Here is a 72089-nt window from a genome sequence, read left to right as displayed (position 1 = left end):
AACACAGAAAGAAAGAAAAACGTAATCTAGATCATACTCGACGCGCTAATCGCAATTCTGATTAAAGCTAGCTGGTATCTTATTTCTACGGGCGCTAGTCGCCACTTTGCTGATGCACAATAATGCCTAAACTAAATCAAAAAGGACGTGCCTCGACGCACTAACCGCGACCAAATTAATCATTCCAGAAAGCTGTTCTAATCGCGCGAGTGTATCGCGTATTATGACGCATCCGAGCTCAAGTCGTAGTCTCCATTCCCGCTAAGTTCACCACCCTTTTTACGTACGCAGACTCGACCAGACCCTGTGCAGCGGAATTTGGCCACACTCAATTTCACTCCGAAATTGTTCCCCACGCGAAACCGTGACTCTACGCGTTATCGCGAAACTCAGGCTACGGTCATCCTCAAGGAGATCGGCGAACAGATTTCGAGCGCTACTCTAACTCTAAAATTGCGTGGGCCGACCGTTTATCGGTGTGCCAATTTAACTAGCGCTCGAAATATGCCCGCAAAGAATTATAAGCGCTTACCGCTCCTCAGCCACACCAGAAAGCCACCAACGTCCGTCTCTGCCATTCCAGCAATTCTACGTATCTCTCGCAACCTTCTCCAACTCTACGTATCTCTCACAACCTTTTCCAACTCTACGTATCTCTCGCAACCTTCTCGCCACTCACTCACGCTAACGGGCGCCAGGACTCAAGTGCCGGGTCCTGCAAATCGGAGCCGCAATTCGAACATGCCCCGAACATAGGCGTCAACCCTAGTCAAAATTGTCCCGCTCGCATTGGGGTTCTCGTTACGCAATTCTTACAATCTATCGTATCGCTATCGTTGGATTCCGCTGTCGCGGGGTGTTGATTGGCTGACCAGTCTCGTGTACCCCGTAGCTTGACAGTGGCGGGGTGATGACTTCGCGAGGGCACCTGTCGTCAGTTGGGCGACGGAGGGGGGGGGGGGGCTACGGCTCGCCGGCCACCAACGGGAATCTCGTCCGCCTTGGATTCCCTCGCGGCAGAGCTCTCCGTTGACGCTCTCTCCGTAGCCTCGTGCGAGGCCCTCCTTTCGTTGCGATCCGCCGCGATCGCCATCCGGTAATATCGTTCGAATTTGCTGCCGATCCCCTGTCCGAAGCCGCATTTACTCGCCACCCAAAAAAAAAATAAACAAAAATCCTGAAAAGCCTTATTCGCTAAACCGGCGATGGTCCCCTCTTAGAGTCTCGGATGCGTGACTATCGCCCTGGCGCTCTTTTTTGAAATGAGCCGCGGTCTACTTCGCGTGCTCCCTAAGTCTGTGGTCCGTCTAGAGTTCGGGGAGCCGTGTGGAACGCGCAGTAAAACTGCCACGTTACAGTGTATTCTATAAAGTACTCACAAAAAATATAAACTCGTTGAAGTCTTGAGATTTTTCCAATGAACCCCGATTTTTTTCTTTCTCACAGCTCACTTTATCAAAAACGTCTGTTTTGACACGAAGGATTTTTTCAAAATTACTAGAGAAGTTTTCAAACCACCGTTCGAATAAATACTAAAGGACTCGCACCCGCCCCCCACCGAGCAAAACCCAGCCGGCCAATCATTCATAGAGCACGCATCACGTGACATAGAGACGAAAGAGTGACGCGGGGGAGGCGGTATAAACTAGGAGAAAATTTTCTCAAGAGCTCGCCAGCTTTCCATTGCATACCCCACGCTAATATGGTTGGGGATGTGCAGGCTCGGACTTGCTCGCTATCAAGAGTCGTAAAACCCCAAAACTGCATGTGCACATACCATCCGGTGAAGAGCGGGCAAGATAAGATTTTTCTGACACCAAACACTGTTCGCCACTCGCTTTTCGTTGACCGATTTCTCCCACCACACGGCTCACGCTGCTTAACGACCCATAAAACCCAAAAATTTAGGGATGGTGGGAGGGGGACTGCGGACCCCGTCGCCTCTGACGTCATTTTTTACATGAATTTCATCTATTCTGCAGAGTCGGGAGGGTGATGAAGAGCGGGCAAGATGAGATTTTTCTGACACCAAACACTGTTCGCCACTCGCTTTTCGTTGACCGATTTTTCCCACCACACGGCTCACGCTGCTTAACGACCCATAAAACCCAAAAATTTAGAGATGGCGGGTCGGATGAAGGGTGGGCCCAGTCGTCTCTGACGTCGTTTTTCCCTCCGAGATGCGCAGAACGCAGTGCGCACCGCATCTCTAACGTCATTTTACCCTCCGGTATGCGCAGAACGCAGTGCGCACCGCATCTCTGACGTCTTTATACCCTCCGATATGCGCAGAACGCAGTGCGCACCGCATCTCTGACGTCATTTTACCCTCCGATATGCGCAGAACGCAGTGCGCACCGCATCTCTGACGTCATTTTACTCTCCGATATGCGCAGAACGCAGTGCGCACCGCATCTCTGACGTCATTTTACCCTCCGATATGCGCAGAACGCAGTGCGCACAGTTCCCAAATTCTTGCGATCTATCGGTCTACATACATATAAGCTCAACGCATCCGATGCAGACTCGTCAGTCTTACACGATCCGTGCAAGTCAAAAAAGTTGTACAAAGTTCAGCTTATATCAACGTCAAAATCATGGCAGTCGAAGCGTATATGGGACTTGCGGAGCAGATGGAGAGGACGTACAATTTGCTGAGAGAGCAACCACCCGGAGAAGAGAATGACGCCGTCATCAATCATTGGGCTGATATTGGAATTGCGAATATCCAAGTTCTGCGTGATATTTCCATGCAACGAGGAACAACCGTTGGTGCGAAAATACGGATCCAACATACGATCGCACTCCTGCAATCCTGGGTGACGAAGATCAAGCAGTTGCAGCAGCGCACAGTGGTGACGGGCGGAAATATCGGTACTCCTGCGGGTGTACAATGGGACGACGTGGATAGCGCTTTTGCCAGCCGAATCAGAACGGGGGTTGTCACAAATCTCCGTCATAAAAATTTGGACGCCTTTCTGGACGATGTGCAGCGCGTCGTCACCGAGAAGTTGGAGCTGATACTGCGCGAGGAGGGAAATGTGAAGGTTAACCTCATATTATCGTGCAAATTCGAAAATGCCAAGCACGAAGAGATCTCCACCAAAGTTAAGAGTTTCAACACCTCCAACGTGGCGATTCTCCTCCCATCAAGCAATATAAATGGTTGGTTTACACGTGCACGGGGTGATCTGCAGTCAAAGGTGGAAGATTTCGAGCAACGCGATTCCGGCTGGAGTATGATTGAGATCCTTAACCTCACTGTAAATATCAATCGCTATCAGCCTCTCGCCGCGGGGGCTTCAACATTCGTCGACCTGCCCCAAGACATTCGACATAAAAAGGCTGTGATTAACGTGAGGAACGAGGACGAAAGATGCCTTCTCTGGTCCGTCACAGCAGCCCTCCACCCGGTCAACACCCACACCGATAGGACTAGCCGTTATCATCGATATATTTCCGAGTTGGACTGTACAGGTATCAACTTCCCTGCTACTCTACATGATGTGAAAAAGCTTGAGAGATTGAATAATTTGCGTATCAATGTATATGGTATAGAATCTCAAACTTTTTCGCATCATGCAAAATCAAATAAAAGCGTCATCGTGCCAATTTATTTGAGTAAAAATTTGCATAGCGTAAACATTGACACGATCCATCTTCTAATGGTTGAGAGTAATCCGGAAGACGATATGACTGGTGAGTTTGCACCGAGATTCCACTTTGCTTGGATTAAAGATCTTTCCCGATTGGTGAGCAAACAATTGTCTGATCATAATGGCCAGCTGTTTTCATGTGACAGATGTTTGTGCCACTTTAGCGTCAAACACGCCTACGACAATCATCGGCAAGATTGTATTATGCTAAATAAAGTACGCATGGAATTTCCCAAGTGTAAAGATTTAGTATTTTCCAATTTTCAAAACAAAGGCACCGTTCCATTTGTCGTACACGCCGATCTCGAATGAATATTAATCCCTGAACCTATAGATGAATTTGAAACTCGTAAGACTTGTGAAATTCAAAAGCATATCCCGCACAGTGTAGCGTACTATGTACATTGCGCGTACGATGAGACTTTATCGGAGTTCCACAGTAAACGCGGTGTCGATTGCATAGATTGGTTTATGAAACAGCTTAAAGATTTATCAATTCAAGTAGAGTCACGCATTAAAAACATAATTCCGATGAAGTCTCTTACCCAAGTGCAACGCGATCGTCACATGCGCGCAAAGAATTGTTATATTTGTGAAAAACCGTTTACGCCTGAGGAGAAAAAGTGTTACGATCACTGTCACTTCACGGGTAAATATCGTGGTCCTGCTCATAATCGGTGTAATTTGAATTTCAGAGAGTCGCACACAATTCCAATAGTTTTCCACAATTTGTCCGGTTACGATTCTCATTTTTTAATAAAATCCCTCGCGTCAACTTTTCCTGGTAAAATTACACTGCTACCCATAAATAAGGAAAAATATATATCCTTCACGAAACACGTCGATGGAACAATGATGCACTTGAGATTCATCGATTCGTTCCGATTTATGGCTAGCAGCATCGATAAACTTTCCACATATTTGACCGATACCGATAAACACATAACACGCAAATTTTATAATAACCCGACTCAGTTCAGTTTGATGACTCGCAAAGGCGTTTTTCCCTATGAATACGTCGATTGTTGGGGGAAACTCGATGAACCGCGATTACCTGCAAAGGAGCATTTCTACTCGCACCTCTGCGATGCAAATATTTCAGACACCGATTACGAGCACGCGAAAACTGTTTGGAGGGAATTCCATTCAGAGTCATTGGGGGGCTACTCAGATTTATATTTAAAGACCGATGTTCTTTTGCTTGCCGATATTTTCGAAAATTTCCGCGCTAGCTGCTTCAAAACATACAATTTAGATCCGTTGCACTACTACACTGCACCGGGGCTTGCTTTTGACGCGATGCTCAAGCATACTAATGTAAATTTGCAACTTTTAGACAACCCTGAAATGGTATTATTTATTGAAAGAGTCATTCGAGGCGGCGTAGCGCAACGTTCCAATCGACACGCTCGGGCCAATAATAGATTCATGGGAACAGATTTTGATCCAAACAAAGCGGAATCGTATCTCATGTATTTTGACGTGAATAACCTGTACGGTGCAGCTATGAGAGTGCATTTACCAATCGGTTCGTTCGAGTGGGAGTATCAGCACATCGATATAACGAACCATCCGGACGATTCACCGATCGGCTACTTTCTGGAGGTAGATTTGGACTACCCTGTAGAACTCCACGAGGATCACAAAGACTTACCTCTTTGTCCCGAACATTTTACTCCTCCAGGTAGTAAAAATGCCAAACTCCCGACCACCCTTCACCCCAAAACAAAGTATATATTGCACTATAGAAATTTGAAACAGTGTCTGAGTTTAGGATTGAAATTAACGAAAGTGCATAGAATTTTGAAGTTTGCGCAATCTCCATGGCTCGAGCCTTACATCACGCTCAATACAGACATGCGTAAGCAATCTAGGAATGAATTTGAGAAAAACTTTTACAAACTCATGAATAACGCTGTGTTCGGCAAGACTATGGAGAATGTGCGAAATCATAAAGATGTTAAATTGGTTACAAAATGGGAGGGAAAAGGTAGTGCGAGAACGCTTATTGCCCGAGCAAACTTTCACAGCTGCACCGTATTTGACACTGATATGGTTATCATTGAAATGAATCGTGTCAAAGTTCACTTCGCCAAACCTATTTATGTCGGCGCATCAATTCTAGATCTGTCAAAAATCTTTCTCTACGACTTCCACTGTAATTATATTAGAACCAACTTTTTGAATAAACAGGCTAAATTGATGTATACCGACACAGACAGCCTCATTTATCAATTCAATGTGCCTAATATCTACGATATCATCAAACGTGATGTAGATACAATGTTTGACACCTCTGACTATCCGCCCGACAATGTGTATGGTATTCCCCTTAAAAACACACAACAACTAGGGCTAATGAAGGATGAAAATAATGGTAAAATTATGACAGAGTTTGTGGGACTGCGAGCAAAGCTGTACACATTTACTACGATGAGTGAGGATGGGGAAAAATATGACAGTGGCGTAAAAGTGAGTAAGCGTGCCAAGGGTGTAAGAAATTCATCGATAAATAGCATCACGTTTGATGATTATAAGCGCTGTCTGACGGCTTACCGAGAGTTGACTCTTCCACAGTGTTTAATACGCAGCAAAAAACACGAAGTAAGCACGATCGTACAAAAAAAATTGGCACTGAGTTGGCAGGATGACAAGCGGCAATTGATACCTGGACAGACTGACACCGTACCTTGGGGGTTTGTCCCAGCCCCCCAATAGCTATAGGATAAACTGTAGACATAGAATTGATGTAAATATTTGATGTTTGACACCTCGAACGATCCACCATCGGACGGAAACGTTTCACGATCAATACGATAATTTAATGGATTTGAAGTTTCAAAATGCGAATTCATATACTCAGCAATTGTTTATTCATTTATTATTGATATATCAAGCAATTATTCATATTTATTCGTTTACCGCGAGAAAAGTTTTCAGAAAATAAAAAAAAATTTTCAGGAAACGAAAAAAACTTTTCAGAAAATGAAAAAAACTTTTCAGAAAACGAAAAAAAGTTTTCAGAAAATGAAAAAAAGTTTTCAGAAAACTTTTTTCCCATTTGATTAACACGTAAAAAAAGTTTTCAGAAAATGAAAAAAAGTTTTCCAAAAAATAAAATGTGTAATAATCGTATGGCAAAATTGCATATTATCATTATTATTATTATTATTATTATCATCATCATCATCATCATCATCATTATCATTATCATTATTATTATTATTATTATTATTATTATTATTATTATTATTATTATTATTATTATTATTATTTTCGTAGTACAGAGTATGGCACATGTACGCACAAAGGAGATAAAATGTGGAAATATTTGTATATTCAAAATCTTTTATTGTAATTCGGAAAATACATACAAATTATGTTACATGTCTGTTTTATTTATCCAACTATTGTGCGAACTATCAAAACCCAACCACTTCACACAGAACAGATTCCCCCGCTTGCGTAATACTTTCTCCACAAGGTAGCCGTTGGGATATTTCACTTTGGCGAGCTCTTCCTCGTAGAAGCCCCCCTCGATGGGATGATCTTGATAATCGGTAAGTTTGTAGGTGGGTGGATTGGTATTTTTCACCTCACTTACGGTGAATATTTCAGTCGTCCAATTGGGTGTATAGCCTTTTTCAAATACATTCTTGTACTTGCTGATTCGAACTCGATCACCTACACTGAATTTCCGCGCTCGATCACTTCGTTTGATTTGCCGAGGCTTGTACACGCTACGATACAGCTGTTTTTCATTCTCCGTGTTAACATCCACCGGTTTCATCCGAATCGTGCGATGTTTGGTGTTGTTGTAGGACTTCATTAAATCATCCAAAATATTAATCCACTCGTACGATCCTTGGAGAGTAAACCGCTTCCACATTTTATTCTTCAATGTTCGATTGAAACGTTCGCATATCGACGCCTTTAAGTTGCTAAATGTCGAATACATGTTGATATTGCGATGCTTCACGAGGGCTTTGAATTCGCTGTTGTAAAATTCTTTGCCTCGATCAACGTGCAGATGTGTAGGTATACGACTCTGGATCAGTACAGATTTCATAGCAGCGGCAACATCTTTCCCACTCTTGGACTTTATCGGCACCGCCCACGCGTACTTGGAAAATATATCGATGATTGTTAGTAGGTATTTGTATCCCTTGTTGCACGAGCTGTATGCGGTCATATCGACGAGATCAGCTTGCCAGGTCTCATCCAGTTCGCGTACATCTACGAATCGGCGCGGATAGTTGCGTCGAGCCTGTCTGTGAAGTTCGGCAGCTATTGCAGTCTTCATTGTTCCCAACTCTTCACCTATCAATTTTTCGAATTGCTGTCCAACCACTCTGGTTCCTCAATCGATACTAATTCCCTGCTGGTCTGTCCCAACGTTGGTGTTGCCTGCTCCCCAATATGTTTGATGCGATTCAACGTATTTCCAATGATTTTGTTATTTATGCGTAGCTGTTTCAACTCCTCGTTGTGATTATGCGCGAAACTCTTAAAATTTGATTGAAAAGTATCCACAATATCCACAGCCATAGACTGTAAAGCGGTATTGAGAACTTTTAAGGAAACGGCGTCGGTGGAGTGCTGCGGATCAGCTATGTTACACAATCGTTTACCGTCCAAATCATACTGATTGTCGCTGGTGGTTTTGAATCCAACGCCCGGAGGCCCTCGAATAAATTTTTTACCCCCACCACGCTCCGAGTGTCGCCCGAATATGTCTATGCTCATCACTGGACGGTCACTGAACAAATGATGATCTTATGTTTATACGCCGCTAATAAACGATTTCAGCCTCACGCAACTCCTCAATAATGGAGACTATTTCGTTGGAATGGCTGGTATTGCCTACAGCCTGTGACGCCATAAGCAGCCGGAGACGATCTACAATTTCATTTGGATCATCCCAGTAGACGTAATCGACATCTTGCTCATCCTTTCGCGCAATCTTATAGTCGGGTAAGCCTTTACCCGATTTTTTCGGCGAGTCAACGTGTTGTGCAATGAAATTTCTATACTTTGCACTTTTTAAATCATCTCGAAGGCTTCCATCGGCTTGGTAACGTTTTCGATGCGCATTTGTCGTCGTTACAATTTTTATATCATTATTCTTGTCCGCGTCATTTACAACCGATGCATCGGGTGATTTTTTAAACAGTAATTCGAGTAATCCAGGTGTTCTCTCATAACTTTTATTCCCCACATTGACTAGATTATCAGTGAAATTGATCGGTATATCGCCAATCATCATACCGCTTGTCAACTTTCGAACGCCGTATGTAGTATCCAAATCCCTCTTTTTACTTGAGCTGAACATTTTCAAATATTGTGCTGTGGAATCCGTTGTTTTCTTCACCGGTGTACTTGTAGTAGAAATTTCACCAAACTTCAGTGTTTTATCATTTGCATCCATGAAATTCCCCACATTCATATCCTCATCCTCCTTATCATCATCATTATCCCCGACACTCTCGTCATCTTTTTCCTCTTCTTCTTTCATTGTCACATCCGGTAGTTCCGTTTTAATTTCACGTCTAATATGCTGCTGCTGCAGCTTTGAAGTATCCACCAATTTTTGCAGCGGTGTTACTAAAGGCTTGAATACCTCCCCCATAACCTGTTCGGTCGTGTCCTTGTCCAACTTGAGCATCTTATGCTTCAGCCGTATGACATCGGATGCTTTTGATATTTCACTCAATGTATCGCTATGCTTACGAATCTTGGCACTCTCCATGTTGCAGGCTCGATTGTTGCAACGAAACTGTGCAAGTTTATGTTAGTTTATGCTTATAAAGCAGTCAAACCCTTTCCTATATCGCCCCCCATTGATTTCGCTATCCTTGTCAATTACGGTAAAACTGTAATTGCCATCATTCCAGCATGCCGAGCACAAGTCTTTAAATTGCTGATACGTCATGTCCGTGTTCACATGATCATTGTAGACATGTTTCAGATTCATATCATCCTGCCGAAATAGCACCAATAAGTTTGCATTGTCACGCACTAGATGTTTTGGAATGCGCGCGTACGTTTGACTTAGATAAAAGCTATCGATGTCGCAATGCCTGCCCATGCTGAGGTATGCTCTGATATTATCCTGCTTTTCACAAGCCACATCGTCGAAAATCATAACAGAGTTGGGGCGAGCATCTTCCGGTTTTACAACCTCATCGTTCTCCTGAAACGGGAAATAACCCACTCCCTGCACAGGTTCTAGTAACTTTTGCAAAAATTGATACTTTGGTTGGATGAGAGATTTCGAATAGACATAAGTAGTATAGGGGCACTTTGGGGCGTCACAACAAACCCCTCTCGCACCCCTCTCCGGCGCCAGCCCCTCGCCTAGGAGTGACTGTGGGGCGCCTTCCCCTTCCCCCGCCGCCCCTCGCCGAGGAGTGACTTTGGGACGCCATCCCCTTCCCCCGCCGCCCCTCGCCTAGAAGTGACTTTGGGACGCCATCCCCTCCCCCCGCCGCCCCTCGCCACGGAGCGAATTTTGGGACGCCATCCCCTTCCCCCGCCGCCCCTCGCCACGGAGCGAATTTTGGGACGCCATCCCCTTCCCCCGCCGCCCCTCGCCATGGAGCGAATTTTGGGACGCCATCCCTTTCCCCCGCCGCCCCTCGCCTAGGAGTGACTTTGGGACGCCATCCCCTTCCCCCGCCGCCCCTCGCCACGGAGCGAATTTTGGGGCCCCTTCCCCTTCCCCCGCAGCCCCTCGTCTAGGAGGTATTTTATTCTAGAAGCTTCTCCGGACGACCACCCCTTTCCCGCAACCCCTTACCAAGGAGCGGTTTTTCCGCCTCGAAGTTCCGCGGCTCGTCAGCCCTTCGCCCGCGACCCCCTCGCCACGTGGTGAATATCGTGTGACGACCCCTTACCCCGGGTACCGTTGACCGCGAATCAGATTCCGGACTCTACGGGATGGTATCTGGGCCTGTGCACCCTGACCATGGGACGATCCCCTTACCCTGGTGCCCCTGGCCGTGCGGCCGATTCTGGGGCCACCTACCCATCTGGCCCCGCTACCTCCGTTCACGAAGCGAACTCTGCGACTTGGACGTTTGGGGTTACAGGTCCTCCACCCCGGCTCTCGTTCTTTCTCCATCCCTGCTCTCTGTGTCGGGTGCTCGTGTCACTGACCTTACCCAGCCGTCAGTGTTTATCCTAAGGTTTACGTGCGCTTGGAAAATATAGAATGCAAGACTATAGGCATACTTAGATGTACGAGGATCAGGGTGGGTGGGTGAAGAAACAGAACTCAATGGTGGATTGCATAGAAAAATCAAATCTCATCCTCGCAGGTTTATTCGGTTAACACAGGTGCGAATACATACATGGTTATTACAGATAACGACTAAGTGATAATTACAATGTTCTTATAATTACACAAGATATGTTAACAAGGTTTTTTATTTACCAGCCTTATAATCAGCAACATTACAATTCTTAGAGGTACAACATTGAAGACAACTTATAGGATAAATGTGATTTGAATTGATGGTGTTAGTTTTGCGTTTTGTGACATGGGCTATTCGGTTGTGGAATAATTCTGCGATACGATCGTTTCTTTCGAGGTCAGGAGTAAATATATTGAGAAAATCCCGCAGAGAAAAACCAGCAGCCATAAAGTGCATAAACATAATACAAAATTGTCCACATACATCAGAAGTGAGGCTTTGAAGTTGTCTGTCGTTCCAGTCGTATCGTCTGCAATTTCTTCGTAAAGTCCGCTTATGGTGAGGGACGAATGGTGGTAATCCGAAGCTGTCGAAGTATGTACCGTGTCCGGAGGAACTGACGAAAAATGCCACCCAGTGGCTACCGGGGCGTGTGTGATCATCCGTGTTTGACACAAAGGCTGTCGGGCGTGTCCAGATGAGGGGTATCTGATCCGCTGCAAAAACCCCGGTCTTCCCGTTCGGAATCGCCGGCATCGCGCTCCATATCTGTAGACTGTCCATTTTGTACCTCGTCTTCTTCTCCTTCTTCTTCTTCTTCACCCTCGTTATCGGAGATAATCATACCATTCGTAGAAGATTGTGAGGAGGTACGTAAGTCAATCGCAGTAGTAAGTATTTCGTAGGGAACGGTAACTTCGCCGTCTGACGTAGGCGCAGTCGGATCAGGAGAGATTTTCAGTGAAGCGACTGACTCTGGTATTACTGGTTGTAGCGTGAAATTTCTTTTTGGTACCTGCAGTGGCTGATTACTAGTCGAACTCTCCTCTCCGGTGATTTTGGGCTTACTGGCTGACAATGCTTCTGTATAATCGTATTTAGTTAGAATATCGTTGTTGTTGATCCATTTCTTCAGTTTGAGTGCGTTGTTCATCGCACATTTGAAAAATTCCTCCTTCTTAACGCCGTGGAAGAAGCACCATACCGAAGACCGTTCCAATTTGTCGAACGCCGGGCAATCGATGTCCTCCAAGTTGAATACTTGACGCGCGGTACTACTTTCAATATATTTACATTTATCGTGTCCACGGGCAAAGATTCGATGAGCGTTACGTGCGATTTCTCGGAGGTTAACGTCTAATTGAACCAGCGAGATATCACCTTCAAACCACTCGATGCCATGAAGGTAGCAGGTTACGTAATTGTTGACGCCACGTTCTTTGAGCGGTAGATCCGTGAAGGGATATGGCGGTTCTATTAACCAGTGCGCCGAGTAGCGATGATCGATGGTGACGACTGCCACCTCTTTCGGTATAAATTTACCATAGATATTTCGAAATCCTTGAATATCTATCACGTACTCCATACTTGAACTTGAAAGAATGTAGTCGAATGAATAGAGAGCTGGAAGAGCGAACCTGCAGTGACGTAGTTTGAATGCTGACTGGCTCGGCACCGTAGTTACGGGTGTTTATATACAGCCTTGTGTTACAATCCCCGCCTCAATTTTTGTTTATCGGGTGTCTCCAGCCGGTCTGTTGCTCCCCTTGAAGACGTTGGCGTAGTGTAGTCACAGTGTTCTCTCTTTAACGGAAATCACCACCTGGTATGTCATAGAAGCGGACGTGATAGGAGGGGCGTGATCTCCCTGTCTTTCTTAGCCCGAAAAATCTGTAATGACCTGACGTGCAGCATCAACTTCAATAAGATTATCAAATTCAGCGTACACTAGGCAATTCACAGTTTCTTTGAGAGCATCGTCGAACCGCACTTCGACCCTGAGAGTTCCATGTTTGATGAGCGACCAGTGCGATGTACAGTTGGCTGAGAGATCGGGGGTTAGGTCAAAAGCCAATAGACAATTTCCTTTAGCGAACTGCTGTCGGCCGATACCGTTTCCTTCGTTCAGAAAATGAATCCCCGTACCGGAGAAGAGGGTGTGATAAGCGTCCACGTAGAGTTCGTCTTTGGCAAAACTCATCTGTAGCGGCTTCGATGGGACTTGCACCCCGTCGACGTACAACGACAGGAAATTCAAAGAGTAGTTTTGAAAATCAAACGGATTGCGCTGTCTGTCGCCGTTGAAGGCTTTATTGCTGACAAAACCGATTATCACTCGTTTCGGTAGTTGTCCGAGTATGACATTGTCCAGTGTTTCTGCCTGTACTCCTGCGTGTATGGTGAAAGACTTCACCTCGACTCTGGTTACGGGATATTTTGCCGTACCTTTGGCTAGCGTCCGTGCGTGCGCCAGCAAGATTCCAGGGCTGATCTTCATTCGGCGAACGAGCAGCGAAGTTTCCAGTATGTGCAGCTTGTGGCGATTTTCGGCTTCCATGATGCAAAAACTGTCTCTTGATCTCACAAGTCGAAGACGCAGTTCCACACCGTTGATTAAAAATTTGTCTTGATTAAATACGTCACAGTGCAGATGTCCAATCAGATCAACGGTACGTGCATTGCTCATGATCCGTTTGCGTTCGATGAAACCTCGGTCAGCACCGACGGCGTCGGCGTCGTATACATCCGATACTCCATCCTCGCTGTCGTACCATAGAGCCGAAGAAAGATGGGATTTTTTGGCGGGGGGTGCGTAATTCGGTAGAGTCTCTATATATGCTCGATAGGCGTAAGAGTTGTTGGCTGGTGAGACTAGTTTTTGATTGAAGAATATATCGACTTGATTGAACATCGAGTGAAGCAGATTGTTTACCGGAGTGGCATGCGGAGTAGCCGCGTTGCCTTCGCCTGCCGGTGGGGTAGGAGCAGACGGTTGTAGCTTCACTCGTACGCTAAGCATAGTGTGTGCCAAATCGATGTACTCATCACCGTTTCCAGGTACAACAAATTCAATCGGGGAATCGTCGGTTAGAGATGATACGGGCTTGTAGTGTACCCATTGACCAGCCTCAATAGACGTCTGCGTTGGTGGTAGAGAAAACAAATCCAGTTCCGACTTCATACACTCACCCGAGTGCGCGTGCAAGAAGGCCATTGTTGATGTTTAGATTGAAGACGAGCGGCGCGTGGGCTTACCGGGGTCCGAATATGTCTGTAAGGTCCCGTTTTTTACAACACTTTTTCCGCTTAGTTTTCTTGACGGTTCCGGCACGCTTGGGTATCTTGGCCGATGTTTTCTTTTTCGACCTTCGTCTAATTTTTCTCGTAGTACCAGCTGCTCGGTGCGCGCCGACAAGTCTGTTGACGCGGGCAATGTTTGACTGACGCGCTAATCCGCCGGCTCGGCTTTTATAACCGCTACCCTTCATGAGTTTATCAATTTTTTCTTCAGCAGCTCTTTTCAATTTGTGTCCTGATTCTACGAATCGACTCTTGACTGCCTGTTTGAACGGAGTGTCGTTTCTTACGTCTGTCATGACGTTCATCCCTGCACGTAGTGCTTCTCTTCCGACCGCGCGAGCACCACTGTACAGCAGAGGTAGTATTCGACGAAACAGGCCTCCCAAGAAGCTGCCGATTCCGTGCCCGCGTTGATGCGGTGCTCCTCGGTAAACCGTCTCAATGCCTCCACCGCCGAGCTGATTTTCGTAATGTTGTATATAATGAGCCATGTCGTACCTGGTATGTTTTCCCTCTCTCTCTTTTGCTGAGCGACTCCTGTGATTCCAGTCAATTACTGAACGCGTCTAAAATGCAGCGTTACCGTCAGTGTCCCGCTCGTGAATGGTGCTGGACTACTGAATTGATCTCTTATATCGATCTCGATGGTTTGAAAGTTCGTGAGCATCAGTGGTACGTAGTACAGTGGTGATAGTGTTTTCATCTCTGATTCGCCTTGTGAGATATTGTCTTTGCCGCATGTTTGAATGACTCGTAACAGCGGGGCGTAAACATCTCCAACGATACGTGGCTCCACCAGATCGCAATAAATAAACATCTGGCAGCCGGGGATCCTTGATGATTTGTTGGTTTCGGATAGCTTGCAATCTGATACCTCAACTGCACCTTCCCCAGGAGTATTGTAATGCGTGACACAGGGTATCGTTTCATTTTTCACTGGCGCATACCCCCGAGGGTGTTCAAACGTGAGTGGATAATGAATTTCGGCCAGCCCGACTTCCCAGTCGCCCGTTAGTTGAATCTGACGCGGTAACTGGGTAATGTAACAGCACGTCCGATTCTCCGGAAAAAACTGCATCGAGCTGTTGCTCGGTAAAGTCAGGTAAAACTGATCCCGGGACATTTTCTTTGATGCACGAGTCGAACGGTGAACACTCAACGACTGCGAGACATACTGCAATAACACGCTATTTTATCATCCCCGTGTTTCCCCCTCCACACGCTGAAGTTTAGGGTCGTAGAACAAGCCGTCGATTACTTCGCCGTTGAGATCCTCCAAGACGTACACTATCGGTGAACGTGCAAGCACTCGTCGGATCTTGAATAATTCTTCGCTCCAGTTTGCCGCGTAGCCTTTTTCAAATGTTCCCTTGGTTTTACTAATTCGTACAAAATCATTCTTATGGAATCTCGGTTTGCCATTTGGACGCGGAGGATAACGCTTTTCCATGTGGGCACGTGCTGTAGCAGCATTGCGAAGCGTCACTTCCGACGGCGCCATGCCGATGCTCGAGTGAACTGTATTGTTGTAGGCTTGCACGATTTGTGGCAAAACATCGACGTAGCGTTGCGTCTTTTTATGCGTGAAGTAACGCCACAGGCGTTCTTTGAGTGTACGATTGAATCGCTCCACGATAGCTGCTTTCACATCGGGATTACGAGTAACACGATATCGTATTTCATTGTCGCGAAGTATCTTCTGAAAAGCACTCCCGACAAATTCTTTACCCTTGTCCGTTTGCAGTAGGTCGGGTCTGCGCGGCGTAGTGTGTAACACTTGCTCGAAACCTTCAGCAACGGTTGCGGCTGTCTTTCGTTTCAGCGGGACCACCCATGCGTACTTGCTCAATACATCGATGACCACCAGGAGATAGCGAAAACCGTTGTTGCGGCTCTTCATGGAACTCAGGTCAGCCAGGTCAGCTTCCCATACGTCGTCTATGTTGGAAACGTTGTACCTTGCTCTCGGAAATTTCCTGTGCACGGGCTTGTGTAAGGTGTAGGCATCCTGAGCTGCCAGCCATTTTCTCACCGAATCGCGAGAGTTGTTTTCGCGTGCAACATCTTCCAGAATTCGTGCTCCCGCGTAACCGGCAGTATGCGAGGGATTGTAATACGTTTCTTCAAGAAGAGTCGTCATTTTTCTTCAGCCGAAGTGTTTTCCAACCGGATTTTGCTCCGATGGTGCGTTTGCGTAGAGCGTATCCTGTGTCGTGAGAACGGCTGGTTACGGGTGTAACGTTTGCGGAACTTCGTCGCTTCGTCGGGGAACTACTGGTGTGTGTAGATAGTTGTTGCGATGTTACCGTCGGTAGACCCGGAGCGTCGAATGTGCGTATGTCTTTCCAAAGCGTATCGTTCCCCACGTATTCTCGGGGTACGTTGATCGTCTGAAGAAACCGTGCAAACTGACCAGCCCCTGTAGGAGTAAAAGTCTTCCTAGATCGCATGGCGTGATTGACCAGGTCGACGATGTTTGCGCCGGGAACTGTAACGCCGTCTAACGAGACGGTTCCTGCGGCATCCCAAGAAAATCGTTCCGGTACGCTGCCGAGTTCGCGCATCAGCATTTCGGCCTTTGCACGATACTTCTTTGGTACCGCTGACGCGACTTTCTTTGCGCGCGCTTGAACGTAGCCAGGACTCGCAGCTACGGTGGGAGATATCATTGATTCTTCGGCTGTGTTTCCGTCTTCTTCTTCCTCCTCCTCCTCTTCCTCCGTCTCCTTTTCCTCGAGAACGTCTAATTTCATGGGTTTGCGTGCGTCGTTTGCAAAAAACAAATATCGTTGAAGTACCTGCTGATAGAGTTTCCATTTTTCTGCGTCGTCTTTCGACGGTTTGTTCAAGATGTCCTTCATCTCGTTGTCGAGTCTTGAAACGGGATCGGTGTGTGTGGTAGTTGCATTTCCAGGTGAAAGCGTAGTGGCTATACCCTCGCTGACGCGTTGTTGAAATCTCTCCATACTCTCCATAGGAATTAAAACCATCTTCTTTGTACGTTCCATTTTGTTACTTGGAGAAGAGGCTGGAAGCTAAAGTCCCGAGTAACGGAGCGAGCAAGAGGGTGAGAAATCCGTTCCCACGTTGAACAAGAAAACGTTTTTTGGACTTCCAGGTACCCCGGTTGCTAGCCAACCGCCGTAAAGTCTGTTTATGACGTGCCAGACGATTTTTCTGAATTCTGGACAGTGCTACGTTACCCTCCAAGGTGTTCAATGCACACTCACAAATGGTCTTTACCAGCGAATTGTCGGCCGTGCGTAGCAATGCCGATCTCTGCGTCGGGTTCAATTTCTGCAGAGCGTGCAGCGCTACTGCGTTTGCTTTGGTGAAATCGGCACGAGCTCTGCGAACGGACGCGGTACGGCGTATTCGAGGCATCACAGCTGAACGACTGGAACCCGTTGCGCATTGGTGACCTTTATATCCTTTCGCGGAACGTAGACATAGTGATTATCGTCCGAAGGGAAGATGTTTGATCGGAAACGGCAATTCTCCGGAGTGGATTGCTTCAGGTCGAAAAGCAGATATCCGTGTGGCGCTGCGGTAGCGTCGTGATAGGCCTCTTGAAGAAACCTCGGATCTTCGGGATACACCTGTCTGGCAAGATGTTGAATTTGGGCACGATCCCGTGGATTTTTGAAGAAGACTATGTAGTTTGCGTTGAGGGAAATATCTCGTTGACCGTTGCCCTTGTGAAAGAGATTTTGTGTTATGTAGAAAACGCTGAGGTTCTTATGATGACAGACCTTGGTAAAAAGATCAACGACGACATTGTTTGAACCCTCTCGCATCAGATCGTCGATTACCAAAAGTTTCGGTTTTTTGTCACCCTCGTAATCGGCGTGTTGCGGTAACCCCTCGCGGTACTCTATACTCACGTCCCCGTCGTACAACGGCTGCCATTCGTCAAAGTACCATATCACACGACTAAATCTTGTGTCGCACATTGACGTTCCATGACGCAGAAAGTTCTTGACGAAATTTGATTTACCGCACCCTGATGGCCCGGCTACAATGGCCGAAAACGGATGTTTCCAACGTGTGTCCGTCATCGAACAAGAAGAAGAAGAAGAAGAAGAATCCATGGATAATGCGGGATCTATAAAAATTGAAACAATTGAAAACACGTTCTTTTACTACGCTAGCTTGCTCGCGGCGGCGGCGGCGGCGGCGGCACTCCCTTCGTGCGCTGACCATGAGCTTATTCAAGCGCACGCGGAAGCGTAACCGCGCAGGTACGAGCTCATCGGCGCGGTCGCGGTCGAGCTGATTGTGCGTGAGGCGCGTACGCCATGAGCTTATTCGTACGCGTGCGCGCAGTGATATCAGCTTGAAAACAGCGCGCCCCGCCGCGGTTTACGAGATGAATTTTTACGAGCAATGCGAGATTTTTTCACAATTTTTCATGCGTAGGGTTTAAGCGTGGTACTAACCTTTATACAGTTTGGCGGGACACATACAAGAGAGTATCTGATGGGTTGGCCTGGCGTCTCGGCGGTTGGAATAACAGGCGGTTGGGGTAAGAATCCCTTCGGTGTCCTCTGTCTGTCCGTCCGTCTATTTGTTTGTCTGTCTATCTATCCGTCGCTCAAACGCGCGCGTGGCTTGCCGTCCGGGTGTCTGTACTACCGCAGGGTGAGAAGACGGAAGCTGTGGTGTGCAACTGCTCGGAGTCTGGGATCTTCGTCATCATCCAGTGCGATAACCGTAGGGCAGCGTATCGAAACTCGTGACGCAACAACGCCTTTTCACGTACACCGGTTTACACGTTTTGTGCTCGGAGCGCGTCACGACTGCGTGCAATTCCGTTCGGCGAATGGCGCGATACTCCAAGGGAATGGGTGCAACGGCTTCTACCACCATCCGCTTGATGGCCTCGAAGTTGATTTTCGAGCTCGTTGCGTGATTCAGTGATATGCCTTTCACCTTGCAAATTTCCACCTCTTCACCATTCGGACGTTTAATGATGAAAGCATAGAATTTTGGCCCTCCCGAGACGAAAGCGCGTATAAAACTCCCACGGCCGTAAGACGCCAACTCGTCCGTCAGGTCGCCAAGAAAGTTACCCGTGGGAGGTTCATACTCGTTTGGCCTTCGGAGGTTTCGGGTATAAATTACTGAATCGGTGTCGTAATAGAGCACGCGCCGATCGAGCTTCTCAAGGAACGAAAAGAGCTTCAGCCGAGCCTGGGCAGTGGTGTACGAGGCAATCACGACGTTTGCCAGCGCTGACGGTTCAACGCTGTGTTGCGCGTGCGACCAACGCACGTACAACACTTCGTCGTTCACGGGCAGCAAACCGGACACCTCGACTTCAGGGTTGGTCAAAAGCTCGAGCAGCTGCTGACGCGTCTTTATGACCTCTGTTTTTACCAGATTCTCGCGTTGCCCGAACTTGCCCCAAAACGAATTTAAGCATAATTTGGAAACTGATCGCATGCCGGGATTCTTAGCAATACGGTCGCGATCTAGCCGTATACCCTCGACCCGCTCATACTCATCAAGGTAGCGCATTCGAGCCGACTCGTCCTCGCATTCAGCAGGCCAGCCGCTTGCCTCTTGCTTAATCTTGAGGAAGGTGTCGATATAGCCGGCGAAATGCCCACCTTGACGAGTAGTCGGGTCAAACGATGTCACCTTATACGACCAGATCTCGCTTATGCTCCTGATCTTGTATCCCATTTCCACGGCTTTTTTTAATTCGATCGACACCCACGTGCCCTCGAATTCTCGCGCAGCCTCGTCATCATGTCTACACTCGTCCTGGTTCAAACTCTGACAACATGAGCGGCACAAGGCAAACATGAGTTTGTCATGCATGCGCACCGGCAAAACAGGGTGATAAAGATTGCGAGGCGGTAAAACTCGGCACTTGATGAGCCCCTCAACTCGCGTGATGTCGCAACCGCTCGACCCTGTCAAGAGCTTACACTCCTCTCCAACGTAGACCGTCGGGTGGCCAACAGGGAACCTTCCATTCTTACAGATGAACGGATACAACGAGCAAACATCGACGTATCGTATTTCCTCGTACGCGTTGCCCGTTGCATCTGTCTTCACCTCGTAGTATCGGGAAGCGTTCCCCGTTCGACCGCCGTAGAACGCATCACGCGGATTGAGTGCTTCGCTCGTGGCAGTGCCAGCGATCAGCGGGTGTGTTGCCACGTACCTCATCTCCTCGTTCTCCCTCAAGCTTCGATCAAACTCGCATTCCCACTGTTCCGTCACGCGGTAACCCAATTCGCGCATACGGTTGATCTTTGCACGAGTTTCCTCGTAACGCCTATCCAACGTCTCGCCGTTGACGCTACGCCTATCGCGGTTGATTCGTAAACATTTACGACAGCCGTGCCAGAAGCAACCGTGAAACTCGTAGACGTGTCGCGTACCGTCGCCCGCGACATGGTATCCGTCCACCTTGCGACCCGTCTCCGGAATCCGAAACTCACGTCCGTTTCCGGCATGCCTGATGTCAATACCCAGCTCGCGCTCTTTCACGACCAACCACTCCAGAGCCTTACGAGACTGGGCATCGGCAAGACGATAACCGCCCGGCGGCAGGATACCTATTCGCTCCGGTTGTAAAAAATTTCTACGGAACAGCACCGAACAAGCCGAGGCAATTGTCGTGCTCTCGGTAAAGGGACACACTCTGCCGCACTCCAGAAATATGTCCCTGAATGCTACGCACGCACGTCGCAGAATATCCACGTCCGACCGACAGTACGACAACAATTCCGCGTCAAAGTCGAACAGATGGTCGTTCGCTACAGCCTCGTTGTACCATGAGTGAAACTCTGCTCGCGCATCGCTACTCATGGTATCCGGAGAGTAAAACTTCGCTGCGGGGAGCGGTCCCACGTAACCCACGTTTTCAGGGGTATTGAAAAGGTGGGGAAATACACCTTTCACGGAAGTAGTCGGTAGTCCAAAAGCCTTCGGTAGCGCCGATAATGCCATAGGCATATATGCTAAGGAATCCAGAAATCGGGTGTGACCCGTTTCGAGCATAATGATCTTACTGCCGCTTAGGATGACCTGCGGCGGGTTTCCATCCCGCTCAACCATATGCCGCAGTATGAATTGCGCGTCAAAACCTTTTGCATTGTGCGCAATGCATACGATGCGGGCAAAGTCCTGAACGGGCCGAGTAGCAAAGTCTACCAACTCCTTCACCGGTTCCCTCCTGAAAACGAACTCACGCACGAGCCCGCAAGCGGAACAGCCGTTCGATATATCGGGATCGTGGATACATTGCGTACACACTTGTTGCGCTACGCACAAGTTCGGCACATGTATGTTTGTCGTCGCGTCACCGTCTACCGTCTCGCATTGCTGCGTTTCGAAATCATAAAAAATGAAGATGTAACGTTTCGGTCTTGTCGCGTCTTTCAGCGGCGTCATGAAGCAGTAGTGATTGTACGGTCTGTTGCAGCGGCAAGTGACGCAAAAACGAGTTTCACAAATGTGTGCCCTCCGCGAAAGATTTACGAATCGCTCGCAATTCCGGCATATACGCAGCGTTGCACAAACGGAACGACGCGGACTGAAGGAGCCGATCCTGCGGTGGTACTCCAGACAACCGTTACCGCGGAACACGCGTCTACAATCGGGACACTCGATTTCGCGAGACTGGCTGTTGCACGGTGGCGATGCGAGGCACTGTGGGCACTTTACGGAACATCGGTGTTCGTACCCGTTGTTAAATTTCCTATTGCAGGGTTGACAGAAAAAGGCCCCTGCTGCCGCCGCGGTTAAATTTACAATTGGGCAATAATGCTGTTCTTCGGGATAATACAGCAGATTCAATCGGTGCCTGACATCGCCTGTTCCGTTTGCTCTCACCACGGCAGTACCGTCGTAAAATGCCGCTTCGCCGGTACCTAGCCTCCCCAACTCGTACATTGTGATGAGGAATCCCTCGCGTGCCGGATAGTTCTGGAACTGTGCGATTTCATGCACTGTGCACCCCGTTGGCGGAATCTCGACACCGGCGTTCGCAACAAGATTACGCGCTTCTGCACGCTGGAAACTGGACCTAGCGAATCTCACCATCTCGTAATGCTCGTGCAGAGCGCCACTGCGGTTCGGGCCTCTCTCGGCGTGAGCCTTGGCTACAACGAGGGCACGAGGTAAACACAACCCGTCACTGTTGACAATCTGCACGACAGATTTTTTGAGTACCCCCGCGTGCGTGATCGGCTTCGGCTTTCCGCGACCCTCCGGTACTCCAACACTGTGTACCGTCACGGTGAAGACGCTGTCGACGCCAAACTCTGATGCGCTCTGGGCTACGCTGAAAACTAACTTCCAGAGGTCACTGTACCGCGAATCCCTCACCGGCCGGAACGATAACCACGCAGGACCATGATTAAAACTCTCCGCGCTAAACGTGAAACCTATGTAGTCGCTACTCCGACACGTTGCTACGGCATAAGCATGCAGGTCTCTGAACGCGTCCTCCAGCCACTCCACTAGATTAACACCCGATTCAGGGGCCGCGATCTTCATTCGCAACTCACGCCCTGTGACCGCGAATTTACGAATGAATTTCGTTGATTCACCGATATACCGACCGTGAAACGGTTACCCAGTGAATCAGCCCCGTCATCGGGTGCCTGACTTGACTCCTTCTCGCTCGCGGCTTCACTCTCCAGCCCCGATTCTCTCCCCATGTTTCCAGAGTATGCACCCTCTGTCTCGTCGTCGTCAGCATCGTCGTCGAATTCAAACGCCACGTCGGAAGCTGTCTGTGTCTCGTCATCGTCTGACTCTAATGTCACGTCAGAATCGTAATTCGGAGCCCTCCGGGCCCTACCCCCGCCGATCTGTATGCCCGAGGTACTGGCGCCCTCGTTCACGCGAAACGGACCAACAGTTTGCATAAGACCCCCTGTTGTACATATAAAACAAAAATAAGACTAAACCCCCATGGTAAAGCGTCGTCAATCCGCAAGTATAGTTGAATTTCGCGGTTTTACTAGAAACGCACACCCTAGAGTACCCGCGTGATTAGCTCCCCTAAAAAATATCCTCGTCCATTGCCGGCGGAGTATAACTCATCTGAGTGAATATTCCACTCTCGGGTGTCTGCGGCCACGAGAATATTATCGCCTCATCCATTGGGGATATGAAATAATTGTCTCCTTCTTCCTCTTCTGCTACCGCCGGCTCATGAGCATCGACCGGATCTAATTACCCGCCCCCACCAGAGAAGAAATTGCTCGTGAGTTCATATCAAAATACCTAGTCTGCATTTTTTGTTTTCAAACTTTTCCTATATACCTTGAATTTCCAACACTCCTGACGGACCTGGACGTGACAAGACTAAGGTCGACGCCTGTGATGAATCGATTTCTGCAACGGACACAATAACCTTCAGTACACGCGTGAAAGAAGGATTCTAGAACTCTTGGAACACCGCCCACGCACAACGTATTTACACACGGGTACTCCATGATATACGGCATATCGTACAGACAAATCATCTGGACTTACCATCACGAGCTCCGACAGAAATCGGCTCCTCGGCGGTCCGATCGTTCACCATCGTCTCATTTACCCCTGTCTCTCCCGCAATCGCCAACTCCTCGCAGGCAACACAGCCCTCGAGAAGAGCTGCCTCGTTCTCGCTGGTATCCATCATGAATTCTAACACAAGGAAATTTTGATATACCACTCGCGCACAACGTATTTATACGCGACAACTCCCTGCTACGTCACAGCGTACGGACAATCATCCGGACTTACCGTCACGAGCGGTAGAAACCGGCTCCTCGGTGGGCCTCCCCAGCGCTACTCCTTGCGATGCAATCGTCTCATCGGCGACGTCGACGACGATATCACAAAGAGCCGCCTCATTCTCCGCGGAGTCCTCCAGCATCGCGCGGAATTCTAACGGTTGGAAAACTTGATCTATATTTTTCCATATTACATATTTTCTTTTATCTTTTTACCCCACTCTGAAGATCCGGTAATTCAAACTCCACACAAACGTACACTGCGCACAACACAAATAACAACTTACCGTTTCGCTCGTTGTACTCTGCCATCAGCGCCCGAACAACGGCGAAGCGAGTGGCACCCCGCTGACGAATTACACTCGCGGCTACACTGAGGCACTCGTAACCCCGCAACGCACCGGTGCTGTGGAGGTGCGCCAGGGCCCGTGCCCCGCAGACCGCCAGAAGCTCTCGCAAATGCCGAAGCAATTCCGCATGTGACATGCGGAACAACAGCTCCCGACGGAAAACAGGGCACACCCGCACAAGACTCGCGTTAGCCCTCCTAGCCTGGCTAGCTGCCTTCACCACCGCGTAACGGAGATCGTTAATTGATTGCATTATTTTGAAAATATGGCAATAATTGAAACGGAATCGTTGTTTTCGCCAACACTGCGATTTTCTAACTGAGAAGATCTCCGGGCCCACAACCATTTATAAGTTCAACAGGTTGGGTTTTGTTTAGGCCAAATGCTATTACAATACGTTACCACGCCGCTTCTTGAGCTAAGTATACGAAATTTTACTATGGTCCGCTAGCGTAAACCTTCCGCGGCGGTTCGCGGTGAGACACCCGCAGCCAGGGTGAAAATAAACCAAAGCCATCCGGACCCAACGCGGAGGCTGCCTGCTACATATGGCAAAACAAATCTATTGACAGCGATAATCATGGTTTTCTCATAATTAAACAAAGTTGTACAGCTGACGTCATTTATCCTGTTGAAAAACTTGCATGCCCTAAAGTCTACTTTGATTAACGGGAGAACGGGTATTCGTCGAGACATATGAAATTTAAAGATAAAATAGAAAACGAGACATCAAAATGATACAGCCGATGAGACCCCCTTTTGTATTCCTTCGTCCACTGAGGCATAACAATCAACATACCGTAAGAGTGTACGTTGGAAAAGCAGGGACCAGCCTACCGTCCGACGCAAGGCCCAAACATTGCAAGTATAACACGGTCCATGCTGTATACACCCACAGCTCTTCCCATCATCTTTCTTCTGTTACAATGATTACGTATACGTCCCTCGATGGACTGCAACTGTTTGCGCCAGCCTAGGGAACGGAAACTAGATATAAACCTAATGCAGACCTACGGAGCTTGTAGACTCATCTTGCGAATACGAAATGATACACCCGGTGAGGCCCCTTCGTATTCCCGCGACGACCACTAAGGCATAACAAACAACATATCCTAAGGCTGTACGTTGGAAAAGCGGGGACCAGCCTACCGTCCGACGCAAGGCCCAAACATTGCAAGTATAACACGGTCCATGCTGTATACACCCACAGCTCTTCCCATCATCTTTCTTCTGTTACAATGATTACGTATACGTCTCTCGATAGACTGCAACTGTTTGCACCAGCCTCAGAAACGGAAACGAGATGTAAACCTAATGCAGACCTACGGAGATTGTAGACTCATCTTGCGACAACGAAATGATACACCCGGTGAGGCCCTTTGTATTTCCTCGTCGACCACTAAGCCATAACAAACAACATACCCTAAGGCTGTACGTCGGAAAAGCGCGGGCCAGCCTACGAACCGTCACAAGTCCCAAACATTACGTGTATAACATGAACCATGCTGTCTACTCCCGTAACCCTTCCCATTATTTTCTTCTCTTGCAATGTCTACGTATACATACCTCGATAGACTGCAACTGTTTGCACCGACCATAGCTCCGAATTCGAGCTCTAAACCTAATGCAAGTTTGATACAGGCCTATCGAGATCGTTGGGTTTTCTGGCAACATATTTACATTTGTCTTACTCCCCATCGTGGAAACGAAATATAATCAACGGCGTAAGCTTGATATAGTCTGGTAAGGAACGCCTGAATCATACGAGGCATTAGAATTTCGTTAATTCTTTTTAGTCACGCTGCAAACGCCATTTTGTAGAGTGGGGGTTACACCCTCTATATTCAAGTGAGATACAAAAGAGCGTCAGTCTTGCGACAACTACGGAAGAATCCTCACGTGAACTATGGCTACATCCAAATCTTCTGCACCAATGGGCAACGTGAATAAAATGTATAAAACATTTACGAAGGCTTTGAAAAAGACTGAGGAAAATCTGCTGTTGTCGACAACGTATAGTCTAAATAATTCTTTTACGAAGAAAATAGTCATCGGTCTCGGTCTACGGCTCGACGATCAGTTTGAACCGGTCATCAAACTCGTCAACAACTCCTCCGGAGGCGTGCGTCCGACACCAGCGGCCTGGTCGCGACTCGCAGATGAGTTGGACAATATCTCCGAATACCTTGACATAGAAGGATACACCGATGCCCAATGGTACTTTAATCGGATTGAGCTTGGTGGCTGCAACATCGAATTGTCAACAGCACACGGTGAGCGAGCCGTCAGATTTGAAATACCTACGGAATCCGAAGTCACCGAATCGGAAGATAAGGAATCAGACTGCGCAGACACGGCCACCCAGGATGAGAACTTTCAGTCACCCGCCAAACGCCAGAAAGCGTATCAACCCACCATTGTAATGCAGAAATCCACATTCAACGGACTTAAAGCTATATTTGTGTGTGTCGACGAACGGCTACGAAGGCTTCAGCGTTTAGCCCATTCGGTAAACGAGTGCAAGAAATCATACGTCGCATACATAGCCGAGAAAGTGAATCTGACGCAGCTCAAGGAACCGAGTCTTCATCGCATCAGGCAAATAGCGGAGAAGGAATACGGCGCTGTCCTAGAACACATCGCGTCGTCAGCGAATCCTGCCTTTGCCGAGAATTACCTCAGTATTGTTCTCCTTGAAATTACCCGAATGTTTCCATCATACCTCGCTGCCGAAATCAAGCAGGCCATCGAAACTGAGGACAAAGCCTTAGCCAGCCTCTGAACAAATTATTTCGACACTACCATCATCAAGCATCGGGATAACCTCCTGTCCGCTATTTCGCAATGAAGACCAAGGGCACCGTACAACTCGAAATTAATCAAGAGGAAATATCAGACGTATGTGTTACCCTGAGAATTTTTTCGTGTGAAGAGACTCGGATCAACACGGCTACACCCCGCCAAGCGAACGCAGATGCTGTAGATGAACCATTGTACGTACCCGAAGAACAGCCTTATCCATGGGTGGTACTGTCTATACTCGTGATTGCTATAATTATTATAAGTATAGTGGTGATGTGGGGCGCTGTAACTATATCAAATAAAAACATCCTGCTCCAACAACAAGCAAACAAATAGTAATAACCATGTATGTATTTGCACCTGCGTTAACCGAATAAACCTGCGAGGATGAGATTTCATTTTTCTATGCAATCCACCATTGAGTTCTGTTTCCTCACCCACCCACCCTGATCCTCGTGAATCTAAGTATGCCTATAGTCTTGCATTAAGAAAGAGAGAGAGAGTGACCAGGTCTATATTTTCCAAGCGCACGGAAACCTTAGGATAAACACTGACGGCTGGGTAAGGTCAGTGACATGAGCACCCGACACAGAGAGCAGGGATGGAGAAAGAACGAGAGCCGGGGTGGAGGACCTGTAACCACAAACGTCCAAGTCGCAGAGTTCGCTTCGTGAACGGAGGAAGCGGGGCCAGATGGGTAGGTGGCCCCAGAATCGGCCGCACGGCCAGGGGCACCATGGTAAGGGGATCGTCCCGTGGTCAGGGTGCACAGGCCCAGAGGCCATCCCGTAGAGTCCGGAATCTGATTCGCGGTCAACTGTAGCCGGGGTAAGGGGTCGTCACACGATATTCACCACGTGGCGAGGGGGTCGCGGGCGAAGGGCTGACGAGCCGCGGAACTTCGAGGCGGAAAAACCGCTCCTTGGTAAGGGGTTGCGGGGAAGGGGTGGTCGTCCGGAGAAGCTTCTAGAATAAAATACCTCCTTGACGAGGGGCTGCGGGGGAAGGGGAAGGGGCCCCAAAATTTGCTCCTTGGCGAGGGACGGCGGGGAAGGGGATGGCGTCCCAAAATTCGCTCCGCGGCGAGGGGTGGCGGGGGAAGGGGATGGCGTCCCAAAATTCGCTCCGCGGCGAGGGGCGGCGGGGGAAGGGGATGGCGTCCCAAAGTCACTCCTAGGCGAGGGGCGGCGGGGGAAGGGGATGGCGTCCCAAAATTCGCTCCGGGGCGAGGGGCGGCGGGGGAAGGGGATGGCGTCCCAAAGTCACTCCTAGGCGAGGGGCGGCGGGGGAAGGGGATGGCGTCCCAAAGTCACTCCTAGGCGAGGGGCGGCGGGGGAAGGGGATGGCGTCCCAAAGTCACTCCTAGGCGAGGGGCGGCGGGGGAAGGGGGAGGCGTCCCAAAGTCACTCCTAGGCGAGGGGCGGCGGGGGAAGGGGAAGGCGCCCCAAAGTCACTCCTAGGCGTGGGGCTGGCGCCGGAGAGGGGTGCGAGGGGGGTTTGTTGTGACGCCCCAAAGTGCCCCTATACTACTGACATAGACATTTTCGAATCGCAATCCATTGCTGTGGGTGATGAGTGCGAGAACAGCGTTAGTTTTACCGCAATTGGATGGCCTGCAAAAAATTGCTCTCACGGTATTTGGCAGCAATTTTCCATGTCGTTTTTCTATCTTCCTCTTACCACATCGAACCATTTTATCGAAATTTGCGATAGGTAGTTTATCGGGCTGATCTTGAAATCTCATGATGCTTCGTTAGCATGACAACGAAAACTGAGATGACGGTATATAAATTCCGCCTTTTATAGAAGTCACGTTTGTTGTTGCCTGACTATGAGGATGTGCACACGGAAAAAACGTGGTGGTGGTTTGTTAAATAAAATCATCAATCATCTCCCAGTTGAATTGCATGTGCCAGGGTATCAGTACTGCGGACCTGGAACGAAATTGGCAAAGAGGTTGGCTCGTGGAGATTTGGGGATCAATCCGCTGGATGCCGCGTGTAAAGACCACGACATTGCATACGCAAAGAATCGCGATACCGCAGCGAGAAATCTTGCCGACAAAGCGCTCGCTGAGAAGGCGTGGAATCGCGTCTTGGCCAAGGACGCTAGTGTGGGTGAAAAGGCGGTAGCCTGGGGAGTCACCAACACCATGAAAGCTAAATCTAAACTCGGAATGGGCTTAGCTGCAAAGCGGCCGAAACCTGGAGTGGCTGCGAAGAAGAAATCTGGAACTGACGGGAAGAGTAAACAGCGGAAGAGAACTGTGAATCTTAAATCCATCATCACGGCAGCAAAGGTCGCCATGCGACCGGGTTATAAAGCCGTCGAGTAGGCGTTGGCGGGTGGTCGTGCGGCCGCGCGTGGGACTGGGAAGAATATTCGTATGCCTCGCGTTATACCTGTGCCTGATAAAATTGGCGGCATCCTACCGTTTCTCATTCCAATTCTGGCCGGTCTAAGCGCTACTGGGGCTCTTGCGGGTGGTGCTGCGGGTATAGCTAAGGCTGTCAACGAAGCTAGTGTCAACAAACATCAGTTGAAAGAGGCCAAACGGCACAATGCAACAATGGAGGCGATTGCTTTGGGTAAGGGATTATACCTGCGACCCTACCGCAGCGGAATGGGCCTGTACTTACGTCCGGCAAAAAACTAGTAAAGCTGCCACACCGAGCTCTCACCAACATTGATTTACGCAACTATGCTAAAAATATGAAAATTTCGCATTTTCGAGGTGTTTTCATGCGGAATGATCTACCGAAATCAGGACCAAAAATGCGAGAATCCGCAATTATTAATCCTGACGATAAAAACGGTCCAGGGACACATTGGGTTGCGTGCAAGAAAAATGGTGACCATGTTGTGTATTTCGATAGTTTCGGTGATTTGAAACCGCCTAAGGACTTGATGAGGTATCTCGGTGTTGGCAGCGTTAAATACAATCATAAAAGGTATCAAGAATATGATACTGTGATTTGCGGCCACTTGTGTCTCAAATTTCTCAGCGAACAACTATAAAAAGATAGGTGTTACATGAGCAAGCATTAGTCATGCCGGAATCGTTGACGTTAACACTGTCAGGCACATCCTCTGTGCTGGAGGCTCAATATTTCCCCCCAATCGAGTTATCACCAGAGAAGAACTATGTTCTCGGACTCGTCGAGTTCCTGACATTCAATTCAATACCCAATATTCATGAGAGGTGTAATAAATTTTACCTGAAACGAGCAGACAACAGCAGAGAGAGCATCGCGATACCCACGGGATGCTATGAAATTGAGGATATTGAAAATTTTCTACATAAGGAGCAACCCTCCGACATCACCCTCAGTCTGACAGCTAACAACAAGGAGCTGAACAGTGAAGTCACGTGCAATCATGTGGTAGACTTTAAGCCCAAAGATTCGATCGGCCGATTATTGGGATTTAAGGCGGTTGAGCTATCACGAAACGTTACTCATAAATCTGAATTACCCGTAGCCATACTGAAGGTTAATACTTTACGCGTTGAGTGTAACATAACCACAGGGGCGTACATAAACGGGCGTCGAGCTCACACGATTCACGAATTTTTCCCAACGTTCCATCCGGATATAAGATTGTCGAAGTGCCTACCAACGTCATTTACCTGCCAATCGCCGTACAGTTAATACATCATTTACAGCTGAGAATAGTCGATCAAGACGACGAGCTGATTAATTCTCGCGGCGAAACGATTACTGTACGTTTACACGTGAAATCACTCAAATAATGGGAATCGTGTTTGAGACGAGAAAGTTGGGCAAAAGTTATAAAACTCAAACGTCATGGCCAAAAATCGTCAGTCGCCCGACACCTCTGACAACGTTTACACCCCCTACGAGACTGACACCTCTAAACGTTCGGTTTCTCCAGAGCCTAGGTCTTCGATTACGTGGGAATTTTGGAAAATAAAAATTCGTGTTCGCTGCATCCTGTGTGTGTTACCATGGAAGAAATAATAAGAATACAGAAACCTGTGGTATTCGATGAATCGATCGCGCACTCTGAGATTCATGCTCATCAACCGTTTGCATCATCCACCTTCCAGAACAACGATGAAATCCATATTGTTGTTCAACATCAAGACTTGTGTCTACTGCCCAGTAAAAGCTCTCTACACATTCACGGAAAAATCACAAAGGATGATGGTGTGGCTGCGGTGACGGTTACGAAATTGATCAATATGGCCGTTTGTCATTTGTTTGAGGAAATTCGCTACGAGTTGAACGGTGTAGAGATTGATCGGAATAAAAATGTCGGCATCACCAGCACCATAAAGGGTTACGTATCCTTGACTCCAGGCCAGCAATATAGTCTGGAGAATACCGGGTGGTTGAGTGGGGATAAGGAACTAACCAATACCGCTGGAAATTTCGATGTTGTCTTGCCGTTAAATTATGTGCTAGGCTTCGCCGAAGATTATCGTCGAGTCATCGTCAACGCTAAACACGAGTTAATTCTCACACGTTCCAACACTGATTTGAATGCCCTGATTCAGAGCTCGGCGACGGAAAACTTTAAAATCACCCTGAATAAAATCGAGTGGTTGTTGCCCTACATCAAACTGGCAGATAAACCGAAAATCCAGCTACTCAACTACATCGCCAAGGATCCGGCCATATCCATGAGTTTTCGTTCTTGGGAAACGTACGTGTATCCGATGCTCCCATCAACAACGCGGCATATATGGTCAGTCAAGACATCGACGCAGCTTGAGAAGCCGAGATATGTCGTTCTAGGATTTCAAACTGCAAGGAGAAACGAGCCGCTGAAAAATGCTGGCGTATTTGATCATTGTCGGATCAGAGATGTAAAACTCTTCCTCAACTCACAGTGCTATCCCTACGGAAATATGAATATTGATATATACAATAATCAATACGCCATTCTCTATGATATGTATGTTCGGTTTCAAATGAGCTACTATAACAAAGAAGCTGAGCCTTTGCTATCGAGGAGTGAATTTATAAACCAAGCTCCCCTTATCGTCATCGATTGCTCCAAGCAGAACGAAACATTGAAAACTGGACCTGTGGACATTCGATTGGAATTTGACTCTAGCACTACGTTCCCACCACACACTTCTGCCTACTGCATGATCTTGCATGATCGCATTGTTGAATATAATCCGATCAGTGGTACTGTTAAAAAATTGGTTTAAGTCAATTCTGGAATAACAATATGTTTAATTAATATGGAGATTGAAAATAATATGTGTAATTTTACTCATTAAAATTTAGAATAAGATAATTGAGAATACAATAAGAAAACTAAATGTAATTGGTGTTAAATAAAAAATTGTTAAAAGCATTCAAAACGCCATTTTAAACCTTCCTTCAGGGTCATTTCCTGGAATTTTTTCAATAGATCTAGCGGGTTCTTACCTTATCTGATTTATGTGCGGCTTTCCGGCGCCAAACAAGTCTCGACAGGAATTATTTAGTGTGTGTGTGTGTGTGTGTGTGTCAAATCCTATGGAAATAGCCACCGAAAATGACCGGGGGGGGGGGGGGGGGGGGGGTGCGCCGCGAGCCGCGGGGGGGGGGAACTAGGGGGGAGTGCCGCCATCTTTGAGTTAGAACCGGCATAAATACACTACTGTGGACTTTGAAAAAAAAAAGATCGAAAATTTCAATAGTAAAAGTATTATTTCAGGCGGCCATGACAGCAAGGTTTACGATGAAAAAAAAAAAATTGTCTGTATTACCTTGAGGCCTACTCTTTTACGTATCTCAAGTTTGAAATTAATAAATAAACTTTGCTATGAGAATCAAATTATTGGAAAAAGTCATTGAAATGGTAGATTACCCCTTAATAGCAGAATCAATTGTTACCTTCGGGCACATCTAAAACGAGACGCAAGATCTGGTCGTATCGGGCAACAAGTTTTTCAATTGAGAGAAAATTTCCGAGGTTCCCTTTCTCACTCAAATCCCCTCTATGTGCCCTCAAAGCCAAAGAACTATTCGCAAGAGTAATGATGATATCGAATAATTTTCGAAAAACCTGTCTCCAAAATGATGTTTCTTTGCGAATTTCATTTTCAAGTTCCTTGTCAATGGTCGAACTTTATTGCCACCTCTCGTATATAGCACTGCCGCCGTATGGCCTTTCGAGGAACTATGTTGTTTGACTCTATCTGATAAATGCTTCCAGTCCCGAATGCCCGTGCACCATACATTCATTTGCGAAGCAAACAATCTAGAGGATTGACAATAGGCAGCATCCAGTATTTTTGAACAACACATCCAAAACCAATCAATTGGTGCGTATTTCGACGTAGAAACATAATACGTTCCTGAAAAGCTTCTGTTATCCTGGTGGGGGTCTTTCGGAAAAGTTCCTGAAGGCTTTAATGGTCCCAAATCAAGAATTAGACGTCTTTCGTTGTCGTTTAATTTCTTATTCACGAAGTTCCCGAAGTCAGTTGAAGTTCCAAAAACTTTGAAAGATGTAGAGATCGATGATTCCTCTACTGCAGGTTGCACGGAGGCGTCGACGTGGTCGTTGGCGGCAGAAGCATTTACAGTTGTTGAATCTTGATTTTCTCGAGCAGGTTTCGTAAAGAAACTGTCTGCTTGGGCAACTTTGTTTTACTCTCTTCTCTTTCCTGTCATTGTTTTCGCTTTGAAGCACCACTACGTTCCTTTATTCTATCCATCATTTTTAGTTTACACTATCGAAACTTACGCGACAACTGAATTTTCTCAAGTACATCAACCCAAAATGATTCTTTCAGAGCAAAAAATAATCGCTATGGATATATATGCATACTGATTTGCAAACGGCTTGTTTATATTTTGTCTCGTCGCTGAATTCCGTAGTCTAGGTTGAAATGGTTTTGCGAACAGATACGGTCACAGCGGTCATTGTATATACAATGTAAACTACATTGTATTATTAATCAACTACATTATGTAATTGAGTCATTTTTCCTCTAACCAAAATACAGTAGTAAAAAAACTCACCTGGTTGTTATACGTAGTGTTCAGAAGTGTACAGGCATCGGTTGGTGATAGTTATTTCTTATAATATTTCGCAATCACTCAAGAACAAAACGAACACAAAGAATTATCACTCGAAACACGTACAATAAATGATAAAAAGTATTCATAAATTGAAGAAATGTAATCGTGAAATCCCCGCTCAATTGAAGCTATCGTGATTAGGACTCCAGACCTATCTTAAGATAGGTCCTAACTTATCTCATTCAATATAAGTAAGCAGTGTTGTAACTCTTGACTTAGGAGTTTTGATATCATAAATGTTCATTAAACATTAAAAAAAAAAAAAATGCTGCGTGTGCTTCACACGCGTCTGAAGTGAATACTTCCTTGCCCTCCGCTGACGTAATAACCTTACTTTCAAGCACGTTGTATGCGAAATTCGAGCATAAAGTTTGTGACGTGGTCTTTTATAAGAAATAGTGAATGCAATATTTTTTCATTGAAAATTGAATTGAGACACCGTTAGAATTGCGAAATATTCACGATAAGTATAGTAGAAAATAAGTTTTTGATCCGAAAAGCGAAAAAAATAGTCGAAATCGTTCATGTTTTTGGCATCAAGAACGATATTTATCGCCGCGTCTGTACCCACTACAGCTGTAGAGCCCTGTCGAGGGTAGGGAACGCGGGGGACAATACTAACGCACGACACGAAAATTCGGTCGTGGCAGCATCGCATGAACCTAACCTACAGGCCACCCGAGCTTGAAACGAGTGACAAGTGATTTACCAACAGTGTTGAATTTTTGAAAGTTGTTGTCGGACGAATAAAAAAAAATGAAAAATGGAAAGAACCCGCTATAAAGGCCGATTTGTGCGAAAAAAAAACTGGATCGGAATTTGAAAGCAGTGGTCACATTGCATGAGGGCAAAAAGAAAAAATATTCTCCTCGTGCAATCTTCACGAACTTTCCCTACTTCCGGAATTAATTACGAGATAACGACGTGGTGGAAAAATATTAAAAAATTTTAATGTATCCAAAATTTATTGAATAAGATGATACCAGTTTTTCAAGCATTTCTATCGAGCCGTTTTCCAATTACATATGCAAACGTGAATTTTGTCAGGTATTTTGCGGATTTTCCCATAAGCCCTGTGTTAATTTTCGGATTTTTAAATTCGATTTATTCTCAAACGACGTGGCCAATCGTATTGGAATTTGGCAAGAAATTTGGAAATATTACAATTAAAACTCGAGAAAAATTTAAACAAAATCTGTCGAAAAGGGTGTTTTGCATACAACGTCCTAAAATGTTTACAATGTGTTTTATTTGAACCATATATCATAACTAATGTTATTTGTGTACACAATAGCACTAAACTCAGAAACAATAATAATATTATAATATCAACACTCCAAATGCACACTGATATATATATATATATATATATACAAACACAACACAAAATAGAAGCTTGAACTCGGCACGAAGCGAATACGGTATGAACTCACACATACATGTTGTTTAGTCAACACCCAAATTGCCCGGGCGAAGCGAAGTTCGGCTTACTCGCAGCAAGAAGGCAGCACTAAGCAGAGCATAGATCACCCGCCAATCGATAGCCAATCAATGAATCTTTGGTTCAAATTCATTGTCTCTTGCGCATTTCGCTATTCTCTGACGTCATTCGCTATGAATTTTCTTTGGCTCTTAGCTTTGGGACATGTTGAGTCTTCCTCACGGGAAAGAAGACGCGATTTCTAACGGTTTCCGCCATTATTGTACTTTCGGCTACCTCTAGTTCACCTCGTGTTCTTTTCTTGTCGCTAATTCTACTAATTATTTAGCTTTTGATAACAATAATTAGTGTGTGAGAATTCGCTTTGAAGCAGTTATTGAACTAATTGTGAATCTGGGTGCATTCGCTACCACGTGTTGCTCTTGGCATTGTATATATCGGGTAATTCGCTAACTCTATATAGTGTGTTCAATAAATCAAATTATAATTTTTTTTTGCTAAATTTAGTGCGCGCAGTTTTTTATTGTGACGACCTGTACCAAACCAGATCCCGAGTCTCCTCTACTGTTACTCGCTCAAACACATGCGGACTCACACGCAATGGATAGATCGACGCGCATGCGCGCTGCTGTCCTGATACATATAAAACACGTACACGCGGGCTATGGATAGCCTATTACTCTCTCTCTCTCTCTCTCTCGCTCACACATCACTATTTCTCTCTCTTCTTCTATTCCTCTGTTTTCTTGTCCGGTTTACGGATACTTGGGTTACGGACACTTTTCAGCGTTACCAAGGAACGTGCCGTTGTCGCATAAGGAATATTCACTTCAAAAAATGCGTGGGAGCAGGGTCAGAGTTTCCCAGTTTCAGAAGCTCGCTCCCCCCCCCCCCCCCCCCAGCTCAGGGACCACCTGAGCTTTGGGGCCCTGGTGCACTGCACCACTTTGCCCTATAATAGCTACGCCACTGCTGTCAAGCTCTGTTTCTGGCGGCGACGTAGTTCATACAAATTTTTGAGGTTATAATCTCGAACAGTCGAGGTAGTGACTCGGAAAGTTGATGCTAATGCTCTTCGAAAATTGGCTTAATTCGACTGGAATGAGAAATCTGTTTGAATGTTGGGTGCTTGGAAGAAATTAGAAACGCAGCAGGTAGGTGGGAACACTTTATTTGATCACTTTGATTATTTCTTACATTAGAAATAACAATGAAATTTTTTTCTTTCGACAGGTGATACGGCCAAAATAATCACATCTCTAATGTTTACTGTTATCTGCCTATTTAATTCATCACACGTACAAAGATCATCGCCACTTCCAAGCAACTGAGAAACTTTCTCACTCTCTTGTGATTTCAGGTGGTAAAATTGAATTTTATCACTTCTGAAAATAAGACATTAAGCCGAGCGTTCAAGAAATTTGAATATCTCACTATCTGTAATAGAACTGTGAATCTGTTTTTTCTCGAAAAGAGTTCAACAAAATTTACAAATAGTCGGTAGTCAATGTATTTTTTCCGATAAATGAATTATTGCTACTACTGTTAAAAATTTTCCAATGATTATCAGAGTTCATTTCGCAAATTTTCAATGATGTTCGATTAAATAAATATAGGAAACCTAATACTCAAATAAAAAATTCAAGTAATATTAGATTCATTAAAATGATTTTGTATTTCACGTTAGTGCGGTTCGAAACAAAGAAAATCTCATCTGAAGCGCAGAACTCAGGAACGTAGATCGCATCCTGTGACACAAGTTGAAAATCGACTTCCTCAAAATGCGCCCCAACGTCACAATTAGCTTCAAGGACAATCATGTTTTATAGTAATGTCAGAACATTATTACGAGGATATTGACTTATCAGATTCAAGATTGTATCCCTTGTTCCATCAAAATAAATGAATATCTGATTTTTAACGAAGTTCATGAAGATTTTTTTCCAAATAATGTTATCCGATACAATATCTTGTGCATAGTCCTCCGAACATCACCTTGTAACAAGGATATGTGGAAAAAGTCCCTTTGTTACAGGAACCATGAAAAAATTCTTGCTTTTTAATTCGTGCTACTGAATAACTTCTGTGTTTCAGATTCCATTTCCAATCTCAAAATGAGATTTTTTTTGCTCCAGACAATGCTAACATAAAACGCAGAAATAATTACGGTGAATAGAGATTAACAAGCTTTCAGTCTCAGCGTAGGACCCTATAAAGAGTGTAAAATTGAATTTGGTTATAAGTTATCGTGCAACTAGCTAGCCTGATGACACCGTCAACTAAGATTGAATTTAAAGACATTTTTAACTGAAGTTATTTCACAATTCTAGATTTAGATTGATTCAGTTTGCCTCACAAAATTCAACCCTACAATCTAATTAAGGACTTGAAAAACTGTTTATCTGAATTTAATGCCAAAGAGAGTGAAAGTAAGCGTCAAAATAAGATACCAAATTTAATGGCATAAAGTTTGAAAAACAATGCTGGTCAATAATAATGCTTGAATTACAATGGTGCACAGAATGATTTCTTGGTTGAATGAATTGGCAGCAACGGTTGACTAACAAACTTATCGCTATTGGCACGATCAATGTGAAATGATGGGATATTCAGCCATTATGATCTGTAGTATATCCCGCTCTTCAATTTTGCCTTAACTGATGTTAAGAAGGTGGCGATGGCCTGATGAAATTTACTCTGGAACCTGATGTCTGACGGAACAATCAGGTTCGATGGTTATAATGATTGCACCGCTCAAGAAACCAGGATCCTTGCCACCTGAACGTTTTGACCATCAGGTAAGCCATCATTTTCCTCGTGTTAATCAAAGTTTGAACTTCGAGCCTGCTGGAAAAAAAACGGATTTCATCATTGAATCCATGTTAAAATATTGTAATAGTCAACGATCACGTAATTAGAAATTTACCTACATGCTTCTATGCCTTACAAGTTTATTCCCGCTTTGACAATTATCATCAAACAGGATCTTTTGGTATTTTTGGATACAACTAGTTTCCAATAAAATGCACAATACCTAAATCGTTAATGAGGCGTATTTTTAATTTGATGTAAATAAAGAATCTGTTCACAATAAACGTTGTTTTTACTTACCTACCTCTGATTGTCCAGACTTTCACCTGTCAATGACATTTCGCATTGAATTTCAGATTTTTTCTTCCAATAAATAACATCCAATTTCTGTATCATTTGATATTTGCTCTTCCGTTGAATTATTTATTGCATAGGTTGAATATTTTCCGATATTGACCACGGTATTGCTGTAAGATACTATTCTTCTGTGACAATTCACGCTACGTAAAAGTAAACAGCAACATAACCTTAATCCACGGCTTGACGCGCGAGAGATTTACAGCTTTTGTTTCATTTCGTTTACGTTGGCGCCATGCTAAGCAGACGAAAACATCGCCGCGGGGCGATTTCAGCGACCAATGAAATTGAATTATTTGGCGCATGCGCATGGTATGCATAGTTTCAAGAGATTGTCTCGGTATATATATATATATATATATATTGTAACGTACTTTGACGTTACGTTAATAAAATATGGATCCGCGAGTTTACTCATTATCAAATGAAAAGAAATCAAGAGCGTGAATAGAATATCGTGAAAAATGCTTTTAATGCAAGATACGTGTTTCTCATTTTAAGTCTGAAACAAGACTGTTTTTACAATAATGTCGGTTGGTGCAGCAACCTTATTCTTTTGAAAGACATAAGAGGTTAATAAACGTCTTTTATCTATGTCGACTACTAGATCATTAAAGAGGGGGCAAAAGGGTGATTTCACCCTTTGTGACACTACTCCCCCCCCGAGGAAAAGAGTCGTCCCGACTCGGGAAAGATGAAACAATTATAAAAGTAGTCTAGTAGTCAGTGCTCAAAGGTGAGTTGGAGCTGTGACTCTAAAAATTTAAGAACTCCCTTTTTTACTATCTGGCATTTGCCCACAGTCTCAAGGTAAACCACAGAAAACCTTGAGCAGATAGTTGAGCGTTAAATAATCTCAAAAATTTATGTGCCATGTTTTATAAAGGTTAGTGTTATTGAGTGTTATGTGGCTTCATGAATTCAAAGTTATCAGCAACGGCCCAGATTGATGTCGGAAAGAAATTCAATCTTCTTCATGAAGGATCCCTCCGAAACAGGTTCGGATGAAAACATCGGAGCGGGAACCGACAATTCCAGGACCGAATAAGATAAAAACAGACTTCTCTTCATAGGAAATAAGGAAATCGTGGGGCGACTTCTTTAGCAATAGTTCACCCTAGAGTTTTGGAAGGACAAATGTGAGTGATGGTATAACAATTCAAATTCACTAAGTGAATTTGGGAGAATACTTGAATAAAATAAATTGAATATGTATTCAAAAGAAAAGAAACGATCTTATCTGAATCATTTCTGCGTCCTTTTTCAAAATAGGACCACCAGTCATCTTCAGGAATCGGGGAAAGATTGGATGGGAAAAGGCTGTGTCAAGTAACCTGCAAAAGTATTCACAAAAACTGACACTTAAGGTTGATAAAATGTGAAAATCAAGCAATCGCTCATCGACCTCGAAAAATAATCGTGGCTCTTTTCACAATAATAAACCAAAGCCTATCCGACACAAAACTCGATTCTGAAGAAAAAGGTTTTAGAAAAACTTGGTTGGCTGTAGTTTCTACAATTATAACAAAAACAGAAGCCGATGAAGAAGAAAAGGTTTGATTTACTTGCCAATCCTCATGAACCTTATGAAAAGTTCTGAGTAGCTCTACAGAAATACTCGATTCTTCCCCACGAGAACGGGAACTAACTCGAGCAAAAGAAGTTTCTGGGGAAACTCGCAAATAAACAATCAAATCTACTCTGAGCTCAGACCAGCGAATAGGAAGATCAAAATTTTTTGTCAATAAATGAGATTCGAAGTCGCGAAAATTACCTAACCTTCGACGAGCTTCTACAAAACAATTGCTACTGAATATCGATCTTTCCATCACCTTTACAGGCAATGAAGTCGTCTGCAGATGTCTATCTAACATAACCATTTGAGCGAAATGCTGAAAATAATAGCAATCACGATCTGGGTTCTGATACATCAAATCTAAAAGATTAATTCCAGCTGCATTTTGATATTCCTCAAGAGGTTCTAAAAGTGTACAGACCTGGCGATCTGCTGAAAACCTCTTGGTGAAAGTTGTTTTTCCGCATCCGATATTTCCTTCTATAATAATTGCAAGCGGTCGAGTTTTACTCAAACGAATTCCAAAAGGTAAATTCTTTTCCCAATCGATGACCGACTGTAAAGAAGGCCAAATCGATCACAGTCGTTAAGGGTGTTCGTTTGAAGATCTAACCTCGAAGGATGTTCCTGGTTTTAGAGAGACTGTTCCAGGTTGATCTTCTTCAAATGGAGCAAGACGATCCAAGTGAACCACTTTCTGACGCGAATGAGGAGATCTTCGGATTCTATAAACAACATCATTTATCCGGTTAACCACTAAGTAAGGGCCTTCCCAATTTCCTTGTAACTTTGGACATCGTCCTTTCTGTCTTCGAGGTTGAAAGAGCCAAACAGAATCTCCAGGATTAAATTTCAAATCTCTGGCTCGAATATCATAACGAGTTTTCAATTTATCTGAAGCCATAGAAATTCTATTCCTAGCAAAGTGATGAATTTCTTCCAAACGTTGTTGTAATAAAAAGGCATAATCTGTTTGATGCTGTCTTTGCACAGGAACAGGGCCTTTCTCTAAATCTGACGGAAGTCGAAGATTTCTTCCAGTAAGCATGAGGGCTGGCGTCTGCTTCGTCGTCTCGTGAATCGCAGATCTGTAAGATAAGAGGAAGAAAGGGATCCAGGAGTCCCAGTCTGTCTGATTCTGTTCTACGAAGGACGACAAATATTGTAGCAAAGTCCGATTCAGACGCTCTATCATGCCGTCAGATTGCGGATGCAAAGGAGTTGTACGAGTTTTTCTAACCCCTAAAATCTGAGTAACCTCTTTTATTAAGGTTGACTCAAAATTTCGGCCTTGATCAGTATGAAGTTCTAGAGGAACTCCGTGTCTACAGATAAACTCTTTAACGAATGCCTGTGCTACAGTAGAGGCTTCTTGATCAGCAAGAGGAACCACTTCAGGCCACTTAGTAAAATAATCAGCAATAACCAAAGCATATTTATTTCCAGAATGGGTTATCGGGAGAGCTCCAAGAATATCCATTGCTATCCTTTCAAATGGAGCTCCCACGTTGTAAATTTGAAGAGAGCTTTGTCCCTTCGCTCGAGGTCCTTTCTTTGCCGTGCAAATTCGACATCTTCGACACCAATCTTCAACGTCCGTCCGGCAACGGGGCCAAAAGTAGAAGTTGCGAATTCTGCCGAGAGTTTTATTCGAAGCGAAATGTCCGCCTGCAGGAGAATCATGATAAAGAGCAAGAATCTCTGGAACTCGTGACCTGGGAACCAAAAGTTGCCACCTGATTTCTTTCAAGTCTGCAGATTCCCATTTTCGGTATAAAATTCCATCAATTAAAAGAACAGACTCCCATTGAGCCCAATAAATTTTCGAAACTGGCTCGGCTAAGGATATATCCTGCCAGTCCGGGCGAGTTTCTGCTTCTTTCCAAGACTTCACTTGATTCAAAGTGTCATCCTCTTGTTGCGAATTTCTCCATTCCTCCTGGTTATTTTCGAAAGAAATCTTCCGTATTATAAGAGAGGGGTCACGATTTTTCTCTAATCGTGCACACTGTTTACACTCTGGCATTTCCTCGCAGGGTCTTCGAGAGAGAGCATCGGCGTTTCCGTGATGAATTCCTGCTCGATGACGAATATCAAAATCGTACTGACCGAGCCTTTCTAACCATCTAGCTACCTGACCTTCAGGAGATTTGAACGAAAGTAGCCACCTAAGAGAAGCATGATCTGTACGTATCAAAAATTTCCTACCGTACAGATAATGGTGAAAATGTACTACGGTCTCAACGACAGCTAAAAGCTCCCTACGAGTGACACAATAATTCCTCTCGGTTTTACTCAAAACTCTGCTGAAATAGCTTATCACTCTCTCCTGACCTCCCTGAATTGATGACAGAACCCCGCCTATTCCTGAAAGAGAGGCATCCGTATCTAAAATAGAAGGAATTTCGACCTCAGGATAAGCTAAAATCGGCGAAGAAATAAGATTTTCTTTCAATTTCTTGAAAGCTTTTTCGCATTCCGGGGTCCAGTCAAAAGGATTCTTGATTCCGGTCAAATGATGGAGAGGTTTAGCTTTACTAGTGAAACCTTTTACAAATCTTCTGTAATACGTACAAAGGCCTAAAAAGCTTTGAATTCGTTCTTTATTCTTAGGTGTCGGCCAAGAAGAAACCTTCTCTATTTTTGATGGGTCGGTCTTCACACCTTGTGCTGAAACGATATGTCCGAGGAAGCCTACTTCTTTCTGGAACAGATGGCATTTTTTCGGGCTCATTTTCAGACCTGCTTGCTTCAGCGTAGCGAAAACTTGTCTGAGATTTTGAACTTCTTCTTCAAAGTTCTTGCCAAAAACGATTATATCGTCCAAATAAACGAGGCATATTTTGCCCGTGAGCCCATGGAGAACAGCCTCCATCATTCGTTCAAAGGTAGCCGGGGCATTACTTAAACCAAACGGCATAACCTTGAACTGCCATCATCCTCCTAAACCCGTATCAAAAGCTGTTTTTTTCTCCATCTAGAGGATCCATTTCGACCTGCTAGTATCCGCTCTGAAGATCTATGGTGCTGAACCAAGTTGCACCAGCTATCAGGTCAAGTGTCTCGTCGATTCTGGGTAGAGGGTAAGAATCCTTCTTCGTTATATCGTTCAGCTTCCTGTAATCGATACAAAATCGTTTGGATCCGTCCTTTTTGTTCACAAGGACGATTGGTGAGGCCCAGGGACTAGACGATGGTTCAATAACATCGTTCTTTAGCATGTCTTCCACAAGCTTCTTCACCTCTTCTCGGGCGTTGAGAGCGAGTCTTCGAATAGCTTGTTTTATTGGCGAACTCTCTCCGACGTCGATCTTGTGCTTGACAGAAGTACATCGGCCCTTATCACCACTATCTTTGGCGAAAGAATCTATAAATTCTAGCAAAAGAGATTTAAACGATTCTCCCTGAGCTGAATATAACGAAATCAAAGATTTCTTAACAGGGCTCTGTAAATGTGAAGGGAAACGTTGTTGCAAATCATCCTTCGAAAGTTCTATTTCTCGAATTCTAGGAGGAGTCCAATAAATTCCATTTCTATTTGTACAAAGAGTTATTTCGCGATTGTTTGAAGCTAGTGAATTTCTCTTAGTCGAGATAACACAGTTATGAGCTGTAAGATAGTCTATTCCCAAAATACCTTCATCCTCTATATCTGCTATAAAAACCTTATGTGGAGAGTCGATACACCCAAAAAGGTTAATGTGGACAGTAACCTGTCTCAAAACCGGGGTTGTCTCTCCAGTGGCTGTTCGCAGAGAAAAAGAGGGAACAATCTGGTTATCGGATTTAAAGAGATCCGATCGAACTACGGTTACTTCCGCGCCCGTGTCTATTAACCATAGACAATCGACGCCATCAACAGTACCACGCGCGTAAAGACCAGACTGTCGTAGAATTCTAATTAAAAACTGTTCTCTAAGAGGGCTTTCACTTCCAACAATCTGCGATGATTTTCGCCCTGACAAATCATCCGAAATTAGTTTTTTGGATGAGTTCCTGTTGAAGAACTCGATTGAGGATTTGCTTTCCCTATTTCTATATTTTTCTCACGCCAATTATAAGAGTTTGGATTCGAGCCTTGCATCGGTTTTCCACTATTCTTTTCAAGTAAAAAACAATGATTAGCATCATGTCCTACTTTATGACAAAATAAACAGGTCAAGCCGGTTTGACTCGTCATGACCGCGTTCTTATTTACACGCTTGTTTCGTTGGTTTTGAAAAGAACCTCGATTTCTTGGTTTAAAATTATTATTGTTATTTTTATTTCTATAATTTTGAGGTTTTGACTCCTCCGAGTGTTCAAGACTTCGTCTTTTTGAGGTGTTTTCAAGCACCTCAATCCGACGAAGCCTGTTCAGCCCAAAATATTGTTTCCTCATTGCCTCCACCTCGAGGGCTTTGGCCGTTGCCTCCCGCAGAGTAGTGAGGCCCGACGTTCCAACGGCCATTTTAATCTCTGGATCATTGATCGCATGTAAGAAAGCTTGTGTTGCTAATAAATTACGAGACGGCTCGTGATCTGGCAAAGCTATACGAGAAAGACGTTCAATATCTTGACTAAGAGACGCGAGGTCTTCGTCTCGTCCTTGTCTTTTTGTCTGTAATTGTGCCGTGTACAGTTTCGTCAAGTGGTCATTTTCATATCTCAATTTGAGTGCAGAACTAAGTTTCTCATAATCGGAAATTTCTTCCTCAGACAATGCCGTTAAAACATTCAAAGCCGGCGTTCGACGACAAGAGGCAGGACTGCGGGCCCTCATGGCGGAGTCCCACTGATTATGTTTACTAATTGTATTAAATTGACGTTCATACTCGGCCCATGGAATCTTTTCGTCAAAAATTGGCGGTTTTAAACGATAAAGAGGTTTCTCGTTAATCTGAGAAGCAACCTCAGGAAGTCTCGAATTATTTAACAGACTCAAATGAGAGTATTGAGGCCGAACCTGAAACAGAGGCTCGGAAAAATCAACCTCATTGTTTACTCCATTTCTACAAACTGGGGATTCAACTACTCCCCTAGAAAAAGGCACAGACCTTGAATCTTGGACATCCTGGATTCGTCCTAGATGTCGGATCTCCTGAACAGTAGGAACGGGTACAGAAGAGGGAACAGGAGAGGGAAGCGAAGTAACAACTCTGGAACCCTGCGGTGTAACAGCTGGTCCTCCAGTGCCACTCATTTGATGAACGGACTGAAGAGCCGCCACAGTTGTCCGGAGTAGTTCGTGAAGACTAGTCTCGGAACGCGCTTGAGCTTCTCGTTGCTCTTGAAGCAACTGGACAAGTTGTTGTTGTTGTTGAGTAGCCGTATCCAGAAGCTGCCGTTGATATCTTTCGGCGGCTTCTTGTTGTTGGCTCATAATCCTTAGTAGGTCGATTTGTGAGACTGAGACCATCGTAGGGACAGGTAAAGAGTCCACTGAAGGTGCACAAATAGATTCGGGAACCCGCGGATTTTCGGTGATGGAATGTTCTCCGCCACTGTCCCAACGACGAGAGCGTGTCAAACGACCGCTACTCATAGTTTATTTCACTATTTCACGCACTGAATCAACTCGATTAATAAGAACTCAAGATCCCGCTTCTGACACCAATGTAACGTACTTTGACGTTACGTTAATAAAATATGGATCCGCGAGTTTACTTATTATCAAATCAAAAGAAATCAAGAGCGTGAATAGAATATCGTGAAAAATGCTTTCAATGCAAGATACGTGTTTCTCATTTAAAGTCTGAAACAAGACTGTTTTTACAATAATGTCGGTTGGTGCAGCAACCTTATTCTTTCTAAAGACATAAGAGGTTCATAAACGTCTTTTATCTATGCCGACTACTAGATCATTAAAGAGGGGGCAAAAGGGTGATTTCACTCTTTGTAACAATATATATGTCGGAGTATCACAAATCTCGTTGAATAATTCCATTACGTAATGTATGAAGTAAATAGAAGGATATTTCTTTTGAATATGAAACTAAACTAAATGAGCGTCAAGCGTTATTAGCAAGCTAAGAGTATAGCTGAATGACTGAATCTTAGCAACAAACAAATGGTTCGTTTATAACAACGCTTGGACGAAATCGACAGTTGCGGGTTAGCTAGAGAGCATACCAGACGTGTCGGGATCGTCACGCTAAATATGAATAATCAACGCCCAAAAGAACGCTTTACATCCTCTCCGCCTTTCCGAGGCTTTACGCCGACATCAAAAGTGGGATCTGGATCTGTTAACACACCAGGAGCAAGCGAGGGTAACGAAGAAAAGTGGCGATTACTTCTTGAACAACAGAATCGTAATTTCCTCGCGTTATTACAAGTGATGAAAACTCCTTCAGTGAATAATAATAATTATGTGTGTCTACCGGAGTTTGATCCTGATAAACCAGAAGTGAATGCGAGATCATGGATAATAACCGCGGATATTTGTATGGCCGATCAACCATTGCAAGGTGCATCTTTAATGATTGTGCTGAGTCGTGCCATGAGGGGACAGGCTTCGGCATGGCTGTCGCAGGTATCATATGCCGGGATAACGTGGATTGAATTTAAAAAATTGTTCGTATCAAGGTATGATTGTCCGGAGACTTCTGCTGCATTCTTGATAAATTTATCCAGCAGTAAACCTAAAGAAGGTAAGTGTATAGCGTCATATGCTGCATCGTTAATGAATTCATTGATGAATGAGTGGAAAAACTTGACCACTGAAGAGATAGCATTATCAACAACAATGGCGCATATTGCACGTTTTGAATCACGTGTTCAACGTCTTGCTTTCACTACTGATATTGTCACAAGAAATCAACTCCATAACGAGTTGAAAGCTATGTCATTTTTGAAACAAAGATCTTCAGATAGTCTAATAAACGAAATGAGGGATCCGGGTTCAAACGATATCAGCATTCAAGTTGACATTCAAGATTAACACTTCTTGCTAGGCGAATTTGGTGAAATTTCAAGTGCGTATACAGTTTTAGAATTTTAGAAATGAAGGTATATAGTTCAGGCCTTTCTGATTAGAAGTATGAACAAGGGGTTGAATCTGTAATTTTTATAGAACTCTAGAATATGCGGTTTGAAACTGAATTTGAAAGAGTGCACCGTGGTTAAGACATAAGAAATGAGTACCTGTCACTGGAAGGAAGTGACAGAGGTATTGTGTACCCTGTTTCTGGTTAAGAGCGGGAGGTCTCATCACTGGATTTAAGTGATTTGAGGTATTGTGTACCCTGTTTCTGGTTAAGAGCGGGAGGTCTCATCACTGGATTTGAGTGATTTGAGGTATTGTGTACCCTGTTTCTGGTTAAGAGCAGGAGGACTCATCACTGGATTTGAGTGATTTGAGGTATCGTGTACCCTGCTACTGGTTAAGAGCGGGAGGTCTCATCATTGGATTAAAGAGATCTGAGTTTTTATGAGAAATTGAGTGGAAGAATGTTCTAACTTGGATGGCCTGAACTATGTTATTAACTTCAGAATACATAGTTCACCTATTTGAATTTGAATCGAAGGCCAGGGTGGCCGAGGCGAAAAATTATTGACATTTTGTTTTGTTTTCTTTTGGAGATGAATCACACGAGGACGTGTGATAGGTCAGAATGGACGTGTCGGAGTATCACAAATCTCGTTAAATAATTCCATTACGTAATGTATGAAGTAAATAGAAGGATATTTCTTTTGAATATGAAACTAAACTAAATGAGCGTCAAGCGTTATTAGCAAGCTGAGAGTATAGCTGAATGACTGAATCTTAGCAACAAACAAATGGTTTGTTTATAACAACGCTTGGGGACTTTCGTTTCCGTTTGAATGTGAGTGACAGGTGTGCGAAAGAGTGCGAGAGAAAAGGCGAGAATTTAGCAGGATAGCAAAGGTGAGGAGAAAAGGAAATAGGGCGGAGAAGGAGCGGGAAAGACATAGACGGCAGGTCGGGTGAAGGGAATAGGGAGGCAGGGATGGAGGGAAGGGCGGGTGAAAAAGAAAGAAGGGGGAGAGTTTTGAGGTTAGGCAGAAAGAGCTGGTGGACGGCAACGATTCGGATAAGATAGGAAGAGGCAGTGACACCTAGAGAGTAAGAAGGGGGATAGAGTAGACAGGTAGGCGGCGGATAGATAAGGTAGGGAGCGGTGAAGGAGAGAAAGAGTATGAGTAACGCGGGTGGCCAAAAAGAAGGGGCGAACAGCGAAGAGGAGGAGAAAAAGAAAGGTAGGCCGGGGGCAGTAGCAGCGTTAGGGAGGGATAGGAGGCATAGCCTGGGATCGGCGACGGTGCTAGACTTATGGAAGAGAAAGCGGGAGGAGGACGGGGAAAAAGGGGAGGAGGAGGTAGACGGGTTGCAGGAAAGAGAAAGAGTATTTGGGAAAAGTAGGAAAGTGCACCGGTCGCCGGAGGGTAAGACAGGGGAGGAAGGGAAGGCAGAGGGAGGGGGTATACAAGATATGCTAAGGTTGATTAGGGAAGAGCTAAAGATAGGTCTAGAGGAGGTCAAAGGGCAGGGAAGGGGGATCAGGGAAGAAATGGAAAAGATTAAAGGCGAAATGACTAGAAGGGAAGGGCAGTGGGAAGTAGAGAGGGGGGAGATGAAGGAAATGATAAGGGATCTAGGTAAAAGACTAGAAGAGGTAGAAGAGCGGAGAGAGGGGGAGATGGAAAGGGTAAACGAGAGGCTGTTAGAATTAGAAAAGAAGAGTGCAGAAGGAGGGGGAGAAAGGCAGGTACAGGGGAATGCGGAAGTGGCGCAGGTAGCAATAGATAGATTGAAAGAGATGGAGTGGGCCATAGAGAGGAAAGGAAGAGAAGAAAGAAGGGGAAATATAGTAGTGAGAGGAGCGAGACTTGAGAAGGGAAGAGAAAAGGAAGAGTTGAAAAAGATTTTGCAGCTGATAGGGGTAGAGGTCGAGGTAAAGGATATGTGGGAGGTTGGCGTGAAAAAGGGGGGAGAAAAGGGGATATGGATAGCAAGACTAGGAAATAGGGAGCAAAAGAAGCAGGTAATGGGAGAAAAAAAGCCTACTCAAAGGGAGGGAGGAGAGAATAGACGAGGATCTCACCTGGGCAGAGAGAAGAATGAAATGGAAGTTGAGGGAGATAGCAGCTAGTGAGGAGAGAAGGGGAAACAGAGTAAGAATAGGGTATGCAAAGATCTGGATAGAAGGGAAAATGTGGAAGTGGGATGAGATAGGAGAGGTGCTTAGAGATGGTACAGGGAGAGCGAGGGAAGGGGGGCAAAGGGAGGGGAGGGGAAAAGTAGGGGAAAGCGATAGGGAAAGGTCAGCAAGCGAGGAAAGACAAGAGGGAAGTATAGAAGCACAGGGAAGGGTACGTAGTGAAAGGCAGTCGGGGGAATGGGTAGTGGGGGGGGGGACAGAGGCAGGTGGGGAGGGAGATAAGGAGGAGAGAGAGGGGAGTAAGCGAGGCAGTAAGGGAGGGGTGGAAAGTAGCTTTTTGGAATGTGGCGGGGCTCGCGAGAAAGGATGAAGATTTCTGGAGGGGGCTAGGGGAGTGGGATGTAATATTTCTAATGGAGACATGGATAGAAAAGAAGGGGTGGAAAACGATTAGAAATAAGTTGCCAGTAGGGTATAAATGGGAAGTGCAGTATGCGGTGCGAAAAAATAGGAAGGGAAGAGCAATAGGCGGAATGCTGTCAGGGGTAAGAAGGGAGATAGTAAGTGGGGAGGAAGGGAGGGAAGAGGTAAAAGAGGGCATGATAGCAAGGAAAATAAGTGTAGGGGGGGAAAAATGGGTAGTACTAGGAATATACATAAATGGGGACCTAAAAGAGAAGATAGGGGAATTAAAGGAGCGGGCAGAAGAGATAGAGGAAGGGGTAAAAGTGTTAGTGGGGGGTGATTTTGATGCCAGGACAGGGCAGGAGGGGGGAGGATGCTGGGGAGAAGGAGAGGAGGAGAGTAGGAGTAGGAAATCGAAGGACAGGAAAATAAACTCGGAAGGTCGGCAGCTGGTGCAATTTTTAGAGGAGACAGGATGGGCAATAATGAACGGGAACATAGAGGGGGATGAGGAGGGGGAATTTACGTATGTAGGAGGGGCAGGGGTGACAGTGATAGACTACGCTATAGGAGACATCGAGGTGAGGGATAGGGTCAAAAGGATAGAGATTGGGGATAGGGTTGACTCGGATCATCACCCGGTAATAGTGTGGTTGAGGGGGGCAGTGGCTAGGACAAGGAAGGGAAAAAGAGTAGGGGGAACTAGTAGAGGAGACTGGACGGAGGAGGGTAGGATGAGGTTTAAAACAGAAGTCAAATGGGAGGGGATAGGAGAAGTGGATGTAGGGAAAGAGATAGAGAAAAGAATAAGGGAGTTTGGACGAGCCTTAGATGTAGGAGGGAGGGGGAGGGAAGCGAAAAAGGGATGGTGGGATGAGGAATGTAGGCGAAAAAAAGCGGAAGTTAGGCAGAGTCTAAGGAAATGGAGAAAGGGGAAGGGAGAAGGGGACGCGTATAGAAAGGAAAGAAGGGAATATAATAGGCTATGCGAGGAGAGAAAAAAGAAAGAAAATGAGGGATTCATAAAAGAAGCAGCGGAAGCAAAGACAGAAAGCAAGGTATGGAAGATAGTTAATAGGGAAAGAAAGAAGTGGAAGAGGGTGAATGAAGAAATAGGAGATCAGGAGTGGAGGGAGTATTTCATGGGATTATTAGGCGGGGTAGAAAGCAAGGTAACAGAAGGCGGGGAGTCGGTAAATAGGAAGGGGGACGGGGAAGGGGAGCTGCAGAGGGAAGAGATTAGAAAGGTGATAGGAAAGCTGAGGGATGGAAAGGCACCAGGGGGGGATGTAATAGTTAGCGAGGTATGGTGGTTATGGGGGGAAAGAAATGGAGCAGTGGATATGGAAAACATCTAACAGAGTTTGGGTGGGGGAGGGCTGGCCAGAGGATTGGAGGGAGGGATTGATAGCGCCGATAGTTAATAAGGGGGAGGGGAAAAGGGTAGAAGAGTATAGGGGGGTGACTTTGATGCCAACTCTATATAAGGTGTATGCGATGGCATTAGCAGATAGGTTAGAAAGAGAGGTAGAAGAAAAGGGCTTGATACCACAAAACCAAACGGGTTTCAGAAAAGGCATGGGCACCATTGACAATATATACGTACTTAATTATTTAATCAATAGGCAGGTGGGAAAGGATAAGGGAAAGATGGTGGCGTTTTTTGTGGACCTGAAAGCTGCTTTTGATTCAGTAAACAGGAAGGTGCTGTGGGAGACTATGGAAAGGAGAGGGGTGAGGGAAGGGCTAAGGGTAAGGATAGAGAAAATTTACAAGGAAACAAAGAGTCGAGTAAGGAGCGGGGGAAAGCTAGGAGAGGCGTTTTGGACAGCGAGGGGGGTAAAGCAGGGATGTCCGCTCAGTCCGCTTGTGTTCAACCTGCTGCTGGCGGACTTAGAAGAGGAAATGGGGAGAGGGAGAAGGGTTGGGGGGGTGGAGTTAGCCGGCGGCAGGGTATGCACTTTAGCCTATGCAGATGATATAGTGTTACTAGCGGAAAGTGAAGAGGAAATGGAGGTAATGATTAGGAAGTTAGAAAGGTATATGGATAGGAAAAGGCTGACGGTAAATGTAGGGAAATCAAAGATTATGAGATTTAGGAAAGGAGGCGGTAGAAGGAAAAACATAGATTGGAGATGGAAAGGGAAAAGGATAGAGGAGGTGAAAGAGTTCAGCTATTTAGGGTATAGAGTAAAGTGCAATGGGGGACAGGAAGCACAGGTGAAAGAGAGAGTACGGAAAGCAGGGGTAGTAATGAGGCAGGTATGGGGAATAGGAAAAAGAAGGTTTGGGAGGGATTGGGAAAAAAGGATTTGGTTATTTGACAGGCTAGTATGGACGGTAATAGGGTATGCATCGGAGATATGGGGGTGGAGAGAGTGGAGGGCGGTCGAGGCGGTACAGGATAGATTTTTGAGATGGACATTAGGAGTGGATGGGAGAACACCGGGATATCTAGTAAGGGAGGAACTACAGAGGGAGAAACTAAGGATTAGGGCAGGGAGAAGGGCATGGAATTTTGAAAGGAAGCTGGAGCGAGGGGAGGGTAGCGAGTTAGCTAGGAGATGCTGGGAAGAGATAAGGGACAAGGCAGAAGCTGGGAGGCAGGGATCGAGGTGGGAAAGAGAAAGGGAAAGTTTCTTTGCGGAAAGGGGAGTAGAGAGTAGAGAGGTAGTCGCGAGAAGGGAGAGGGGCGAGATGGAGTTTAGGGAAATAGAGAAGAGAGAGAGGGAAGAACAGAGAAAAGAGAGGTTGGAGAAAATAAGGGAATCGAGGTACAACAGATGGTACAGGCTAGTGAAAGGAGAGGGGATACCAGGATATCTGGGAAAGGGATGGGGAGAAAGCAGGTGGATAAGGGTGGCAAGATTTAGGTTAGGAAGCGAGATGAAGGAGGCAAGGTACTGGGAAGAAGAGGAAAAGAGAAGGTGTAGGGTGTGCGGTGGGGAGGAGGAAACATGGGAGCACGTATGGGAAAGGTGCGTAGGCTGGGATAGAAGGGAGGAAAGCTGGCAAGAGGTGGTGAGGGAGATGTTAGGTGAGGAGGGGGTGGGAGAAGTCTGGATGAGAGAATTGGAAAGGATCAGGGATGTACCTGAGAATGAAAGAGTGAGAGATGAATGGGAAATGGAAGTCGATTAGGATAAGGACGAATTAGGGAATAGAATAAGGTAAAATAGGATAAGGTTAAGTAAAGATAAGGATAAAAAGTAAGAAAAGGATAAGAGGGAAAGTAAGGGAATGGCAAGGCAATGGCACAGGACACAGGCAATTAGAAATTAAGTAAATTAAGTAAGGATAAGGTAGGAAGTAAGAATTAGGGTAAGAATAGGTTAAGAAAACATGTAAAAAAAAATATTGTAAAGGAAGAGGAAAAGGGAAGTCCTTGTAACCCCAAGGGGAACAATAAAGATTACTACTACTACTATAACAACGCTTGGACGAAATCGACAGTTGCGGGTTAGCTAGAGAGCATACCAGACGTGTCGGGATCGTCACGCTAAATATGAATAATCAACGCCCAAAAGAACGCTTTACATTCTCTCCGCCTTTCCGAGGCTTTACGCCGACATATATATATAATCAATAAATAAATAATTTTATCTACAGTTTATACATTAGTCACTTTGTTGTTTTGTCGTTCATGATACAAAGTTGTTTGAGTTGTCGTGATACACAACAAAGGTAAAAAAGTATTACACATATTTTGAAATGCACGCCTTTTTAATAGCAAAGATACACGGATGTATTCTATTTAATACAAAAGTAAAAGCATATTTTCATCATCCATAAAATCATTCATTCGGGTTTTTCTTCTTGAAATACAGTTAATAAAATATCACAAATTCGTCATCAAAAAGATTCATGAAATTTTTATAAAATATTTGTAGAGAATTTTACTGGTTTCAACTAAATCTCTTTAAAATATTAGAAATTTTACTCTGAGACTTCAAAAATATGTGCCCCTTTATAAACTCTAATTACCTAATATCATTGATGACAAATCATGTTTTCTAAAAACTGCAGTTTTTGAAGATCTTTCCGATTTTAAGACTAAAACTATAATTTTATTTTTCATTACGCGTAATATTTGTACGCAGTGCTGAATTTGTAGCGTTCTTATTTCACGAAATTGGTCATGTTAACCAAGGGTAAAGAACAAGCGCCGCGTGTTGTGTCTGTGGCTTTTGTATAATAGAGTAAGTCGCGTCTGTATGTGTTTTCCCCGCTCACTTTTCTCTATCCCCGAAATTTTAAAATTCTCATCGTTAGCGTTGACAATAGTCAGTCTTCTCAGCGAAGTAGGTACGAGAAGGAGCTCTATAGACTGTCGATCAGTCGTATAGCTTTAACAACCATAATTAGCAAAGGACCCCGCACGTTTTGATAGGAAAATGGCTTTCAGTCAATTGCTCTGAAATTTCAGGAAAATGCTGTTCTGGGTTCCCTGATCAAAAGTCTCCATGGCCACAAGTCTGTCCGAATCCAATTTTTCGAGGTACAGGCAATAGAACATAAAATTTGTGATATTTTGCAAAATAAATTTTATTTCGTCTTTTTATATAAACTAATGAGTAGGTATATTCCAGCGTATTTGAATATCTTCTATTTCGACAGCTTCCTGTGTATTCATGACTGCATTCAATAATCTTGTGGATGAATAATGCATATCCTGAAATCGGGCATAGCTCAAAAACCAAATCACCGAAGCCACATGGACACAAGTACCTAGTGTTCTTGCCCCAGATTGACATGTACAATAGTAACTTTGAATCAGTTTTTCGTCATTTTCAATATTGTCCATCTCATCCGTTCCTATAAAAGCGATCCATAACTGATGACGTGTTGCATTCCGATATCGAGAATAAAACCTTAAGCGTAAGAGCCCTCACTAACGATGTAAACAATAATCAAACAGCAATGAATCTCGCTCGTTTGTTTAGTCAGAATATATGTTGTGAAATAACACATATTTTATGTTCTATTGCTTGCAGCTCAAAAAATTGGATTCGGAAAGATTTGTGGCCATGAAGACTTTTGATCAGGGGACCCAGGACAGCATTTTCCCAAAATTTCAGAACAATTGACTGAAATTTTCCTATCAAAACGTGCGGGGTCATTTCCTTTCGCACTCTGTGTGATCCACGTTCGCGCTTTTTCAATAAACCTTCGATAAAGCTGTACTCATCCGGCGAGTGGTTTTTCGTTTCTGAAACCTGCTCAATCCTACAATTTCCGGCAAGTGTGTACGTTTTTTCAGAACCAGTGAATTGAATAAATTTTAAATGTGATTCCACGCTTATCAAAGAGCGCGTGCGATCTTAGATGAAATCGAAAAATTTCGGTCAAACTGCGGAAACCATTAGAAAGTTAAGGATAAAATATTATTGTTATGAACATTTAAGTAGCGCAGGCATCTTACACGTTACAGATAACGTGATTTAACACTGTGCGCTGCCTTGAGAGAATTGGCGTGTAACACCTCCCATACAAAACTGTCAATGAAACATTCTCAACAGGATTGACAATCAAAAGACGCAGAGATGATAATAAAGTTGTAAGTTCTCTACACCTTCGTCGATTAGCAAAAGAAAAAGCTGAAAATGATATACGTGACATTGCTGCAAGTTCACAAACTTCATCTTCTTTACCAATAAATATTTGTGAGTCACAATGTTCATGCACGCGTAAAACGACAGAATGTACATCATCTGAAGACGAAGTACAGTTACAAAATTTGAATACGCATAAAAAAATTATGTTTTCACAGATACACACGGTTTGCGTTGAGTTAATTTTGATGCTATTTATTATCGTAACAATGCTAGTGACATCGATATAAATCCAAGTAATGTAGAATATGATTCTGTAAGTGCTTCTATCGATAGAAATGTAGATAGTATCGATTGTATTTCATTTCCCGATGATTCAGATGATGTATCTAGCGTGAGTTCTAATGATGAACCTGATGAAGAACATGATAATGAAATTGAGTCTGAAGTTAACCACTCGTCAGATGATAAACACAGCGACAGTGATCCTGAAAGTATTCCTGATGTAAATATTGATCCTGATGTAATGGCCATTTTCAAAGATCCTGCAGTTACTAAAAATAAGGAATTTAATCAAAAAATAACAGAATCGGCAATGAACTGTGAAATTTATCAAAGTGCTCTTGACGCATTATTGAAAATATTAAATAAGTGAACTACAGAAAAATTTCCCCAAACTTCGCGTACCTTATTGTTTCGGCAAAGTATCGAATTAGTTAAATGTGTGTCTCGCGGCACTCAAAATCGTCCTCACGCATGGACGCACACTCGCGTGCAGTGTTTACTTGCCGTCTCTGCGTCAAATCTCGCCGCTTGCCCGTGTCGCGACTCAAAACCTGTCAGCTGTATGTCATGTATTGTCTACTGTCTCAAAATCATGTATGTGTGTAATCTATGTGTTCTCTCGCTCTGTAAACAGTCAGTCTGTGCAACGTTCTTTTGCGATACGGTTTGTATCGCCACATCAAGATCAATAAGAATTGTTAATCATTATCCCTCTCCCTCTCCACATCATTTCGTTTCATTTACACTCGTCCTCAATCACTAGTTCGCGGATCCTATGTCAATGATCCATATCTTTTTGCCATCTCTCTAAACACTTATCGAAGACTCCTGTATCAACCAATGTCCGTGACATGGGTACTGGAAAATATTTACATATAGGAGTTGAAAATTGTGCAAGAAGGATCATCAACGCTCAACGTTTCCGCAAACACAATTTTAAACAATTTAGACTTTTAGTCAATATTAACGGTGCTCCGATAACTGGTAAACTGTCTGAAAAAGGATTATGGTTGATATTGGCCAAAGATATCGATCTAGGCAATGTTTACGTTATAGGAATTTATTATGGCACAAAAAAGCCTGAAGATATAATAAATTTTTAAAAGAATTTTTATCAGAGTGTACTGATCTCATAATAAATGGATATAGTTACGATAAAGAATCATATCAATTTTTACTCTATGGATTAGTGTGCGATGGTCCTGCAAAATCCTTTATTTTGTGCACTGAGTATCACAGTGGATTCCACAGTTGTAGTAAGTGTCCAATCAAGGGAATGAAGGGGAAACATATTTCATGTGTTTGTTTTCCACTGAAAAATATTGGAACTATCTTACGGTACGGTGATATAAAATTAAGAGGCGATGATGAATTCAAAAACTTGAAGTATTTAGGCACTTATCAAAGGATCAAATCAGTATTAAATAATCTGCCTGCAACAGGATCAATCTCTTGTGTACCATTGGACTGCATGCACTCATTATATTTGGAAATCATGGAACATCTAATAAAACTTGGACCGAAAGTCAAAATGTTAAACAAAAGTATATAAGAACAAATCAAACTTATTTCGAGTAGATTAGAAAGTTTGAAACACATTTTACCTTTTGAATTTAACAGACGTTCAAGATCATTAGTTTATTATAAACCGTGGAAGGCAACTGAATTTTGCCATTTTTTGACATATTTCGGTATTTTCATCTTCAAAGATGTTTTAAGATGAGACGTGTATGAAAATTTTAACCAACTCCATACAGCAATAATCATACTCTCAAACCATGAGTTGGTAAAATCTCAAGAAATGATTGACTACGCTAAATCTGTGTTACTTCAATATATTACTGAGTTTCAAAAAATATATGGCAAATCAAATATGACATTCAATGTACACAATTTAATGCATGTATATATAGATGTAGAAAAATATGGTGCAATTGACAAATATAGCGCTTTTCCATTCGAAAGTTATATCTGTGCAATAAAAAAATTTATAAGAAAAGGGGATAAGCCGTTGCAGCATATTGAAAGGCGACTCTCTGAATCTCAAAAATCGTGAAATCAATGCTGATGTCACATTAAAAATAGTACATTACAATAGGACCCTTTCTCCTGATGAGACTAATGATTCTCAATATAAAGTTTTAATCACGCACTGTTGCAAATTGCAAAGAGATGATGGTAGGATCAACTGTGTTTCACTTATCGATGGTTATATTGTTAACATTTCAAATATTTGTCAAAGTGGAAGATCGATATACGTTACAGGAAACAAGTATAAATTTATGAAAGAGCTGTACAAGCTAGGAAGCTTTAGCAGTAATAGTTTCGGTATACAAATCGTAAACGAATCACATACTATTCGAAGTTGGAAATTCAATGCCATTAAGGTAGTACGGTCGCGCAAGCTAAATTTCAAGAAATCTTTCAAACTTGGAATATAAGTAGTTGAATGCTTAACACATACGCTGTTAAAATTAGGAGGCGATTTACCTCGTCTAATAGGAGATATTTGCAATTAAAAATGATGTTGTTTGTGTAGCAAATGATATGTACCATGGGGAAAGCGTGGGAAAATGGCAAGTGTTTATTTATTTTCCTTGAAGGAATTTCACCGTTCTCACAAAAAATTGATACAACGAAGAAAAATATATTTTGAGCAATTGAAAAAAAGATGAAAATTATTCACCTCGTCGTTTACATAATAAATCACAATGAATTACATATTTAAAGGATTACTTTTAGTGGACGGGATATGAGAAACAGTCACGAGTAAACGAAGCGGCAACGTTGGAACGGGTGAAATGGCGGAGCATCAAAATGAGTGAGAAAATACGAAACGGCTAAAGACACAATTAAGTAATAAAAATTTTTCATTGGATACTAATAATTAGTAGAAATAATAATTATACAAAAACAAACATTTTTCATAACGTTTTATTAATTTATTTTTGACAATCATATCAAATATAGAATATGTTAAACGAAATATCTATAACGAAGTATACAACAAAACTTCAGTGATAAATAATATTTGTCTATTAAAATATTCATTTATAATAAATATTTTTGAGCAATATATTAAAAAAATAGATTATTTGATACAAATAGCATTATTTTTTTTCGAAAAACTTGACTAACTTATCAAGTACTCGCTTGTCTTTGGAAACTCTTGCCTTTTTATCACAACCAGGACTTTTTAAGTATTACATAAACTTTTCAGTTCCCTCACTTTGATATTTTGTTACTAAATCATTATATTTCGTACCTTCAGTAGCCATTTTTTTTTAAATATTATCTGACACTATGCCTTTTAAAGGGGACAAATCTATCATTGCAGTGGCAGTAATTTTTAATTCAGTTACATTATTCAAATATGTTCTGTGAGATTTAGAATTTAAAAATAAATTATTCTCATCAGTTAATGCGACTAACCGCTCTAAGATATTTACATCATACATTGCTTCATGAAATTGATCATCTAACTTGTCATTCAAATATTCACCAGCTGGTGTTGAAAGTTGAAATTCACCTGGAATTTTTTAGTGCTAAAATGTTTTTTAAACAAAGGCAATGATTCAGAAAACCCAGCAATTTTATCAAAACCTTGCACCATAGAGCATTTCAAAATTGCACGGAGTAAATGCGATTCATCAAAATTCACGTTATGCGCAACAAGTAAACTTGGTTTACATGATAGGCTTAAAAATTGTCGAAAGCCTTGAAGCGCAACCTTCAGCGGAACAGACAAAACTTTAGTTCCCCTTAGGTATAAATCACCTTTTATATTCTTTAGTCCAGTATGGACAGAAGACTTCCCATCAATGTGCTCTGTTGGATTTATGTAAACACTAAACGCTCGACCTTCACACGATGGCACAATTTGTGAAATTTCGTCCGATTTGCTGAAAACAGACGTTTCCAAATCAAAATATACTAGATTACAGGTTTTAGGTGTTATTTTAATCTCACTGCTTTTTAATTGTGAGTTACCAAAGTCTATGGAAGCCTCACATGACTCGGAAAAACCGAAAATTGGCAGATATTGTATACCTTCTGTGCTCTCATTTTTTTTCTTCAACTTCTCGCGTTCTTCGGCTACAGAAATTCTTTGTTTTTTAGCATCCGGTAATTGAGCAGTTTTAGATCGTTTTTCCCGCTTGAGATCAGATTGTTTAGCATAGAAAGCTGTGTACTGCCCTGATGGCAGCCCCAAAGATTTGCGAACCTTCATGAGGTATGATTCACCATCATTTTTCACACACACTGAGCTAGCAAGACGAAAACTCGACGATTTTACTTCGGCTTTAACAAATATTCTTGGGTGATTTGTGAGCCATGATATTGTTAAACGACTCATTCGCTTGACTCGATGCAGCAATCAAGAATTTCTGAGCATTGGCGGCGTACTTTGTAAATGAAGCAGATAATTCATTATATAGTAAAGTATCTGCAAGGGTGATTTTTTGTCAAGTAGAACCATTTTTCCGGCTACACCAAAGCCACAATTTTCGAGGCAATTAAATAAATGATCTGGAATACCACGTAACGTATTTGCTAAATTCTTACTGTTGCCGGAATTTTGAGCAATAGCATTTTGACGTTGCACCTAGAGTGCAAGTCACAACAAACCCCAAACCCGCGGGGAAGAGCCGAACGGGTGAGCCCTGTCCCGTCGGGACAGACCCGAACATCACCGAAGCCCCCCGACGCTCGGCAGAGCCAAGCGCGAGATTCAGTACGAGCACGGCAGTAGCAGCAGCCACACCGGCGTAGACCAAACCTAAGAGCGAAAGAGAGAGAGAGAGAGAGAGAAAGAAAGAGGGAGAGTCACCGACACACACACCGATACACCCAGCTACCCTCCACCACACCTCGAGACACCCACACACACACGCCGACGACACCAGGTTAGCCTGCATTCTAAAACCGATCTGCTCCTCCCCTCGCAATACCAACCCTGTCTACCACACACTCCCCGTCACACTACACCACCCTTCCCTCGCCATATCAACCCTTCCGACCTCATATCCCCCGTCACCTCCCACACTCCTCCCCCCCCCCCCCCGCGCGCGTATCTGTAAGCTAGTATTAAGTAACACTAAGGGCTGAGGCGTGATCAGCCACCGCTCAAGTCTACAACCCTTTTGTACCCCTTAGTTTAAGTCGAGCCCTGGTGCAAAAATACACACACTAAGTTTTACCGATTATATCCGCCCCGTCTCTAATTGTCTTCCCCACCCATATTATTCGTGCGGACTCAAAACCCGTCACAGCATATCTAAAGCATTTTTTAATGTGTTCAATGGTACCTTTTTTTTTTTAAATGATTTTTTATCACAAAGCTTGTCAACATTTTCTGGATTTCCTCGACGTACCGCCGCAATCGTCGAACTGTCCTCATCGCCAATTAATACTCGAGCAGCAAGATTATATTCTTTAAGAATCTTATCGTCATTTATTAATGCTGCTCCAGCATCTGCCTGCATCGCTTTAGCACTGCCCTCAAAATTTTTTCCACAGTTGTGGTCATCCTTGCTTTTATCTTGATCAGAGTATTTACATTTTTGAATCCGATCAGCGTAATCCAAAATTTTTCCACTCAAAACCCCAATAATAGTGCCATAACCGTTCAGACTGTCGTAACTTCTTTCATTCCCTCGCTTACTTCATCCCATGTCGTAGGACACAATAATATTGACAACTTCTCCGACAGCTGAGTCTAATTTGAAATTTTCGTTGTTATTTTCGTCGATGTTCTTTCCAGCCGAAATTAAACTCATGTGATGCGGATAAATATCTTCTGCTATTTCTTGTGGCCTAGTAAAACAAAAGGAGAAAAGTTAGGGATGACATAATACAGGAAAAATGAAGGTTTATTTTCTAATATTTTTAGTATTTATTGATTTATGCATAAACAATCGATGTGTATATTTATGTATATGTGTAAGTTTGTGGCCTGTTTACCCAAACTTATCCATGACAAACAATAAACACGCTGAACGGGTTACGGAAAGGATAACTAAGAGTGAACACCGCGGAGCCATCGCCTCGGGAGGGAGGGGAGTGATTGACAGGCGCTCGGGACACCCACTAGCGTCATAGTGAATGCTCCGCAACATATATTGTTTATTATAAATTATTCTTTAACTATTACTATCAACTAAGCCTGCATTCCCGATCGTCAAAACCGACATTGTTGTTGATTTAGGTGACTATAAGTGTTATAATTATTTTCGTTATTATTTATGTAATTATTTGTGATCGGTGTTGATATAATGTTTTAGTATCGTTTCTACACCAACCCACGTCGTTGAGACTCAGGAATTATTATTTCCGCAACCCTTTTAAGTTATAAGAGTCACTCTAGTTTGTCACTAATTAATTGATCAATAAGTCAACACATTTTTGAAGAACACCTAGTTCTGGATGTTTGAGAAAAAAAAAATTTTGTAAGATATGTACAATTATAAATCATTACGATACCAAAATTTTCAAATTCAAGGTGGAAGTACAAATTCCAATGTATGTAAATTTAACAATTATCTCCAAATCATTATTCATGTACATAAGTTTCTATTGTAGAGACTTAACAATGATGATTGTTGGGCAGGTTGAGATAACCAACACGTGTTGTTGCAGTGAACAATCGCTATCATTAAAGGAATATTTAGTACAATATATATATATATATTGTTACAAAGGGTGAAATCACCCCTTTGCCCCTTTTTAATGATCGAGTAGTCAGCATAGATAAAAGACGTTTATAAACCTCTTATGTCTTAAAAAGAATAAGGTTTCTGCGCCAACCGATATTATTGTAAAAAACAGTCTTGTTTCAGACTTTAAACGAGAAACACGTATATTGCATTAAAAGCATTTATCACGATATTTTTGTTCACGCCTTTGATTTGATAATAAGTAAACTCGCGGATCCATATTTTATTAACGTAACGCCTAAAACGTTACAATTGGTGTCGAAAGCGGGATCTTAAGTTCTTATTAATCAAGTTGATTCAGTGCGTGAAATAGTGAAATAAACTATGAGTAGCGGTCGTTTAACACGCTCTCGTCGTCGGGAAAGTGGCGGTGAAGAACATTCTATCACCGAAAATCCGCGTCTTCCCGAGTCTATTTGTGCACCTTCAGTGGACTCTTTACCTGTCCCTACGATGGTCTCAGTTTCACAAATCGACCTACTAAAAATTATGAGCCAACAACAAGAAGCCGCCGAAAGTTATCAACGGCAGCTTCTGGATTCGGCAAGACAACAACAACAACAACTTGTCCAGTTGCTTCAAGAGCTACGAGAACAGCGAGAAAGGGAGCTTACCACTCAGTTGGAGCAGCGGAGGCTGGACAGAGAAGCTCAAGAGCGTTCCGAGACTAGTCTACACGAATTGCTCCGGACAACTGTGGCGGCTCTTCAGTCCGTTCATCAGATGAGCGGCACTGAGGGACCAGCTGTTACACCGCAGGGTTCCAGAGTTGTTACTCCGCTTCCCTCTCCTGTTCCCTCTCCTGTTCCAGTTCCTACTGTTCAGGAGGTCCAACATCCAGGTCGAACCCAGGATGTTCCTGAATCAAGGTCTGTGCCTTTTATTAGGAGAGTAGATATATCTCCAATTAGTAGAATGAGAGTAAATAATGAGGCTGGTTTTTCCGAGTCTTTGACTCAAGTTTGGCCTCAATGTTCTCATTTTAATCAATTAAATAATTCGAGATTTCCTGAGGTTGTTTCTCAGATTAATGAGAAACCTCTTTATCCTTGAAAAACCGCCAATTTTTGACGGAAAAATTCCATGGGCGGATTATGAACGCCAGTTTGATACAATTGCTAAACATAATCAGTGGGACTCCGCCATGAGGGCCCACAGTCTTGCCTCCTGTCTTCGAACGCCGGCTTTGAATGAGTAGTGTATATATGAGAGTTCTGGACCACCACCCCCCCTAGTTCCCCCCTAGCTCCCCCCTAGCTCCCCCTAGCCCCCCCCCCCGCGACTCGCAGCGCACCCCCCCCCCCGCGACTCACGCCCCCCCCCCCCCCCCCCCCCGCGACTCGCGGCGCACCCCCCCCACCCCGGTCATTTACGGCGGCTATTTCCATAGGATTTGACACACACACACACACACACACACACACACACACAAAATAATTCCTGTCGAGACTTGTTTGGCGCCGGAAAGCCGCACATAAATCAGATAGGGTAAACATCCGCTAGATCTATTGAAAAAATTCCAGGAAATTGCTCTTTGAGATGGTGCCGACAATGCACTTAAACCAATCTGGGATAGTGGGGGAGTGGTCCCCATGAAAATTCCTCGCACAATATGCGTGTCGAGACTTGTCCAATGGAAAAATTGCAGTGGGGGTGGGTGGTATATAAAGCGTACGTCTATCGTGATCGTCACTCTGTTCTCATCGTATTCTCATTGTGAACTGTTCTCGCTCGTGAAATAACCTCGAAACGCGATGGATCTAGCAAAAGTTAACCACGTCAGCCGCCTGGAGAATCTGCCAACCAAGAAGATGTCGGAACTCGAAATTGGGGGAGTGTATGACGTCATCGGGTTACGACTGGTCAAAACAAAATTCGGGGTACGTGTTCTGGCGACAATCGATGGAGAATACAACGTCTTCTTACCACCGAGAATCGCAAGAGTTCTACAAGAAGATTCCAGTCAGCTGACTGAAATGTGCAGCATGGCCGGGGAAAATCGTCTGCAAATGAAATACCTTGGTGGAGAATTCAACAAGTTCGAATTTTCATGCAGTTATGCGCCTTAAATGAACTATGCGATCCCCCTCTACTTCCACAAAATTCATCCATGAGGGGGTAAAAGCGGGTGTGCTGGAGATGGAATAGTCAGTCTTCCACATACAGTCCGTCAGTATATAATCGAGCGCAACATTCCCACTCCTCAACATGGCGATGATCCTAGACGTGCAATGTTTTATCGGTCATAACATGAAGTTTGTACCCAAGGAAGTCGCAGTCGTGAATGTAAACGGGTCGGGTCTGGATTACATCATTTTCAAGCCGCCCTATGATTTGGCAAGCCTACCACTTGAATGTAGAGCTACCAATGTATGGTTGACGCACAATCACCACGGAATATCATGGAATGCAGGCAACAAATCTCACGAGGATGTGACGAAGATTGTGAGAAAAATGGTTGAAAATGCGTGTTACGTATACGTCAAAGGGGCGGAGAAGAAAGCATGGCTGACGGAGATCGTCGATGGTACAACGAGGGTTATTAATATGAAAGATTTGCATATCATACCCCCTGCACTGGAAAAATTGAGGTATATGGAAGCGGCATCGTGGCACGACGTGAACCATGGATACTCTCCAGCGAATAACCTCCAGCAAGCAGCAGCGCCAGGCTCAATTTGGTATGATGACAACTCTGAATACATCCCGGCATACAATTGCGCCTTTGAAAATGTGCAGCGACTAAAGAGTTGGTATTCGAAGGAGTGTACCAGCTCCCTCGAGAAATCCTTCCGTCTGTACAAAGAATTGGACGGTTTGAGGGCAATGATGTCCAAGGATATAGCTTTTTTACCAAAAGAATTTATCTGCACGTTCGCATCAAACTCGATCAATGATGCGTGGGATAAACTACCAGAGAATATGAAAATGGACCACGCCGTCGCAAGGTTCCGCAGATGTAACATACATTATACACCAGGACCCGATGGCGATATCGTGGATGGACCGAATCCTCTAATTAAAGACTGTTTAGCTTGAAATCGTGTGTATAGATAATATGGACAATATTTACCAAAATAACAATAGAATTTATTACGATATATACAATTATATTCGCGTTTATATGTAGAATATTCGATAGAATTAATCTCAATTATATCATAGCTTATACATGGAATTAAAAAAATTTACTATTCAATAAAATTATAATCTAGAAATAGGATACATTACAAATATATATCTTTATAACTTTTACCCATTCTCCTCATACAAAATGTAAATGTTATGAATTTTTACTGGTGAAAAATATATAATCAATAATTATGAATTAAGCGTGGTTTATTCCTCGAAATAATCCATAAAATCATTATCGCTATCCTGTTCGTTAACATTATCATCGCTATTTTCGACATCTATAATTATTACGATAGTTTCGTTCGCCCATTTTTCTACAATTATTTGCATACATATATCACCGTAATTTATATAATATTGGCTGTGCATACCCCACGCTAATATGGTTGGGGATGTGCAGGCTCGGACTTGCTCGCTGTGAAGAGTCGTAAAACCCAAAACTGTGTGTACACATACCATCCGGTGAAGAGCGGGCAAGATAAGATTTTTCTCACACCAAACACTGTTCGCCACCCGCTTTTCGTTGACCGATTTTTCCCACCACATGGCCCACGCTGCTTAACGACTCATAAAACCCAAAAATTTAGGGATGGTGGGAGGGGGACTGTGGACCCCGTCGCCTCTGACGTCATTTTTTACATGAATTTCATCATCTCTGCAGAGCCGGGAGAGCGATAAAACCCAAGAATTTAGGGATGGCGGGTCGGATAAAGGGCGGGCCCAGTCGTCTCTGACGTCATTTTTCCCTCCGATATGCGCAAAACGCAGTGCGCACCGCATCTCTGACGTCATTTTACCCTCCGATATGCGCAGAACGCAGTGCGCACAGTTCCCAAGTTCTTGCGATCTATCGGTCTATATACACATAAGCTCAACGCATCCGATGCAGACTCGTCAGTCTTACACGATACGTGCAAGTCAAAAAAGTTATACAAAGTTCAGCGTATATCAACGTCAAAGTCATGGCAGTCGAAGCGTATATGGGACTTGCGGAGCAGATGGAGGGGACGTACAATTTGCTGAGAGAGCAACCACCCGGAGAAGAGAATGACGCTGTCATCAATCATTGGACTGATATTGGAATTGCGAATATCCAAGTTCTGCGCGATATTTCCATGCAACGAGGAACAACCGTTGGTGCGAAAATACGGATCCAACATACGATCGCACTCCTGCAATCTTGGGTGACGAAGATCAAGCAGTTGCAGCAGCGCACAATGGTGACGGGTGGAAATATCGGTACTCCTGCGGGTGTACAATGGGACGACGTGGATAGCGCTTTTGCCAGCCGAATCAGAACGGGGGTTGTCACAAATCTCCGTCATAAAAATTTGGACGCCTTTCTGGACGATGTGCAGCGCGTCGTCATCGAGAAGTTGGAGCTGATACTGCGCGAGGAGGGAAATGTGAAGGTTAACCTCATATTATCGTGCAAATTCGAAAATGCCAAGCACGAAGAGATCTCCACCGAAGTTAAGAGTTTCAACACCTCCAACGTGGCGATCCTCCTCCCATCGAGCGATATAAATGGTTGGTTTACACGTGCACGGGGTGATCTGCAGTCAAAGGTGGAAGATTTCGAGCAACGCGATTCCGGCTGGAGTATGATTCAGATCCTTAACATCACCGTAAATATCAATCGCTATCAGCCTCTCGCCGCGGGGGCTTCAACATTCGTCGACCTACCCCAAGACATTCGACATAAAAAGGCTGTGATTAACGTGAGGAACGAGGACGAAAGATGCCTTCTCTGGTCCGTCACAGCAGCCCTCCACCCGGTCAACACCCACACCGATAGGACTAGCCGTTATCATCGATATATTTCCGAGTTGGACTGTACAGGTATCAATTTCCCTGCTACTCTACATGATGTGAAAAAGCTTGAGAGATTGAATAATTTGCGTATCAATGTATATGGTATAGAATCTCAAACTTTTTCGCATCATGCAAAATCAAATAAAAGCGTCATCGTGCCAATTTATTTGAGTAAAAATTTGCATAGCGTAAACATTGACACGATTCATCTTCTAATGGTTGAGAGTAATCCGGAAGACGATATGACTGGTGAGTTTGCACCGAGATTCCACTTTGCTTGGATTAAAGATCTTTCCCGATTGGTGAGCAAACAATTGTCTGATCATAATGGCCAGCTGTTTTTATGTGACAGATGTTTGTGCCACTTTAGCGCGAAACACGCCTACGACAATCATCGGCAAGATTGTATTATGCTAAATAAAGTACGCATGGAATTTCCCGAGTGTAAAGATTTAGTATTTTCCAATTTTCAAAACAAAGGCACCGTTCCATTTGTCGTATACGCCGATCTCGAATGTATATTAATCCCTGAACCTATAGAAGAATTTGAAACTCGTAAGACTTGTGAAATTCAAAAGCATATCCCGCACAGTGTAGCGTACTATGTACATTGCGCGTACGATGAGACTTTATCGGAGTTCCATGGTAAACGCGGTGTCGATTGCATAGATTGGTTTATGAAACAGCTTAAAGATTTATCAATTCAAGTAGAGTCACGCATCAAAAACATAATTCCGATGAAGTCTCTTACCCAAGTGCAACACGATCGTCACATGCGCGCAAAGAATTGTTATATTTGTGAAAAACCGTTTACCCCTGAGGAGAAAAAGTGTTACGATCACTGTCACTTCACGGGTAAATATCGTGGTCCTGCTCATAATCGGTGTAATTTGAATTTCAGAGAGTCGCATACAATTCCAATAGTTTTCCACAATTTGTCCGGTTACGATTCTCACTTTTTAATAAAATCCCTCGCGTCAACTTTTCCTGGTAAAATTACACTGCTACCCATAAATAAGGAAAAATATATATCCTTCACGAAACGCGTCGATGGAACAATGATGCACTTGAGATTCATCGATTCGTTCCGATTTATGGCTAGCAGCATCGATAAACTTTCCATGAAAAATACCAATCCACCCACCTACAAACTTACCGATTATCAAGATCATCCCATCGAGGGGGGCTTCTACGAGGAAGAGCTCGCCAAAGTGAAATATCCCAACGGCTACCTTGTGGAGAAAGTATTACGCAAGTGGGGGAATCTGTTCTATGTGAAATGGTTGGGTTTTGATAATTCGCACAATAGTTGGATAAATAAAACAGACATGTAACATAATTTGTATGTATTTTCCGAATTACAATAAAAGATTTTGAATATACAAATATTTCCACATTTTATCTCCTTTGTGCGCACATGTGCCATACTCTGTACTACGAAAATAATAATAATAATAATAATGATAATATGCAATTTTGCCATACGATTATTACACATTTTATTTTTTGGAAAACTTTTTTTCATTTTGTGAAAACTTTTTTTCGTTTTCTGAAAAGTTTTTTTCGTTTCCTGAAAACTTTTTTTCATTTTCTGAAAACTTTTTTTCATTTTCTGAAAACTTTTTTTCTTTTTCTGAAAAGTTTTTTTCATTTTCTGAAAAGTTTTTTTCGTTTCCTGAAAAATTTTTTTCATTTTCTGAAAACTTTTCTCGTGGTGAACGGATAAATATGAATAATTGCTTGATATATCAATAATAAATGAATAAACAATTGTTGAGTATATGAATTCGCATTATGAAACTTCAAATCCATTAAATATCGTATTGATCATAAAACGTTTCCGCCCGATGGTGGATCGTTCGAGGCGTCAAACATCAAATATTTACATCAATTCTATGTTTAAAGTTTATCCTATAGCTATTGGAGGGCTGGGACAAACCCCCAAGGTACGGTGTCGGTCTGTCCAGGTATCAATTGTCGCTTGTCATCCTGCCAACTCAGAGCCAATTTTTTTTGTACGATTGTGCTTACTTCGTGTTTTTTGCTGCGTATTAAACACTGTGGAAGAGTCAACTCTCGGTAAGCCGTCAGACAGCGCTTATAATCATCAAACGTGATGCTATTTATCGTTGAATTTCTTACACCCTTGGCACGCTTACTCAATTTTACGCCACTGTCATATTTTTCCCCATCCTCACCCATCGTAGTAAATGTGTACAGCTTTGCTCGCAGTCCCACAAACTCTGTCATAATTTTACCATTATTTTCATCCTTCATTAGCCCTAGTTGTTTTTTGTTTTTAAGGGGAATACCATACACATTGTCGGGCGGATAGTCAGAGGTGTCAAACATTGTATCTACATCACGTTTGATGATATCGTAGATATTAGGCACATTGAATTGATAAATAAGGCTGTCTGTGTCGGTATACATCAATTTAGCCTGTTTATTCGAAAAGTTGGTTTTAATATAATTATAGTGGAAATCGTAGAGAAAGATTTTTGACAGATCTAGAATTGATGCGCCGACGTAAATAGGTTTGGCGAAGTGAACTTTGACACGATTCATTTCAATGATAATCATATCAGTGTCAAATACGGTGCAGCTGTGAAAGTTTGCTCGGGCAATAAGCGTTCTCGCACCACCTTTTCCCTCCCATTTTGTAACCAATTTAACATCTGTATGATTTCGCACATTCTCCATAGTCTTGCCGAACACAGCGTTATTCATGAGTTTGTAAACGTTTTTCTCAAATTCATTCCTAGATTGCTTACGCATGTCTGTATTGAGCGTGATGTAAGGCTCAAGCCATGGAGATTGCGCAAACTTCAAAATTCTATGCACTTTCGTTAATTTCAATCCTAAACTCAAACACTGTTTCAAATTTCTATAGTGTAATATATACTTTGTTTTGGGGTGAAGGGTGGTCGCGAGTTTGGCATTTTTACTACCCGGAGGAGTAAAATGTTCGGGACAAAGAGGTAAGTCTTTGTGATCCTCGTGGAGTTCTACAGGGTAGTCCAAATCTACCTCCAGAAAGTAACCGATCGGCGAATCGTCCGGATGGTTCATTATATCGATCTGCTGATACTCCCACTCGAACGAACCGATTGGTAAATGCACGCTCATAGCTGCACCGTACAGGTTATTCACGTCAAAATACATGAGATACGATTCCGCTTTGTTTGGATCAAAATCTGTTCCCATGAATCTATTATTGGCCCGAGCGTGTCGATTGGAACATTGCGCTACGCCGCCTCGAATGGCTCTTTCAATAAATAACACCATTTCAGGGTTGTCTAAAAGTTGCAAATTTACATTAGTATGCTTGAGCATCGCGTCAAAAGCAAGTCCCGGTGCAATGTAGTAGTGCAACGGATCTAAATCGTATGTTTTGAAGCAGCTAGCGCGGAAATTTTCGAAAATATCGGCAAGCAAAAGAACATCGGTCTTTCAATATAAATCTGAATAGCTCCCCAATGACTCTAAATGGAATTCCCTCCAAACAGTTTTCGCGTGCTCGTAATCGGTGTCTGAAATATTTGCATCGCAGAGGCGCGAGTAGAAATGCGTCTTTGCAGGTAATCGCGGTTCATCGAGTTTCCCCCAACAATCGACGTATTCATAGGGAAAAACGCCTTTGCGGGTCATCAAACTGAACTGAGTCGGGTTATTATAAAATTTGCGTCTTATGCGTTTATCGGTATCGGTCAAATATTTGGAAAGTTTATCGATGCTGCTAGCCATAAATCGGAACGAATCGATGAATCTCAAGTGCATCATTGTTCCATCGACGCGTTTCGTGAAGGATATATATTTTTCCTTATTTATGGGTAGCAGTGTAATTTTACCAGGAAAAGTTGACGCGAGGGATTTTATTAAAAAGTGAGAATCGTAACCGGACAAATTGTGGAAAACTATTGGAATTGTATGCGACTCTCTGAAATTCAAATTACACCGATTATGAGCAGGACCACGATATTTACCCGTGAAGTGACAGTGATCGTAACACTTTTTCTCCTCAGGGGTAAACGGTTTTTCACAAATATAACAATTCTTTGCGCGCATGTGACGATCGTGTTGCACTTGGGTAAGAGACTTCATCGGAATTATGTTTTTGATGCGTGACTCTACTTGAATTGATAAATCTTTAAGCTGTTTCATAAACCAATCTATGCAATCGACACCGCGTTTACCATGGAACTCCGATAAAGTCTCATCGTACGCGCAATGTACATAGTACGCTACACTGTGCGGGATATGCTTTTGAATTTCACAAGTCTTACGAGTTTCAAATTCTTCTATAGGTTCAGGGATTAATATACATTCGAGATCGGCGTATACGACAAATGGAACGGTGCCTTTGTTTTGAAAATTGGAAAATACTAAATCTTTACACTCGGGAAATTCCATGCGTACTTTATTTAGCATAATACAATCTTGCCGATGATTGTCGTAGGCGTGTTTCGCGCTAAAGTGGCACAAACATCTGTCACATAAAAACAGCTGGCCATTATGATCAGACAATTGTTTGCTCACCAATCGGGAAAGATCTTTAATCCAAGCAAAGTGGAATCTCGGTGCAAACTCACCAGTCATATCGTCTTCCGGATTACTCTCAACCATTAGAAGATGAATCGTGTCAATGTTTACGCTATGCAAATTTTTACTCAAATAAATTGGCACGATGACGCTTTTATTTGATTTTGCATGATGCGAAAAAGTTTGAGATTCTATACCATATACATTGATACGCAAATTATTCAATCTCTCAAGCTTTTTCACATCATGTA

At 43.7% G+C, this 72089-nt stretch overlaps 1 protein-coding gene and 1 long non-coding RNA gene across 2 annotated transcripts; one reads left to right on the top strand and one right to left on the bottom strand.

Moving 5' to 3' along the window:
• Positions 1-12728: 12728 nt before the first annotated feature.
• Positions 12729-14066, bottom strand: LOC124179930 (uncharacterized protein F54H12.2-like). Its single transcript, XM_046564806.1, has one exon. The coding sequence runs from the start codon at positions 14064-14066 to the stop codon at positions 12729-12731; it is 1338 nt and encodes a 445-aa protein (XP_046420762.1).
• A 3593-nt stretch (positions 14067-17659) lies between these two features.
• Positions 17660-49260, top strand: LOC124181566. Its single transcript, XR_006870507.1, has 5 exons — positions 17660-17670; positions 22475-22480; positions 40876-40882; positions 44849-44863; positions 48878-49260. It is a non-coding gene; the product is annotated as an uncharacterized LOC124181566 (long non-coding RNA).
• Positions 49261-72089: the final 22829 nt, after the last annotated feature.

The sequence above is a fragment of the Neodiprion fabricii genome, chromosome 4 (assembly GCF_021155785.1).
Source record: "Neodiprion fabricii isolate iyNeoFabr1 chromosome 4, iyNeoFabr1.1, whole genome shotgun sequence".
NCBI lineage: Eukaryota > Metazoa > Arthropoda > Insecta > Hymenoptera > Diprionidae > Neodiprion > Neodiprion fabricii.
The sequence above is the reverse complement of the archived record's forward strand: the minus strand, read 5'-3'. Positions and strand labels throughout refer to the sequence as shown.

What these genes read in the sequence shown, in the direction of transcription:
- LOC124179930 (XM_046564806.1), bottom strand. Translation starts at nt 14,066, where the DNA reads ATGGCCTTCTTGCACGCGCACTCGGGTGAGTGTATGAAGTCGGAACTG.